At 27.5% G+C, this 72,089-nt stretch overlaps 1 protein-coding gene across 1 annotated transcript; it reads right to left on the bottom strand.

Annotated features, from left to right (window-relative positions):
• Nucleotides 1-27,118: 27,118 nt before the first annotated feature.
• Nucleotides 27,119-34,581, bottom strand: LOC122509571. Its single transcript, XM_043623737.1, has 9 exons — nt 34,365-34,581; nt 33,145-33,263; nt 28,816-28,926; nt 28,505-28,691; nt 28,370-28,441; nt 28,241-28,290; nt 27,940-28,153; nt 27,452-27,850; nt 27,119-27,342 (listed from the first exon to the last, which is right to left on the bottom strand). Exons 1-9 carry the CDS (start codon nt 34,579-34,581, stop codon nt 27,119-27,121), a joined length of 1,593 nt encoding a protein of 530 aa, XP_043479672.1.
• Between the last annotated feature and the right edge of the window lie 37,508 nt (nt 34,582-72,089).

The following is a 72,089-nucleotide window of genomic DNA, read 5'->3' as shown; positions in this document are numbered from 1 at the left end:
TTTGCTCAAAATTTTGAGAGAAGCTTAAAAAATTGATAAAAAGACATTTAAAAAAAAGAAATGGAAATTTTTTGCTATGACACTACACTACAGTATTTCCATATATGTGGACGTCCACATGAAAAGGGCCCATTTTGGCACTATTGGAGTTATCTATATGGGCGTATTCCTGGCAAAATTTAGAGAATTTTGAGTGGTCTTTGAACTTTTTTAGTTAAAAATTCGCTGAGTAACGGAATTTTAAAGTTTAGAACGCCAAAGACCTCATTTCGAGAAAAACAGAATTAAAGATTGCGATACAAACTAGTTGTTGTATCTCTGGTTCTTCTTGGAAGTTATTCAGATAAGAATTGTTTCCAGTTCAGGGCACCTTGAAGACAAAAAACCAACAGGTTTTAAATTTTGAAAACCATCCCCCCCCTCTTAATTTTGAAAATAACGAAAAACCGACAATATGGGCCCTTTTCTATAAAGGACAGTTTTTCTATTAAAAAACCATTTTTTTACAGGATTAATGATTAAGTACAATTTTATTGTGTCATTTGAAGAAAAAGAATAGATATTAAATTTATTTAAAATTTTTTGACATTCTCTATTATGAAAAAATTGACGCAATATCCAAATTTTCATTTCGACAATTACGAAAAAAAGACTCTAACATCAATATCTCTGGTTCTTCTGGGAAGTTATTTAGATAAGAATTGTTTACAGTCCAGGACACCTTAAAGATAAAAAATCAAGAGGTTTTAAATTTTTCTATACCTCCATTTTTAAAATACGGATTTCTTTTGCAAATGACCGACAAAATGGGCCCTTTTCATTTTTCTAAAGAACCAATGAAATCAAACAGTTAAATTATCGATAAATTAATGAAAACCGCATGATTCGACTTGTCAAAACATGTAGATTGATAATAAAAAATAAAAAAAAATTAAAAATTTGCTCAAAAATTACTAAATTGCGATTATCTTGAAAACTGGAACCGACAATATGGGCCCTTTTCATGTGGACGTCCACATATTTTTTTTTACTTGGATCTCGCATTTAAAGTCAGATCTATTAAAATGGCTCAAAATTTTGAGACACACAAGAAAATCTGTTATGTTACAAGAATTAATGTCAAGAAACTCTACTTTTCTTGCTTTTGAGTGAGGTAACTCTAGATTCGTACTGAATACTAAAACCCTCCATGATTATAACATAAGGTTTCGACAAAAATTCTCTTTCACATGCATGTTTTTGAGCACTTTTAATGAAACCCATAATTTTGAGCCACTTTGAAAATTCTGATTTCGGAATCAGAGTGAAAGAATACATGAGAATACACTAGTGTAGTGTCATAGCAAATAATTTCCTTTATTCATTTTAAATTGCATTTTTATCAATTTTTTGAGTTTATCTTAAAATTTTGAGCAAATCAGTCAGAAATCTGTCAATTCTGACTTCAAATGCGAGATTGGAGTGTAAAAATATATGGAAATACTGTAGTGTAGTGTCATAGCAAAAAAATTCCATTTCTTTATTTTAAATCGCTTTTTTTAATCAATTTCTTAAGCTTATCTCAAAATTTTGAGCAAATCTGTCAATTCTGACTGCGAATTCGGATTCAGTGGGAAAAAGTACACGGGAATATACTTTTGCAGTGTCACAGAAGAAATTTTTCATTTTCGTCATTTTAATTCGGTTTTTTGAGTCATTTTTTTAGTTCATCTTTAAATTTTGAGCACATCTAACAATTCTGACTTCGAATTCAGATTCAGCGGGAAAAAATACATGGAAATATGCTATTGTTATGTCACAGAAAATTTCTTTTATCCCACATGCACAAAAATAGCGCTTTTTGATAGCAGATGACAGGGAGGAATGTCATTCATTTCTTCGACCGTATGAAAATGGCGGCCGTTTTCTCCCAAGGGCAAGAAAATTAACTGTTGACATGCATTTTTCTTGCCCATGGGAAAAAACGGCCGCCATTTTCATACAAGTCGAACAAGTGAATGACTTTTACTCCCTGAGGTCTGCTATCTGAAATCGACACTTTTGTGCATTTGGAATAAAAAATATCGTAAGTAACACGAGAATAAAGGCAGCCAATTTCTTTACGATAATTTTTGTGACACGAGTGGAGGTCGAGGGTGCAGTAGGTGCCCCGAAACCAGAACGAGTGTCACAAAAATCATCGTAAAGAAATTGGCTGCGTTTATTCTCGTGTTGCTCAATATACTATTTACTTTTCGTGTTTTGAGTTGTTTTTTGAGTATATTTAAAAAAAAGAACCAATTAGAGCATTCGGACTTCGGATTCGGATTCATCGGACAAAAATACATGGGAATATAGTAGTGTAGTGTAGTGTCTCAGCCACGACACTTTTTTGTGTGCCTGTGTATTCAAAGATTTAAAATCTTTAATGTTCAATTATTATCCACAATTGTTACTAAAATTCATTTTTAAATCAATTTTTATGATAAAGTTTTACTACAGTTCAATTTACTCTAATACAAAAATAAACAATTTTTTGGATAATTGAATGATTCTTAAAATTAAAATTCTTATGTGAAATATTAACAAACTTTTAAATAATTGGATTCTTTATACGAATGTTAATAAATTTTTAAAGAATTGTTACAATTTTTACAGAAATTCAAGTAAGATTGTATTAAAAATAATTGTAATTCTGCGATAAGTTTTATTATTTATGTATATATTTTAATGTCTGCAATCATTTTCTTCAAAATTCTATTTTTTTAATTTAATTAAATATATATTAGAAAATTTAACTAATTTCAGAAGAATTTGAATTATAAAATTTTTTCAAATATATGCTTTTATAATTTCTAATAAAATTTATTCAAAAATAAAATTTTCTAAAATTTCAAATTGAATCCTTAAGTTGATCTATTTATTAAATATTGTAGAAGTAATAATTTTATCATAGTTGTGCAAGAATTAAATTATTTGAAAACAAATTATTGACAGAAATAGAAAAAATTGAAGATTTTTTATTAAAATTTATTCACGAAGCAAACAAAAGACAAAAATTCTGCATTTTCTTATGAATTCTAAAAATTTAATTTTTCCCATTATTTTCAAAAGAATCCTTCATTTTTCTGACCAATTCTACATTCCCTGACCTTTAGCACCTCTGTTTTAAATAAAATTTACTGATTTATCTGATTTGTGGCAACCCTGTAATAGACAAAAATAATAAATTGTAAAATATAATACAACATATACTCAAATACACTTATGCCAAACACGAATGGATAAGCGCCACTTCTGTTTCCTTGAATCGAGTTTGAATAATGTTAAACACTTGCTTCTGCTATTTACCTTTCCTGAGATTTTCAAATCCAGCTTTGAACACTTCATAACCGAAGATGAGTATAGTTTATAATTTTTTTTCGAACCGTGTCCGCAAAGTATTAATTGTAGTTTCTGTTAATTCTTTAAAATGCCAAAATAAACAGGTTTCCCTGTATCCTCAAAGGATTTAGGGAATTTGTCCCTAAATTGCTTTGCAACATTTTATAAATTTTGTTTTCGAATTGGAACATTGTAGAATCTTACGTCTCCAATGACAGCTGGAACAACACTATTGATCACAGAATTGTCCGTGGTCCCATTGTTACATTTCTTCAGCAATTGTTCCCATTGTTTACAAATTTTTTTTTATTTCCTCGCCATTGTTTGAATTAGATGATGTGTTATACGAAGTTTCGGGTGTTATAGGTTGCCCGATAGATTCGTTATCGTCTATTTCCTGCGTTGCATCCTCATCCATTAACGAGTTTAAACCTTCAAGTGGAATACGTGTGTCCGATGTACTTTCCCATTGAATTGTAGTCGACTGGTTTAAAAGTGTAAGATCTAAAATTAATTTATTCAAACTTGCAAAGGCAATGAAATGAGTCGCGTTGATCTGTAATTTTTGGTTTCCCTTTTCGATGATAGTTTCTATACTTTCATCTGTGGAGCATGTTAAGATTTTTTTTGTCTTTTTCCTTACCAGACTTTTATTCGTATCATCTAAAAAAATTAAACCTTTAAAGTTATTCATAAACGAATTGCCTGTTTGAAAAATTACTCAATTTGGTTTTTGTAAAATTTGACAGGAGAAAACAAAAAATTTTTTAAGAAAAATTGGGACGTTAGCGATTATAGGCAATTGGATTCTACAAAAAAAATTTAACACAGTTAATTCTATACAAGAAAACTCCCATTATACATATTTAATTTAGTTCATTTTTTAATTCATCATGTTTAAATAATACACCAACAAATTTTACAAAATTTAATTCTATGCATGTTTTCATAAAAATTTTATTGTATATTTTCAAGACATTTCACAGATTTTTAATTTCAATTATTCAAATTAAAAATTTGAATTAATAATAATTTTCCAAACATTCTTCGAGAATTCATATATTTAAAAAATATTAATATATATTATTAATAATATTATAATATATATAATATAATATATATATATATTATATTATAATATATATTATATTATATATATTATATTATTATTATGTATATATATTATTTATTTATTTATTTATTTGAATGAAGTTCCTAGGGCTAATAAGCCCTTTAAGAAACAATTACATATAATTTATTTTCGATTCATAAGATATATAGATATTAAAAATAGCACTCTAATATAATGATGAGAAACAGTAAATAAAAGAAAAATATTTTATATAAACAATAATTATAAAAGGTAAAAAAATTTTCATGATAATAATAGTCTTGAAAACAACTATAATATAATATAACAGTTAGTACTCTTTCACAATAATTCCTGCATATACCCTTATATGTGATCATAACAGCCAATTATTGTAAAACAATTAATTTTACCAGTGAGTAATATCGAATAGTTCATTTTTATCTTGAAATAACCATTCAAAAAAAAATTTTTTAAAAACAAAACAGTTTGACACATCTCTAATTTTAGTAGGAAGTTTGTTCCATAATCTTGAACCTCTAATAACAAAGGATCTCTGCATTTTACAAGTACGGTGTGACGGAATGTTAAACACTGACTTCCTTTCTCGAAGCCGATCGTGCATAGTTCCATTTTGACTTTTAAATTTGAAGAATTCGTAAAGATAAGAAGGATTATTATTATTAATAACAGAATGAAGCAGATTTCCCATAAATAATTGCCGTCTGCTTGCTACATTTAAAAGTCTAGCCTCAATTCTATATGGAGTAATATGTTCTACTTTTCGTAAGTTATATATAAAGCGAATACAGGCATTCAAGGACCTTTCCAGTTTATAATTCAGTTCATCCGTAATATCATCATAAACAGTACAGCAATAATCAAAGAAGGGAAGGATAAGAGATTTAACTAATAATAATCGGGTAGAAGTAGGGATTCTCTGTTCTTATTTAACTGTTGTAGATCCATATATACCTTACGTGATATTCCATTAATATGATCTTTCCAAGATAGTCTACGATCCAATATTAGTCCAAGATCTTTAACTGTATCACTAAAATCAATCTTGGTTCTACCTACTGAGAGAGGATGTAGTGTGGAAAGAAATTCGTTAGAAGGAGCACCCGATGAAGAGAAAACCATGGCCTTAGTCTTGTCTGGGTTTAATGATAGTCCGTTTTTGTTCGACCAATCTATGACGTAGTTAATATCTTCTTGTATCATTTGAATAAGTTGTGGAAGTGATGACTGTGGTCCAGACAAATATAATTTAAAATCATCAGCGTACTTATGATATTTACAGTAACGGAGCCCTTCCCCAAGATCTAGTATAAATATATTAAAAAGTAAAGAGGAAAGAGAGGCCCCTTGAGGGACACCAAATTTTAGCCTATCCCAAATTGAGAAGTCACCACCGCCATCAACCACTCTTTGATATCTAAAACCCAGATAAGAATAAAAACAACTGCAAACTGAGTCAGACAATTTAAACGATCGAAGTTTGTGTAGCAATAGTTCATGATTAACAGAGGGAAATGCCTTTGAAAAATCAAAAAATACTGAAATCGTTACATTCTGTTCGTCTATAGCTAGCTTGATGTCCATTGTGAACTTCAATAATGCGGTACAAGTACTGTGTTTAGAACGAAATCCTGATTGTAAAGATTCCAATAGATTCTGACTCGTCAGAAAGGTTGTCATTTGATTACACGCAATTTATTCAAGCGGCTTAGAAAGGGCACAAAGAATGGAGATAGGTCTAAAGTCGGAAGTTTTTTTTGGATTCGATACTTTAGGAATAGGACGAACTGAACTCATTTTCCATATTTCTGGAAAGGTCCTCGTTTGTAAAGAATAATTATATATATGCAAAAGGACAGGGAATATGACTGGAAGAGCCAGTTTAACCATTTTAATAGAAATATTATCTGGTCCCACTGCATTTGTTGTAATATTCCCTAAACTTTTCAACAATGTTTCTGGTGAAATGTCTGAAAAGTAGAACTTACTCTCATCAAAGATGTTAAACCTATTATCCGTTTGTGCATCAGTAAAGGGGGGAATAAAAACTGGATCAACAGAAAATATTTTTAAAAAATCATTAGCTTGAAAACTATGAATAATTGTACTTTTTTTATCTGGTATTAAGTTAAGTCTTTTTAAAGTATGCCAAATATTCTCAGATTTATTTCTGGTTTTAATTACGTTATAATTATACTTATTAAAAGTATCTCTTATTTTAGTTTGGACCAAATTTCTAATCTTTTTAAAATTGGCTATATCATTCGGGTTTTTGTTTCTTTTGGCTTTTCTTTGTAATTTTTTTCTGCTTTTAATAAGTGTTCTTATTTCATCAGTCATCCAGGGTGAAAATTTTCTTTTAGAATTTGGCATATGAAGGGGTGCGAATATGTCAAAGGCAGAGATCATGTAAGAAGTAAGTTTATTTACCTTCACATTGATGTCTGAATCCGAGAACAATCCCGCCCAATCATAACTTGACAAGTGTGAGAGGAATTCATTTTCTGAAATATTACGCAAATTTCTAATCAAAATAGGTTGTCTGGTATATGGAGTATTATTTCCATTTAATTCAAATTTAATGTTTATCAAATCATGGTTGGACAAAAAAGCCACCGAATGTTGACCATACGAAAGTACGTTATTCAAACTGTTAACAAAAATAGCATCAATTCTGGTGCTGGAATTGATTAAATGATGAGTCGAGCCGTGAGGGACCACATACATGCCCAAAGAATAGATCATAGAAGTAAGGTAATTCGTTATTGAAGATGTAGTATTTAAATTATAATTAAAATCTCCCATTATTAAAGTGTTGTTAAAAAATTGCGTTAAGGACGATATTTGATTTTCTAATTCGGTTCCCAATGTAGCATTTGGCGGTTTGTATACTACCCCGATTAATGCATTGTCATTATCAGTTTGAATTTTGATAAAAAGAAATTCGGCAGTTGGATATGATCCCTCAGTGCTCATTGCCACCATTGATGACTGAAGACTCTTATGTATATAAAGGCAAACCCCTCCTCCTCTACGCAATACTCTATCCCTTCGAAAAATATAGTAATTGTTAAGACTTATTAAATTTGGCGTATCGCGTGGAGTTAACCAAGTTTCAGATACTGCAATTATATGGTAAAACTTGCTTTCAAAAAATTCTTTAAATTCAATATAATGTGCTCTTAGTGACTGCGCATTCACATGACAAATACTTATATGAAGCTCTGTTTTAATTTATACAACAGTTTAAGAAACATATGCATTTTGGCTTCGAGATCACATTTAAAGAAGTTGTAGTCGATTATTGAATAGTGAGGACCGTTTACATAAAAAAGTCTGTGTACCAGATATGCAAATGAGCAAAATTGAATATTTTGATTACATAAGTTATTAAATATGAATTCTATCGAGTTAGAAATAATGTAATACATTAAGGAAATTTTAAGTAAATAGAAATGTAAGTGGTTGTTGTTAAGTGAAAAACATGAGTTTTTGCTAATATTAAGTGAGTAAATAAGAAATGATTTAGTGAGTTTTACAATTGTAAAAAGTAAAAGACAAACCAATCGATTGTCGAAGGTATTGTTGTAGGTTATCGAATTACTGTGCTTGTACAGTGATTGCTATTGAATCTTGAAGACCTCATGGAGACTGGCTAAATGCACTCTCGGAGCACCATCCTCTCGTCGGCAATATATTTTACCTCCTGCTACCCAAAGATATTTTATTTTGTTGTTTTTCCTTAAGGCAAGCGCTGCCGAATAAATTTTTCGATTCACTGAGGATAAAGTTTTACGTATGTAGATAGGAGACTTTTCTTTTAGTGTCCAGCCGATGTTTGTAGTGGAAAAATCAGGTATGCGTTTACGCTGCTCGATGATCTTATTCCTTAATTCTTGTCTGCATAATTTAACCCGAATAACAGGTGGGTGTTGGATATTATCACGAACAATATCTTTTTTAAAACGAAAGATATTAGAGATGTCATGTTTGGTGATAGTAATTTCTAATGCTTCAGAAGTTTCACAAAAAAGCGAAGTAAGATCTTCATTTGTTATAATTGGGACACCATGAATTTCCAAAGAAGTTTGAAGATTCAATTGTTCATGTGTATTTATATCACGTTCGAGGAGTAAAACTTTACATTCCAATTCTTTATTTCTATTCTTAACTGCTTGGAGTTCTGTAGTTTGATTAGTTGCATCAATTTCCAGATGTGTAATTTTGTTAGAATTCTCAGCAATATTTTCTTTCATACTCTGTATAGTGTTATTAAGCTTTTCATTAAATTCAAATTGTTTAGTCTGAAAATGTTTAAACATATTTTCAAACTTATCATGAAAACAATTTAATGCTGCTTGCTGCCCCTGCTCGACTGCTACACGTATTGCTTCGCTGACTGCGGGAGAGAGAACAGATGTATTCCCTGCTAAGGAGCAATTATTATCTTTAGTGCATGACAGTTGTGTATTAGGGTCACAGATGTCACTGTTTTTCACTTCACTTTTGCATTTTTTGCAAATAAATGCACTTGCATTTCTCTTTGTTTTGTCCAAATCATTGCCAGAGATAGCACATTTAAAGTGAGCCAATCTGCCGCATTTTTCACATGCCACTCCATCTTTATCACTTCTGTTTATCACAAGAAAACACTCCGGACAGGAAGGCATTGTACAATAGGACTTTTTATACAACCAGTATTAAAAGTCAGAAAAAGCATAAAAGCTACCAATTTCCACACATAAACACACCGTTAGATAATACACCAATGTTTGTACAACAATTGCTACTATTTTGCCAAGTGAATTCGTAAAGAACAACAATAAATAATTTATATATATCAGAGGCAATTAAAAACACGTGCAATCAGTATGATCGATAAAACAGTTTTTTTCGATTTCGATATTTTTTATTATAATATATATTATTAATATTATATTATTTATTCATATATTTCTAATACAACGTAGAGTGTTTTCAGGACCTTAATTTTTGTCAAATAAAATTGTTTATATTGTGGCCTTGGGTCCAAAATATTTAAAAAAGTTGTTAAAAATCAGCAATTATTACTTTATTTCATCGAATGCATTTTCACTGTGAACACAGCTCATCAGGACTACAGAAAAAATATAAAAAAGTTGTGTAAATAAAAATACGAATTCAAGAGCAACATTGTGTGTGGATTAGACTTACCACATTGTTCAATGATACAAATTTATAAAAAATTTAAATTAGAAAAGTTTTTTTAAGGCCAACATAACCTCAAAGTCGAGACCTGTCAAAAAATGGAATAAAATTTGTTTGGATTTACTGGATTCTTGTTTGAACAAGATCCATTGAGACTTCCTTCATTCCAGAATAAATAAAAATCCAACAGAACATTCCAATTGATAAATAAACATAAAAATAATAAACAAAATAAATAACACATGTGCTCATCATTACAAAGGACAGTGATACAATTTCAAAAAACATAAAATCTACAATAGTAAAGTCTATGACACAACACAAACTTTAGAAGAAAAAAATATAAAGATTGATTCACAGTGACAAAAATTCCTTCAAATAATATGAAGGTTATTTCATAGAAGTATATGTATGCACCGGAATTATTGTCCTTTAGTGTTCGAAATTCTATCACATGTTCCAATAATGTCAAAATACATTATTGATAGATTGTCAATATCAGTTCGAAAATTTACGGAATTTGAGTCCTTTGCGATGTAATACATTTCTAAAAAATTTCTGTTTCTATAAGAACCTTCGACATCTAAGATTTTAACGCTGGTTTGGTCGAAGCAAAATGTATGTTTTAAATTCGTAGAGTGTTTACATAACGCTGTGTTGGTTTTTTTTGCGTAGTTGTGAATGTTTATGAGCAGAAACTCTTTTTCTTAGTTCTTGTATTGCCTGTCCAATATATATGCCGTTACAATCATTACAACTTAATTTATATATAACGTTGGTCAGACAATACAAGAATTAAGAAAAAGAGTTTCTGCTCATAAACATTCACAACTACGCAAAAAAACCAACACAGCGTTTTGTAAACACTCTACGAATTTAAAACATACATTTTGCTTCGACCAAACCAGCGTTAAAATCTTAGATGTCGAAGGTATTTTGACATTATTGGAACATGTGATAGAATTTCGAACACTAAAGGACAATAATTCCGGTGCATACATATACTTCTATGAAATAACCTTCATATTATTTGAAGGAATTTCTGTCACTGTGAATCAATCTTTATATTTTTTTCTTCTAAAGTTTGTGTTGTGTCCTAGACTTTACTATTGTATATTTCATGTTTTTTGAAATTGTATCACAGTCCTTTGTAATGATGAGCACATGTGTTATTTATTTTGTTTATTATTTTTATGTTTATTTATCAATTGAAATGTTCTGTTGGATTTTTATTTATTCTGGAATGAAGAAAGTCTCAATGGATCTTGTTTAAACAAGAATCCAGTAAATCCAAACAAATTTTATTCCATTTTTTGACAGGTCTCGACTTTGACGTTATTTTGGCTTTAAAAAAACTTTTCTAATTTAAATTCTTAAAATTTTTATAAATTTATAAAAAAAATTGATTTGAAAAATTGATTGTATCATTGAACAATGTGGTAAGTCTAATCCACACACAATGTTGCTCTTGAATTCGTATTTTCTATTTACACAACTTTTTTATTTTTTCTGTAGTCCTGATGAGCTGTGTTCACAGTGAAAATGCATTCGATGAAATAAAGTAATAATTGCTGATTTTTAACAACTTTTTTAAATATTTTGGACCCAAGGCCACAATATAAACAATTTTATTTAAATACAAAAAAAAATTTCCTTTAAAAATTTAAACTGTGACTGTCAATCTGTTTCAATTATAAAATATACAATTGACAAATTTTCAAATAATTAGAATTTGTTCCAATTTTTTAGAAATGTTTCAATTTTTTAAAAAGATTAAAAAATAAAATAAAATTTTGGAAGAATTTTAATTACAAATATGAACCTGATTTCTCCAAAATTTTAATAGGTCATCTTTGTTCGTTCAAATTACATTGCAAGGAGAATTTTATAACGATTCGATACCCGTTTTACAAGTAAAATGCAATTACTTTTTTCGTAATCGAGAGTCATTAAATTGTAAAACGGGTATCGAATCGTTATAAAATTCTCTTTGCAATGTAATTTGAGCGAACTTCCTAAAATATTGAGAACATGGTTTATTTTACAATTAAACAATTAATTTTCCAACAACAAATAGTAATTTTCAACAAAAATTTTTTTAATTTTTTTAATTAACAGTGCAGTATTTAAGGTTTTCAAAAATATAAGCTTCATTAAAATCCGTTTATCATATTCCAAGATATGCATTTTTTTAATTAAGCACTGTAAAAAACTGCAATTGTTTATAACTCAGAGAAATTTAATTTTTTTAAAAAATCCTTTGAACCGTTTAATAAACTCATAATGACGTTTACATTTCACATGTTTTCAATTAAATGCAGTAAATATGAAATTTTACTGTTACACTTCAGGAAGTCTTACCCAATTCTAAAAAAATTTAATATTATTTTTTGTATTTATGTGAATTTTTGGAAATAGGTAGGGTGTTGTGGGGTGATGTGCAACGTTTTTTTTCGATGGACAAAAAACATGTCAAATAATTAAATTTTTAAATATTTCAAAATTAAATGACTTAGAGGCATTATAATAGAATATTTCTGCATTATTAGATTTTCAGAATTTTAAATTTTTCTTACAAATTTTTCGCTTTTTCAAAAAATGGAAGCACAAAATATAAACAGATATTTAACAACACCTAAAAAACCAACAACAAACACATTCTTATCTATAAAATAAATTAAAACCCTTCACGAAATGACTAGAAATGTAAAGCGCGAAAAATATTTCCTACTCGAGAAATTGAAGTCAACTTACGTACAGCAAACCTAGCTGCGAGCTGTCTCGTGATTTATACATATATCAAAAGCAAGTTTCTGATGACACAAACAAATGGCAATACTTAGCTCTGTTGAATATCAAACTGTAGACCAGAAATCGGCGGTGTTGCACATCACCCCATGTTTCACATCACCCCACAACACCCTATATAATTGAAAGTATAATTTGGATTTCAAAAAATTTTAATGAAAAAAATAGTAAGAATTAATTATTTGTTAATTAGTAGATTTTTGGAACCGGAAACGAAAAACTAAAAAAAAGTAAAAATTACTTTTTTTAAGAAATATTTTAATACAATTTTAAGAAGATAATTTTCATTTCCATGAATTTAATTTTAAAGATTCAAGAACCACAAGCATACCATTAAAATGCAAGGATTTATGTCTGATCCTTGAATAAAGGCCTTTCATTGGCTACTTATTGAAATATTGTTTTTCAAATTTAATAATAAAAAAGATAAACAAAAGTTTGCGTTAATTATTCATTTTTTTAACGTAAAAATCTTTAATTCTGGCAGGGTACCTAGAGAATTATTGCAATCTTTTGTAACTTTTCAAAAATGCAATTTTTATCTTGTTTAACTAAAATTCATCTATAAAATTAATTATTTTTAATAATGAATTAAATATATATATTTAAATTAACCCCTTTACGTTCGCTAATTACGGTCGCTAATTACGAATCTGATGTCGGTATTTTAAAATTCAAAATGGCGGATCCAATATGGCGGACGGCTTTTTAAAAATAGATCAAAATTACCTGACATTTTTTACTCGGGGAGTTTTGAGGTCCCTGACTACGAATATAATGATGGTTTTCCAAAATTCAAAATGGCGGATCCAATATGGCGGACATTTTTTTTTTTAATTTTAAATTCACTTGAAAATTATCATTAGGGGGTTTTCGGGGTCGCTGATGATGAATCCGATGTCAGTTTTTAAAAATTAAAAATTGCGGATCCAATATGGTAGACATTTCTATGTCAGTTTTTTAAAATTCAAAATGGAGGATCTATTTTATCGGATTTTTTTTTAATTTTGCATTTTCTTGAAAATTGTCACTCGGAGGTTTTCGGAGTCGCTGATGACGAATCGGATGTCTGTTTTTAAAAATTCAAAATGTCGGATCCAATATGGCGGCCTTTTTTTAAAAAAAATTTTGTTTTTATCATAAAAGCAGAAAAAATTTTACAAATGCCGGTTTCATAGAACAGCTATAAAGAAAGAGTAAAAATTGAAATTTCCTAACGCATTTCACCTTTCCAATAAGTTTATGGGTGAAGTGGATCTCCACGGTATGCCATATTGGATCCGCAATTTTGAATTTTGAAAAACTGACATCAGATTCGTCATCAGCGACCCCGAAAACCTCCGAATGATAATTTTCAAGCGAATCCAAAATTTTTTTAAAAAATGTCTGCCATATTGGATCCGCCAATTTTAGATTTTGAAAAATCATCATCATATTCGTAATCAGCGACCCCGACAACCCCCAAGTAACAAATTTCAGGTAAATTGGATCAATTTTTAAAAAAGTCATCCGCCAGATTTGATCCGCCATTTTGAATTTTGAAAAACCATCATCATATTCGTAATCCGAGACCCCGACAATCCCCGAGTAACAAATTTCAGGTAATTTGGATCAACTTTTAGAAAAGTCATCCGCCATATTGGATCCGCCATTTTGAATTTTGAAAAACCGACATCATATTCGTAATCAGCAACGTCTAAAACCCCCGAGTAATAGATTTCAGTCGATTTTAGACATTTTTAAAATAAAAATGCATTGTATTGTCCATGGCAAAGATTTTGAAAAATTTGCTAAAAGTGTTGTTTTTAAAAATTTATAACATTTTTATAATTCATTGAATTTAAAAACAGAAACGTGCGTCGCATTCTGCATAGCGTTGACTTTTAAGAAATCATTTTATTTTAAATTTTCAGCCATTTTTGACTTTTTTACATCAATTTTTATCATGACAAAGATTGTCAGTTTTCCGGCAGTCAGAGCAAAGTCCGAAATGGCAAAGATCTTTGCCATCGGCAGTCAAGGGGTTAAGGCAAATTAAACGAAAACATTCGGACAATGAATAAAATATTTATTTACTCCAACGTTTCGAAATCTAAATGATTTCCTCTTCAGGAAGTCTATCCAAAAAAATATACAAAATTAAATAATAATAAAAATTATATACATAATTAAAAAAATAATATAACAATAAATAAATAAAATAAAAATTAATCTATAATTATCTTACTAAAAAAATAATAATTAAAATATACGAAGACTTAAATTTTTATATGCCCTGACGATGGAGTAGAGTCTGGAGTCAGAAAATTATAAAGGAACTTAAGGACATGTTATTCAGAGCAACGAAAAAAAATCGATATTTTATTCCGGGAGATTTCTCTTAACTGAGTAGGAATTTTTGAAAAATATTTTATGAAATGAAAGAGGGCATCATAATTTACGGTATTGTGGTATTAATTTTAATTATAAACAAACAAAAATTTTTTTTTTAATTATTGGTCGAAATTCTTTTCCGGGAGATATCTCCCGGATAATTGGAAAGGAATTTCAAAAAAAAAATAGCATAAGGAAGAGGGTATTTTCTTTTAAGGAATTGTGGTATTTATTTTTTAATTTGATATAAAAATTTTTTATAAAAATTACAGATTTATCTGTAAATGTCGATGGTAACATATGTACATGAACAATTTTGGTTTCCGGGAGATATCTCCTAATTGGAAGGGAATTTAAAAAAAACAATTTAGTATGAGAAAGAGGGTATATTCTTCTAAGGAATTGTGGTATTTATTTTTCAATTTGATAAAAAAAATTTTTTATAAAAATTACAGATTTATCAAATTGTGTGTAAATATCGATGGTAACAAATGTACATGAACAATTTGGTTTCCAAGAGATATCTCCTAATTTGAAAGGAATTTAAAAAAAAAAAATTAGCATGAGAAAGAGGGTATTTTCTTCTAAGAAATTGTGGTATTTATTTTTCAATTTGATAAAAAAAATTGTTTATAAAAATTATAGATTTATCTGTAAATGTCGATGGTAACATATATACATGAACAATTTTGGTTTCCAGGAGATATCTCCTAATTGAAAGGGAATTTAAAAAAAACAATTTAGCATGAGAAAGAGGGTATATTCTTCTAATGAATTGCAGTATTTATTTTTAAATTTGATAAAAAAAATTGTTTATTAAATTTACAGATTTATTATTCTTGTAATACTGAGAATTTAAAAAAGCGCCAACGGCGACTAATCGTACTACATAGTGAACGCACACAAGTGATCGGTAATTTAGGATGCTGTGTACATACAAAATGTATATATGCATATGACAACAATGACAAAAAGAAATTTATTTTATAATTTAATTAGGTTTAGAGTGAAACGAAATATTGAAGGACATAATAAAAAAAATGTTGTTAAAATACTAATACTTAAAAATACAATATATGCAAGTTCAGCAGCTATGATATGTTTACCTTTTTGATACCGTTTACATAAAGGGAAGATAACCTCAAAAATGTTGTGACACACACTTTTCAAACCAAGTAGAATTTCATCTATATTATTGTTTCCTCGTATCGGAAATAATTTTCTCTTTTGATATTTATATATTTGCACATAAGAAGCCAATTAAAAAAATTACAAAAGCATTCAAGGCGAAAAAGAGTGCAGTGATTTTATTTTTGTTGTCACAGATTTTACAAAATTTAGGAAATTTTTAAATAAAATATAATTTTCTCGGCTCGGAAACAATTGTTTTCCTTTGATATTTATTTATTTTTATACTAAATATCAAGTAAAGTATTGTTTTCTTGCCTCGGAACCAATTGTTTTATCTTGATATCTATTTATTTTTAACGTGCCTGAAGTTGCCATCGATGCTCAGCATCGAAATTTTTTTTTCATCAGACCATAAAAAAATAGGAAAAAATTGTTATTTATAAACAAATGACAAGACCATTAATTTTATTGCGTTAAATTCATTCACTCGATACCCAATGACTAAAAAAAAATTTTGACCCCCATATTAGTAAGGAAAAGTTGTCATTTTCAACCCTTAAAATTAAAAAAATTAAAAAATTTTTTTCCTGTAAAAATTAAAAAATTAGAAAAAAATTAGAAAAAAAATTGTAAAAATTACAGTTATCTTTTGACCAGGGATTTTCTTTTTGGTTATTACTTCTACACATTCCCCTAATATATCTATACAATTTCCAAAAAATCTTCGCTTGGAAACTTAAGACTTTTTTGCCCGTAGAATTTAATAAAATTTTAACAAAATTAGAAAAAAAATGTAAAAATTACAATTATCTTTTGACCAGAGATTTTCTTTTTGTTTATTACTTCTAAACATTCCCCTAATTTGGGTGTAACTTGAAAAAAATCTTCGCCCGGAAACTTTGACTCCTGTGCCCGTAAAAACTAAAAAAAACTACAAAAAAATAAGAAAAAAATTGTAAAAATTACAATTATCTTTTAAACAGGTGTATTCCACGTCAGTTCAACACAAAAAATTTTATTAGGTTTTGGGATTCGGTTGAAATTGGGTAGATTATATCCTCTGGTGGTAATAAATAAAATCCCCAAGCGATTTTAAAAAATTTCAAAAATTGGAGGACATATTGGATTTTTAATTTTTTTGTACTTTTTTTGAAAAATATATATCTCTGCTTGTTCTTAACGGATTTTAGTTTATGACCTCTTACATTGTTCGTATTGAAATATACTTTTATTTAAAAAATTAAAAATAAAAAAATTATTTAAATTTTTTGTTTAAAAAATTAATATAATTTTTTGAAAAGCCATAGAAAAAATATGCTACCTTGAATTTTGATCATTTTTTTACCATTTGTAGCCATAAATGTGTTGAACTTGTCCTAAAATTTTCATCGTGGGACAGCCAGTAATTTTTGAGAAAAAAAATAAAACGTAAATCCTCGCATAGCGCTGTAGCGCTCAATTTTAATGCCGCACGATTGTAAATGGAATTTTAATGAAAGTAAGAGTTTTTATTAACCCTAAAACTAAAATATGATTTTTTATAGACTAACGAAAAACTGGGGTGGTTTGGTACCCCAGAATTGAAACAATTGTAAAAGGTTACCTTTTTTGTAATTTTTTTAATTTGTCAACAATGTGGCTAATTTAAAAAAATTAAACGGATTTTAAAAGGTAAATAAAGAAAAACTGTAAGACCTCGGAAACTCCCCCGTAAAAGTAGAAACCTCCTTTGTAATAAATGATTTTTATTCTATTTTAAAATCATTTAACATTTGTATATATTGTAAATAATATTTAAATTTTCAAGTTGCCTTAATCAAAATAAAATTGTCTCTATTTACCTTTTAAAATCCGTTTAATTTTTTCAAATTAGCCACATTGTTGACAAATTAAAAAAATTACAAAAAAGGTAACCTTTTACAATTGTTTCAAATCTGGGGTACCAAACCACCCCAGTTTTTCGTTAGTCTATAAAAAAATCATATTTTAGTTCTAGGGTTAATAAAAACTCGAACTTTCATTAAAATTCCATTTACAATCGTGCGGCATTAAAACTGAACTATGCGAGGATTTACGTTTTATTTTTTTTCTCAAAAACTACTGGCTGTCCCACAATGAAAATTTCAGGACAAGTTCAACACATTTATGGCTACAATTGGTAAAAAAATGATCAAAATTGAAGGTAGCATATTTTTTCTATGGCTTTTCAAAAAATTATATTAATTTTTTAAACAAAAAATTTAAATAATTTTTTTAATTTTAATTTTTTAAATAAAAGTATATTTCAATACGAACAATTTAAGAGGTCATAAACTAAAATCCGTTAAGAACAAGCAGAGATATATATTTTTCAAAAAAACACAATTTAAAAAAAATCGTCGCCCGGAAACTTTAATTTTTTGGCCCGTAAATATATAAAAATCTCTAAAAAATAAGAAGAAAAATTGTAAAAATTTACAGTGTCTTTTAACCAGAGATTTCCTTCTTGTTTCCTAATTCTACACATTCCCCTATTATATGTACACAATTTTTAAAAAATCGTCGCCAGGAAACTTTGACTTCTTTGCCCGTAAAAACTAAAAAATTAGAAAAAAAAAGAAAAATTATTGAAAAATTACAATTATCTTTTGACCAGAGATTTTCTATTTGTTTATTTCCTTTACACATTCCCCTAATTTAGGTACATAATTTCAAAAAAATCGTCTTCCGGAAACTTTGACTTTTTTGCCCGTAAAAACTGAACAATTAGAAAAAAATAAGAAAAAAAATTGAAAAATTAGAATTATCTTTTGACCAGAGATTTTCTTTTTGTTTATTACTTCTACACACTCCTCTATTTTATGTACACAATTTAAAAAAAATCGTCGCCCGGAAACTTTAATTTTTTGGCCCGTAAATATATAAAAATCTCTAAAAAATAAGAAGAAAAATTGTAAAAATTTACAGTGTCTTTTAACCAGAGATTTCCTTCTTGTTTCCTAATTCTACACATTCCCCTATTATATGTACACAATTTTAAAAAAATCGTCGCCAGGAAACTTTGACTTCTTTGCTACTGAAAAACTAAAAAATTAGAAAAAAAGAAAAATATTTGAAAAATTACAATTATCTTTTGACCGGAGATTTTCTTTTTGTTTATTTCTTTTACACATTCCCCTAATTTAGGTACATAATTTCAAAAAAATCGTCTTCCGGAAACTTTGACTTTTTTGCCCGTAAAAACTGAACAATTAGAAAAAAATAAGAAAAAAAATTGAAAAATTAGAATTATCTTTTGACCAGAGATTTTCTTTTTGTTTATTACTTCTACACACTCCTCTATTTTATGTACACAATTTAAAAAAAATCGTCGCCCGGAAACTTTAATTTTTTGGCCCGTAAATATATAAAAATCTCTAAAAAATAAGAAGAAAAATTGTAAAAATTTACAGTGTCTTTTAACCAGAGATTTCCTTCTTGTTTCCTAATTCTACACATTCCCCTATTATATGTACACAATTTTTAAAAAATCGTCGCCAGGAAACTTTGACTTCTTTGCCCGTAAAAACTAAAAAATTAGAAAAAAAAGAAAAATTATTGAAAAATTACAATTATCTTTTGACCAGAGATTTTCTTTTTGTTTATTTCTTTTACACATTCCCCTAATTTAGGTACATAATTTCAAAAAAATCGTCTCCCGGAAACTTTGACTTTTTTGCCCGTAAAAACTGAACAATTAGAAAAAAATAAGAAAAAAAATTGAAAAATTAGAATTATCTTTTGACCAGAGATTTTCTTTTTGTTTATTACTTCTACACACTCCTCTATTTTATGTACACAATTTAAAAAAATCGTCGCCCGGAAACTTTAATTTTTTGGCCCGTAAATATATAAAAATCTCTAAAAAATAAGAAGAAAAATTGTAAAAATTTACAGTGTCTTTTAACCAGAGATTTCCTTCTTGTTTCCTAATTCTACACATTCCCCTATTATATGTACACAATTTTAAAAAAATCGTCGCCAGGAAACTTTGACTTCTTTGCCCGTAAAAACTAAAAAATTAGAAAAAAAAGAAAAATTATTGAAAAATTACAATTATCTTTTGACCAGAGATTTTCTTTTTGTTTATTTCTTCTACACATTTTCCTAATTTAGGTACATAATTTTAACAAAATCGTCGCCCGGAAACTTGCACTTTTTTGCCCGTAAAAACTAAAAAATTAGAAAAAAATAAGAAGAAAAATTGTAAAAATTTACAGTTGTCTTTTAACCAGAGATTTTCTTTTTGTTTATTACTTCTACACATTCCTCTAATTTAGGTACATAATTTCAAAAAAATCGTCTCCTGGAAACTTTGACGTTTTTGCCCGTAAAAACTAAAAAATTAGAAAAAAATAAGAAGAAAAATTGTAAAAATTTACAGTTGTCTTTCAACCAGAGATTTTCTTTTTGTTTATTACTTCTACACATTCCCCTAATTTAGGTACATAATTTCAAGAAAATCGTCGCCCGGAAACTTGGACTTTTTTGCCTGTAGAATATAATAAAATTTTTTAAAAATTAGAAAAAAATTGTAAAAATTACAGTTGTCTATTTACCAGATATTTTCTTTTTATTTATTACTTCTACACACTCCTCTATTTTATGTACATAATTTCAAACAAATCATCGCCCGGAAACTTTAAATTTTGCCCGTAGACTAAAAAATTACAAAAATATAATATATAATAAGGAAAAAATAAATATTATAATAGATGTAAATGTTTTTTGGATTATTAAATAAAGTCAATTTATATAAAAATAAAGTCAAGTAACTTGTAATTATCGGACACCAAAACTTTTGTAAATTTAATTATCAGACCCCCATTTATTGGACGCATAAAAATGCCTGATACATTGAAAGGTTAAAACGAAGAATTTCTATCAAGTATTTTATCTTAATTTTACTAACAATTAAAACAAATTGTAATTTACCTATAAAATTATAAATGAATTTTACTTAAATTACAAATAAAAATTTCTTAACAAGCGAGTATACTGCAAAATAATTTCAATGTCATTGGTCGAAGCGTACAACCGATAATTGGCACATGACAAAAAAAATTCTTTAAGCAACTTTGTTTCACCAGTATGAACAAAGATGTATTTTTTTTTTTGAAAAATGTTTGTTAACTTGATTAGTTTATAACATTAACAAATGATACTTTGAAAAATAGCTATGAAAATTGTTATTTCTATAGTAATTGTAAAACGATTAGGAAAATAATTATGCCATTTCGTCTATAAACAAATGATTTGTTATAAACAAATGATCAGTATATTTGAAAGTAAAGACGCACAATACTTTGCTGAGAAAACATTATAATTAATTTAAATAGAAAAATAATTTTAACTGATTTTGTATAATTAAAATTATTTTGTAAGCTTAATTCCAATATATAGAAAATATTCAATGCTTTGACGCAAAAATATTATTCGTTTTAATAATTATGTTTGATTAAAACATATTTTCTGTTTTGATTTAAACAAAAATTATGTTTAAAAATTGTTATACTTATTTATAATTTATTAATAATTAGTTATTTTTTATAAATTGCTAAAGCAAAAGTCAGACACGTTCTTACTAATAATTAGTAATTTTAACTATTTCAGATTTAGAGAGTTAGGATAAAATGTTAAATTATTAGAAATAAACTACAATTTTGGAAGTGTTTTGTGTAAGGAATTAGTGAATAACAACAATGATTTATTTCGTGCATCACTGAAGTGTGTACACATTATCTTGGATGTGATAAAATTTTTTTCTTCACATTTTTTTGTGAATAGCAAAACTTTACACATTATCTTAGATGTGAAAAAAGTTTTTGTTTACCCTGTTTTGTGATAAGTGACGTGAGGACAGGAGGTACAGTGACGTAAGGACAGGAGATAAAGTGACGTGAGGACAAGAGATAAAGTGACGTGAGGACAGGAGATACAGTGTAGTGTTAGTGTTTAAGTTTTATAGTGATTAGTGATAACATCAGCAATGGAGCAATCAAAAAAGAAGTTTTAAAAAAATGTGAAAAGAGGAGAAGCAGAAAATAACAGACCAGTGGAAGGTGATTATCACAAACCAAAGCAGCTAGATTAAGGTAAGATAATTATAATCTTTTTATGTTAAAAAAGTTTGGGACGTTTATAACCAATATCAACGATTTCAAAGAATAAATATTTTTCTTTTTCAATGTTTGTCTAAATAATATTAGCAACAATAATTAATAATCTAACATATTTAAATAATAGTATATTATTTAATACATTAAAAAATATTTTCTCGACTATTCGTTGGTTTATAAACGTTGTGAATTTTACAATTGCATATTATTTTTTTACAAAGTGTCTATTTTGTCAGTCATCAAGCTAAAAAAGAGAAATAGTTATTTAGCTCGTCAATAAGAATTTTTTCAAAATTTAAATATGTGACGCGATCTGAAGAAAGGGACCTTAGAAGCAAAAATTTTAGGTTATGTTTGAAAATTTTGTAAAAGAAAATAAAAAAGGATCGACTGTCATTGGGTGTTTTCGGCAATTACTGGGAGTTATTCCTAAAGGAGAGTCCAGAATAGAGTCGAAGTCGGTATGAACGCGCCGATATTAACGCGCTCGTCCATATGGAATACATAGGACGAGCGCGTTTTATCAGCGCGTTCATACCGACTTCGACTCTATTCTGGACTCTCCTTAAGAGTGATCAGTGGTGCTCAATTTCAAAAGTTTGAAAAATAAAGTGTAGTTCACTTGCTACCAAAGTATTCAATGGGACCAAGTCAATTTTTAAACCATAACTTTTTAGAAATTTATTTTTGAATCACCCCAAGTAGCACGTAACATTCCTGGAATGTTGCAGCAATGTTACATGTAATGTTAGTAGCATTACAGTGTAACATTTTAATATTACTGCAATGTTAAACTGTAATGTTACTAACATTATATGTAACATTGCTTCAACATTCCAGTAATGTTACGTGCTACTTAGGACCCAGATAGCACAACATTTTGCAGAAAGTTTGCAGCAAGTTTGCAAATTTGCATTGCAAGTTTGCAGCAAAATTGAGGCAAATAACAAAATGTCCGCCTTGTGTAAATTTTGCGGAGCAAACTTGCTACAAGTTTTCACAGAAAACTTGCAGAAAAGTTGTAACAAACTTGCAGCAAACTTTCTGAAAACTTTAAACATTTTCAAAAAAACCTTTTTGTATTCAAAATGTATGTATTTTGTAAAATGTTGCCTTCCCTTTCAGAGAAGGTGACAAAATATAGTGCGCAGCTCTATATGTCACAGAAAACTACTGCGCAGACATTTTAATTTACCTTGCCACGCAAGTTTTCTGCAAGTTTGCTCCGCAAACTTTACACAAGGCGGACATTTTGTTATTTGCAGCAAACTTAATGCATATAACAAATAACAAAAATGCTAATTTGCGAAGTTTGTAATGCAAACTTGCTGCAAACTTTCTGCAATTTGTTGTGCTATCTGGACATAGTGTAAACGGAAAATTATTTTTCATTTATCGAAACCCTTGCGAAATCGTTTTACCAAATGTCTCCCCACGTGGGTATACATTTGGGATACATTTGGGAGACATTTGGTAAATTGCTTTATAATTCTGTTAAAAGACAGAATTTGATGAAAAAACGATTGGAAATTAAAAAGGAACATTTGGAGAATGAAATTATGCAAATATTTTTATAAAGAAAGCTTTGAATAATTAATAATTAACTGAAATGTGCAAAAATGTCATTGTGATTTTACCCTACTAAAAATAAAATCAAGAATGATCAGAAAACTGGTCAGACCGCCTGACCACTTTAATCCAGTTTTCTTACGATTCTGGATGAAGTTCGTCAGAAATCTATCACAACTGGTCAGGAGGAAGTTTAAAGTGGTCACAAGTTTGCTACTATCCCCTCCACTTTGTTGACCCCGCCCATTACTGGTGACGATTTTAGACCATTTCTAAGTCATTTCTGACCATATTTTTGAACCACTTCTGACTTTTCTAGTCTATTTTTGACATTTCTTCTGACCATTTTTAACAAGAAACTTTACCACTACTACTGGTTTTATTAAAACACTATACTAATAACGATTTTCTATTAAAAATTTTTTTATTAACATTTTCTCTGTTTAATATTTACAAAAAATTACATATGTATAATGCTAACAACGATAAATAATAATAGTAAATTTAAAATAAAAATTGGAATATTCCCTTCTTGCAATTGAAACAGGGATTAAATATCCATTTCGTAATTAATATTTTCGTATTTTTTTTTGTAAAAACGCAGTTTTCTAATCTTATGGTTTTTCAAAATTAACTTCAAATAATTTTGTTTCTAACTATTCAAAACAAAAAAAATTACATTTTTCCACAGTAAAGCGAATTAAGTAATATAATTATTCTTTATATAGTATTAAAAGTGGAATTTTCAGCAGATTTTTAAACTATTTTTTGTCTACTAGTTGTTTTTTTCTATTATTTTCTTTTAATAGTTCTATTTGTAGTAATTCCCTATTGAAAAAATACATCTGTAATTACACATGTAATTTGAACATTGATTTTCTTTTCAAAATTTCTAAAATTGTTAGGTCTCGCATAACAGCCACAAATTTTTGAGACCGTCGAAAATCTTTAACGCAAATTACATTCAATTTAATAAAAGTGTTTCAACATGTAGCACAAACTGTAATCTGTTCTTATAAGTTCTAATTTAAATACTTTTATAAATAAAATAAATATAATTGCAATATAACCAGATAACTAAAATAATACTAAAATTACAAATATGAAGTAAATGACTTTACCGACCAAAGATGATCCACAAGTTTTGAACGTTCAAATGAACGAAACACTTTTTATTAGAAATATTTTTATAAATTACTGTTCGCAATAAAAATAAAAAACTTAAATTTTACACTTAGAAACTTTATAATTCATTTTTTTTATATCGACAAAAAATTATTGTAATAAATATTTAAATTAAAGAAGAAATAAATAAATTTCGTTCATTTGAACGTTCAGAACTTTAGGATCATGACCAAAGATGTAATTCTTTATATGTAATTTGTACTTTTTGTTTCAATTGAATTTATGATATTTACTTTGATTTAGGATTCGCTAATTATTATCTTAATTTTTTATGAACAAAAATTATTTGGATTTAATTAACTTTAAAGATTTTTATGAGCAATTATCAATTATAATTATAAGCAATTAACGTGTTTACACTTTCATAATTTTTTATTTTAATTTATATGGGGCATTCCATTTCATAACGAACCACCTTATAAACAATTGACATTGTAAGGCAATTTTTAAATAATTATTTCTCCTATTTATTGAAGTCAAACTTTATTTACTTTTAGTGATTTTCAAAGAAAATTTTCTCAACTTTATGATGGTAAAAATTTTTTTTAAAAAAATAATAGAATTTATGAAAAAAATTAAGTTTGAAAGTTAACCTTTTGAATATTTCAAAACATGTCGCGTCCGATTTTCTTGTAATTTATTTCAAAATGAATCTTAAAAATTCTAGTTTTATTTACTGTAAACATTATAATGGGCAATTTGGTTGAAATTAAGAAATTAATTAAATTTTACAAGAATTTCGAAGGTTATAATGTATATATCGAGCGGAATTTGTTTTTTTTTCAAACTTGTACACAGTTTAACCTCTGACATCTTTGTAAAATTTAATTAATTTCTTAATTTTAACCGAATTGCCCATTATAATGTTTACAGTAAATAAAACTAGAATTTTTAAGCTTCATTTTGACATAAATTACAAGAAAATCGGACGCGACATGTTTTGAGATATTCAAAAGGTTAACATTCAAACTTAATTTTTTTCATAAATTCTATTAGTTTTTAAAAAAAAATTTTTACCATCATAAAGTTGAGAAAATTTTCTTTTAAAATCACTAATAGTAAATAAAGTTTCGCTTCAATAAATAGGAGAAATAATTATTTAAAAATTGCCTTACAATGTCAATTGTTTATAAGGTGGTTCGTTTTGAAATGGAATGCCCCATATATAATGAATTCTACCCATAAATACTAATTTTATCGCTACAAGAAAAATGTATTTTGACTAGATTGTCAAAATGCATGAAAGATACATTTTTCAATTTCATTATTATTTATGTAATAACTAAAAACTTTTTATTTACAACATCAATTATTTTGTATCAATGATATCATTACCCAGTAAAAAAAATTCGATACACGGACCGTGGAGTTCGTATACGAGCTCGGTAGCTCGTATGAGAAATATGAGAAATCTCTCATACGAGCCTTTTCCGTAATGAGAAGTGTATAGATGCTTGTATACGAGGTGACTTTTAAAGCATTTTTCTTAATATAACACTATTTTAAAGTAAATGTAGATAATAGAAATGAATTTTCAAAGTAAAACAAAGCTAAATTTATAAGGGAAATGAAGTTTTAAAAAAAAAAGGATAATTTTGTTCAAAGAATTTATTCACACTGAAAAAAGGTTAGAATTTGATAATTCCTTGTTACTCTAACTTACCGACATTAGATATTTCTCGGATGCGGTAAGCACGATTTTGTATTAAATTTAATTATTTTATATGAACATTTATTTAATAAATAAATAATAATATATTATTAATTAGCAATGAAGAAAAACTTATTTATTCTACCGCCAATACAAAATCGTGCTTACCGCATCCAAGAAATATCTAATGTCGGTTAGTTAGAGTAACAAGGAATTATCAAATTCTAACCTTTTTTCAGTGTGAATAAATTCTTTGAACAAAATTATCCTTTTTTTCTTAAAACTTCATTTCCCTTATGAATTTAGCTTTGTTTTACTTTGAAAATTTATTTCTATTATCTACATTTACTTTAAAATAGTGTTACATTAATAAAAATGCTTTAAAAGGCACCTCGTATACAAGCATCTATACACTTCTCATTACGGGAAAGGCTCGTATGAGAGATTTCTCATATTTCTCATACGAGCTACCGAGCTCGTATACGAACTCCGCGGTCCGTGTATCGAATTTTTTTTTACTAGGTAAAAGAGAATTGTGTTTTTGTTTTAAATTAATTATAAAAAGCAAAGAGTTTTTAGTTATAACTTAAAACAAACAAATTTCTAAAACAGTTTTTCGTTTAAAATTTGACACGAAAGAATTCTAGGTCCAATATTTGTAACTAAATGTTTGTTGCCCAATATTTTTTTCCAGTGCGCTTCTGGATTTAGTCCCGTGTATCGTGGTTTCTTGTTTAAATTTTCCTTTTCTTCAGATTCATCCTCCATGTCATTAGCTTTCCTTTTTTTGGGAGACATTTGTTTATTTTGCTCTTCTTCGGGTACATCTAAAAAATCATTTCAATTAAAATTTAAACAAATATTAATTGAAATTTTATATATAACTTAAACAAATCAAAATACATTATAATGAATTGAAATGTATACATGTATAACCTTGTGAGTAAATTTCATTTTTATATTGTTCCTGTACGTCGTCACAAAAATTTTCCTGCATTTCTTGGATTAAATCATTGTCAATTGCATTTTGAAAAATTGCATCAAAACTTCTTTGTGGATCCATCTCATCATTTTCCACTTCCTCGTTTGTTTCTAGGTCTGCTTCTTTGTCATCATTCTGTTCTTCTCCTTTTTTATCACCTATTGCCACTCTGCTTTCTTGATTTACGTTTTTAGTTTTAGTCAAATTTTTTGAATGTTGTTTATTTTTTATATCCTTTCTTTTACTTAAAAGAGTTGTTCTTTTATAATTTATGGATTTAAAAAAATTTAACGACTCTTTTTCGAATGTTTTCTCAGTCCACCTTTGATCTTCAGCCCAATTAACAAATCCAGCTAAAAAATAAATTAATTAGTTTTTTATTTTAGCATTTATTCGTTTAATAATATGTTAAGCCGATAAGAAACTTGAACTGGAATTTTACCATAAACTGCATGCAGTTTGCTTTCTTCTAGTCGCGGTTTTTTTTCCACTTTAGATTTGTTATTGGCTTTGCCGAAAACCGAATGGGTTCTTAATGTTTCTGCACCAAAAACTAATTCCGCTAAGTTGCCGATAAACACTGAAGCTTTTCTGGTTGATATCTTTAGAAGATTGAACTTATCCTTGTTGACACCGACAGAGTCGTTCAAAAAAACCTAAAAGAGAATATTTTTTTTAAGTTTGTTTCGAAGGTTAAAAATTAAAAGGTTAAATTTAAAAAATTCGAATAAAATCGAACGTACTATTGGAGATGGAATATTTCCGTCCTTGTTGACCAATGCTTCCTCTAGATCTGTAAAAATTATAAAAATACGTATAACACAGTGAAATAAAAAAGCTCAATTTTGAGATTACTTTTCAATGACGCTTACCGCAAATTTTTTGTTTTTGAATTAAGTTTTCTTCTTGATGTCTTTTTGCTTCTAATTTGACCTCTTCTAATTCTAAAAAGTGAATGTATAATTAAAATATACAGTGTCATAAATAATAATGTCTTCTTTACATACTATTAATTTGGTTTTTTAGAAGGAAATTTTCGTTTTGCAGGTTTCTTATTTCCGCTTTAGCTTTTTCGTAAAAAGTTATTCCATGGTTACATTTTTTTTTCTCTTCTTCTAATTCCTTTTCCAATCTTCCAATTTTTTTTATAAGTTGCTGATTGGAAGGGCATCTCTCCAATTTTTCTTGTTCTATCTGTAATAAATAATATTTTAAATTTGTCAATAGTGTACACAAAACTTTTAGTCTGATAAAAGTCTGTGAAAAATGACATTAGTTAACTTCAGCTTAAAGTATAAAGTTAGACTAAATGACTCACCTCATCTATCACCTCATCTTTATGGTTAATAATTAGAACTTCCTGATGCATAATCTCATCAATGAATTTCCTATTCATATCCTTCTCTCTTAATAGTTTTTTACTCTTGCCCTTCAAAAAGAAAATTAATAAGATTACAAAAATGAAATTTGATGAATGATTTTAGATATACAAAATCAATATGAGAATGTTCCAAGTATAATTTATAAATAGTACTTTTCATATTAATAACGTCATAATGCTTGCTATTCCCCTTTTGTAACATTAAATGTTATAAAATAATATATTCCAAACTTAAGTTTTTCCGTGTACGTTACAAAGAAATTCCTTGAAAGTATACCAGGGTGTTTACTATTTTCGTTCAACAGAATTCCCGGTTTTTTCCAGGCTGTGTCCAAATTTTTCCCAGTTTTTTAATCATCAAATTTAAATTTATTTGATTTCAAACCTAAATAAATCTACAAATGGCTTCGGAAATTTTTATTAAAAATTTATGAATAATTAGATTGTTCTGACGAGTTTCTTTAAATTTTTTAAAATTAATGTTTTTTTTAATAATTTGAAAGAAAATAATTTAATTGAACAAAGAATTTTTCGAATTTTTAAAAATATATTTATAAAAGTAATTGAATTCCTCCAAAGAATGTTGTATTATTTATGAAAATAATTCAATTCTTGGGAAGAATTTGACAAAAAAAATTTAAAAATAATCATTAATAATTAATTATTTACTTAATAAAGTAATCAAAACTTATTTTGCTGAAGAAATAAATAAATATAATTTATCTGAACAAATTTAAATTTTCAAAAAGCTTTGAGAAAATTCAATTTTATTTAAAAAAATTCATTGTGTATGTTCTTTTTAAATGGACTAATAAAAATTTTAAATATCAATCTTCGCTCTAAGAAATATAAACCAACGTTAAAAAGGGACTCTTTAAAAAATTCAATTATTTACCCACGTGAAAATATTCCCGGGAGTGCTAACGGGAAATTCTCGGTCAGATTTTTTGACGTAGTAAAATAAACATCGATAACCAACAATTATTTAGGTACCTCCTATCAATCTATATAAGTGATTCCTGATTAACTTTTTTGTGTGACTTAATTTAAATCAATGATAAAAAGTTCCCGGGAATTATACCGAGAATTTCCAGTGAGTAAAAAAACATTGGTTTATGATACGGTAAACTGTTATTTTTTTGTCCATTAGAATTTAGTTTAATGAACATAGAATAATTGATAAAAGTGTAAAAATAACCATTGTCTGTTATTCAAAATTAATTAATTCATCATTATTTAATTATTAAATACTAGAAAAAATTAAAATAATAGTTAAAATGTTTGGAAATTTTGTTTCGCAAATAACCTAATTTTATTACATTTATCAATTAATTACAAATTAGTGGAAATAATAAATTAAATAAAAACTCACAAAACATTAAGTACTTGCAACGAACAGAAAATATTCTTAATTGAAAATTGGCACTTTAATGATTTTGACAATTTTCAACTGCCGATAACTCTTTCCCTGTTGTATATATATTTAACATTTTTTATTTGTTACTAAATTAATATATGAATATAATTAATATCTAAATATGTAATTATATATCTAATTAATATACACAAGTTTTCAATGTAAAGTGATGAGACAACTTTCAGTTAAAAACAAAACCTATAACTAATAAATACATTAATCTGAAAAAATACAAAAAATTGTTTAAAAAATTTAGAAGTTTATCGCAAATAGTTTATACTTCGTGAGTTTTTATCTAATTTATTATTTTCACTTTATCATGATTAATTGATAAAAATAATGAAATTAGGTTAGTTGTTAAACAAAATTGTAAAACATATTTTAACTAAATTATTTTAATTTTTTCGAAATAATGTTAAATTCATTAACTTTGAATGACAGACAATGGTTTTTTTACACCTTTGTTAATATTATTCTACGTTTTGTAATCAAATTTTCCGTATCATAAAAAAAAATTTTCGACTTCTCTCTTATAGGCGAAAATAGAGCGTAAAACTTTCCTGAAAATTTAAATAAAATTTTTGCCCATATACAGTAGGGGAAAGGTGTACGAGATGATCCCCTGGGGCAAGATGATCATTTTGAATTTTGGAGAGCCAAATGACGTTGCCAATGACAAACCTATGAATCAGTCAAACTGTCATGATAACAAGAGTCATTAAAAAAATTTTATTGGAAAAAATAAAAATTTCATAGTTTTGATCTAAGGAAAGCTAAACTTTGAACTTATGTAACTTTTGTTGTAGAAGCTGGAATTCAAAGTTCCTTGTGCTGATAGTTCAGTATATCTTCAATTAAGTGTTATGATTGTTACTTTTGACTACCAAAGCTTGTAGGTTAAGTTACGAACAAATTAAAAATTAGTGTCATTTGGGGCAAGATGATCCCTCAATGGGTGTACAAGATGATCCCCCCTGATTCCAATGTATTTCATCTCACCTCAACCTGAATTTGTTAGTATTAATAAAAAATTCAATTTTTCTCGCTTCTTATTTGTTTTTATTATGTAAACTAACTTATTTAACACAAAAAGTTGAAATCGAAGTACATCTATTTTATTAATTTTTTTGTTGTACAAAATGACATGTAATTATAGAATAGGAAAACGAATCGTGGTGAGTGTTCAAAAGCATTTATGGCCTAAATAATGCATATTTAATATTGATATACACGTTATTCCTTCAATTTAGTCTCCTTTTCCAATAATTGGGCTAAGCTAAACGTACGGATCATCTTGCCCATACCAGGGGGATCATCTTGGACACCCCGGTGTCCAAGATGATCCTTTTGTAAGGTTTTAGAAAAATTAAATTTACTTGTAAAATATTAATTAGCTGCATATATTTCTAATCAGAAAAGTTAGATAAATTAATTATCTACTAGTTCGTACAAAAAAACTCGAAAATGTTGATTTTTCTTTGAATAATGGTCATTCTCCCTTAGGGAGATCATCTCATACACCTTTCCCCAATGCGAAATTTTTTTTTTAATTTTCAGGAAAGTTTCCCGTTAAACATTTATTGAAGTGGGACATTTAAATATTTACAAAATTTTCAATAAACTTGTCAAGTAAATACTTTGAAGTTTGCATAAATAATAAATAAAAATCAAATTAATTATTTTTTCTTTAATTATTTTTAATGGGACGTATGTTTATGAAAAGAGATTGAATTAAAAAATTATTGTTTATTTTAATTCTTCCTTACAGAGGAAATATTGTATTACCCCAAAATTATCATTTTAAGTTTTTGAGATTTTTTTCCTTTCTCGACCTGGGGAAAAATGCTTTTCACATAAAGAAAATAATGTCAAGAATAATGATATTTTGAATTATGCCCGTCTGTGTGTGTATATGTATTCACATTACATTTTACTCAAACCTCACGGGCTCGAGCCGGGTCCCTCGGACCCGGACGAAAGTTTATTTCTTTTTACTTTTTATTTGATACATTTATATATTTATTTTATATTATAAATAATATAATTTTTAAAACTATTTTATTAAATAATTTTTTTAAAATGATGTAATTATATGTTAGATAAAAAATATTAAGAACATTGCTATCATAAATTTTTATTTTCTATTGAACTGAAATACCAGGTCCCTTCGGACCTGGCTTGTGCGCACAGTCGGAAAGACGAACTCGAGCCCGTGAGGGTTAATATTTCTGAAATGAAACATTATTCCTCATATTTATATAAACAGAGAACTCAATAAAATTAAAAGCATAGAAAGTATTTCTGAAAAATATTATCTTCTTTATTACACACCTTTTTGTCATATGGATATACAACGCAGCAGGGAGACCAGGGGATTAGGACTCGTGAAAAAAGGATATTCAAAGCCCTCAAGAAGATCATAAAACATTTAAAGAGAATTGGGTTTTCCCATCAAAATATTTTTAGCCATTTATGTAAAGCACCGAATTTGGTAACAATAAATTAAATAATTTATAATTAAATTTCCAATGAAATTCTAAATTTTGCGAAATACTTTTTAGTCACAACAAGAAAAAATTATTTGCCTCACTTTAGTGACCTTTCATGTTCTGCATAGTAAAAATTATTCTGAAAAATTTTAAAGTGAAAATTCAAGAGAATTTTTATAGAAACTGGATCGAATTTTAATAGAAATTTAATGGAAGTTCCATGGAATTTTCTGAGAAATTTCTAGTGATTTTTAAGTAGGAAATTAATTTTTTATAAAATTCCCTGACTTTTACTTTTGTTTTAGAATCATCCCGAAACTGTAAATGGAAACTAAACAATTAATACTGAAAACTACTTACTTTTGAAACATTATTTTTTGATTCGTCCAAACTGTCACTATTTGTTGACTCAGACAGATCATTCAGAAGATGAGATGGGGGTGGCGCACATCTTTTACTTTCCAGTGAACTTTGACTATCTACAAAATTTTTCAAAAATCATTACATTATTTTGCTACCATACACATTCATATAATTAAAATGCGGGACACAATATATTTTTAAAAAATTCTTAACTAGCCTACAATTCAGAAGTTATGCCTGATCGATAAACTGACTGTTAATTTGTTCCGTCATTTTAAATTTTGAATGAATATGTATGAATCTTATACACAATTAAATCATACACAAGGAAAGTAATTAATATTTAAAATATTACATAATTATATTGTACACGTAAAAATTCTGGGAGGAACTCGCCTTGCGCTCGGAAACACTTCTTGGTACCAGTCGGGCAGCAGCAAAAGGTGCAGAGGCCTACACTTCTACGTGACTGATATCAAGAAATGCGTCCTAGCTCAAGGCGAGTTCCACCCAGTCGCTGAATTATCGATACTTTATATCAAATTATATTTAAAATTCAAACAATTTAATCTTAAATTCCGAAATTCTATACGCATAAAATGAAAATAATTAAAACTCTACACATTAAATATGTAGTATTTGAATTTGAAGAATTTTTAAACTTTTCATTTGCTTGGAAATTTTCTTGAGTTAACGGTTTAGAATTCGAACCGTCTTCGGTTTAGCAAATCCAAAAAAATCCAAAGCATTATTATTTTTAACTTTTATTAAAATTTTTATAATTTTAGTTAGCATTTTGGCACAAATATTTAAAATTTTGAAAAATGGTGTCATTCTTGTAATTGAAAACTTTATTACAATTTTAATTACAATAATTACTATAATTCTTACAACTGTACAATTCTTACAATTCAAAGTAACAAGTGTCATTAAAATTGCTTAAAAAAATATATATATGTACTAAGTATTATTTACATATTGTATATGAAAAAATATTTTTCTGTTTTAGAACTTTAAATTTATATCAAACTGACAGTTAAATGTTCTTCTACACTTGCTTCTAGAATAGTTAAGGGATTGTTTTTGCCAAAAAGTAATTGAAAACTTTTAATTTTTTAATATTATTAATATATTAATATTAATATTAATATTAATATTAATTTTTTAATATTATTATTATTTTTTATATTATTAATACAATAATTGATTGTAATTACCTGAAACTTTCAAAATCACAGCTTTCCTCTTTTCAATAATTTCTTCGCCTTCACTATTAATAATTGGTATTTTCACTTTAAAATACTTTAACTTTAATTCTATTTGGTTTTTTTCCCATACTTCAACGTTGAATTTTTTAATATTTTTAATGGGTATTACATGCTGCTCCCTTTTTTCATCTTCCACTTTAGCATAAAATTCTGCACAAGAACTCATCTTCAAGTTACATCACTTTTATAAGTTTTTTTCACGAAATCCACTTGCGAAATGTTGTGCGCACAATACTGCTCGGGTCTGAATCACTTGTCTGCCACTGTCAAAACAGAACTAAACTCAAACCGGGATTAACTCAAATTTCATAGCTAAACTAGAGTCTTCCTCTGCGCTCTGCTAGAATCAGAGAGTGCGCTATTGCAACAAAAATTTGTGTAGTCCAACCAAATAATTTCTTATTATTATTATTTTATTATATTTTTATATTTATTATTATTTTCATTTGTTTATTAATTTTAAATGAAAATTATATTATTAATTAAAACATAATTAGTCCTTGAAAAAATCTACCTACACATCAAAAATTTATAAGCTGAAGCAAAGTAAATCAATAACATAAAATGTTACATTAATTATTAATTACCTAGAAATAATAATTATTAATAATATTATTTAGTAAAAAATCTACTATTTTTATAAAAATTGAAAACTAATGTAAACGATACTGCCATTATTTATTTATGCTGGTTTAGTAATCGGCCCAGACAAGTTTCGTAATTGGCAAAATCAATTTGACATTGAGATTTCTAGAATAATTGAGGATCGGTCCAAAATTTGGGCCAGTAATCGGACGAGACTTGGATACCAAATTTTATCCTATAAATACATATTTTAATATATCTGATGCTCGCGGGGATCAAACACCATGAACCAAATTCTTATGCTTTATCATAGGGGAAGGCTTTCTGGTTGTCTCGTTAACGTTATTTTTCATTCTAGAAATACCATAATTAAAATCCTTTTAGAGCGATAAAAAGCAATAATACAATCCTAGTTAAATAAATTCTGAAATTGATTTTTGAAAAAATTTTGATAAATTAAAATTGAGACATTTTCATCTGCTAGCAAATGAAACATTTTTATAGGTAATTAAAGGTAAAAACTTTTTCTCAGTTTATGGCTTGCAGGTTGCCCCCCCACAAATTTTCACTTACACATATACTCTTGAATTACATTTTTATGATTGTTTAAAGTTTAGAATGGTTATTAAGCCAAAAGTGAAGTGTATTTATTATATTTCAATTTTTTTATTTCCAAATTGATATGTATATGTATAAGTATAAAGTTTGTTATATAATCTATTTTATATTTTAATTTTTTGTACTTTTTCCAAGAAAAACATAGTAGTCATATTTGGGGTTCTTCTTAAGAAGAAAAAGAAAAGTACAATAAACTTTTAAACGTATGTCTAAAAATTTTCTGAAAATTGCAATGAAAAAAATTTGAAGTCCCTCTGGACCAAGCGTGTTTTAAGCATTTTCAATAATAAATTATGAAAAAGTTTAAAAGTTTTATTTACAACAAATTTTTATTTCACAAAACCTTTAACAATAAATCAAAAAAACAACACAGAAAGGCAGAAATGTTATTGATTCCACAACAAGTTCCGCTGAGTGTTTTTGGTTGTCTAGGTCTTTCAGTGATTGCTAGAGCCAGCCCTGCATTCTACATCTCAATTTAATGAGTTTCTAATGAGTTTAAAATTGTGATGTTGCATACACAAAAGGCAGTGAGAAGTTTCTCCTAGAGGCAGTACTATTTCTGACACAGTGGAATAACAGATTCAAAATGAAGTGCTTAACTGTTGCCTAAAAGTGTAAATGAAGTGTTAAAAAATGAGTGGAAGAAAGCAGTACAAACAGTATTTTAAAAAAGATGGAATTGTGGACACTTTACCCAAGCATATCATTCGTAGATGTTGGGAAACTTTGAATAATATGGTAAGTGAAAAAATTGATAAAATGTTTAAAGTAATTTTCTTCAAATAATAATTGAATTTCTGCAATAATTTGTAACTTCTCAAAAATTCTCCAAATTGTATCGTACAATTTATGAACTTTTTGTGCTTTTTTAAACAAATTACGTATTTTTTTTTAATAAAACTAACTTTTACGGACTATAAGCAAATTTACGGACCTAGTTCGAGTCCTGTGCACTGTAAACAATTTTTCTGAAAAAATACGGACAGCACGGAACCCCAGACAGTGAGAATTTTTCCGAATAAAAAATTGGAGAAATTTTCGAATTATTTCAGAACATTTTCCACCTTTGTTAGATATTTTTCCTATCTTTAAGTCATGATTTTTTCCGAATTTTTTATTATTTTTTATTATTAAAGAGTTTTATTAAAAACCTCTTTAAAATACACAAATTATTTAAATATTTATATATAAAAAATTAAAACTGTTTATACTGCGTTATGATGTGTTCAACCGTGGGAGCTGCGCCTAGGAGCGCTCGACCAAGGGAGGCTGTGAAAATTTCTTGCAAAGAATCAGTTGTAAGAAACATGTGGACCATACCATTTTTTCGACTTCTTTCAAATTTCTAAAGATTCAATATCTTCAAAATTCTTCACCAACCGATTCATAGTATTCTTTAATTTTTTTCTTTTCATGTTTCTGTTAAATTTATGATATATATAAAGACGTTTGAGAAATATTTAAAAATATTTTTTACACAGAAAACATTTTTTCATGAAAAATATTTTTATATTTAATTTAGCAGTTTCTTAATTTTAACCAGTAAAAATATAACTATCTACACTACCGTCAAAAATTGTCAGTATGAACGACGGGCGAGATAAAAAAAATTGCTGCTGAAATTAAAATAACCTAGTCTATTATTCGAAAATTATAGAAACTTGGTTCTTCAATTGTTTAAAAGCCTATTAAATTCTGCGTCTATTAATATATAAATAAATAAATATTATTTTATATTTTTAAGAGATTTTAACACTTAAGATATTTTGAAAAAATTGATTAATTTTTCTATTTTTGTGGAATATGTTTGTGTGGTTGCACAGTGTGGTAAAATTGAAAGACAAATTTAAAAATTCTGCAGCATAATCATGAAAGTCTTTGAAACTTAAAAACCCTTCAACAGTTTTTGAAATATCAACAAAAATGTGCAAGCATGTTTTTCTAAAATTGAGGTGGTTATACACACTCATTGCACTCTCGCTGCTTACCTGATTCTTTGGGGCAGGGCCGAATAAGCAGCATGTAAACTGGGTTCTTACTTCTCTTTTTAAATTGAATGAAATAGTAAATTAAAAAAAATTAAAGTATGAATATAAAAAATAAATAAAAATTATTTTTCTAAATTGACTATTTCTTAATATTTATATATTATTCAATTTTTCAAAATAAATAGAAATAATGTAATTGTTTCTTTAATTAGCCCTTTAATAAAAACAGTAAACTTTCTGAAAATAGTTGTGCTTTCTGGGATGTGGATTTCTAAATGTAGTTTTTATATGATATATATATATAATAACATTTAAATATTATTTATAATCAGCAAAAAATTTTCCAGGATGATGAATCAACACAAGCAATGGATGTAGAAGACTTGTCAAATGTAAGTATGTTTAAAATTATTATATAAAGACATCAATAAAGCCCTACAAGGGTTCTGCGATTAGAATGGGACATAGTGTTCCCAAACGGATTTTTTATGCTGAACACAAATCAGGGCTTGAAAACTTGCCATCACGTTTCTTTTGAAAGGGCATATTACAGCATGTAATATCTGATATTAGGAAAGTTTAGTTTAGCTATTACTATTATCTAAATTTTTCTTAATTGAATAAAAAACTGTATGGAATCCTAAATGTTAATGTTCAAGAATGAAATTTTTTACTATATAGGTGATTCTCCTGAAAGATACTTTTTTCTTTGAATTACCAAAAAATCAAATTATTTTTTTTTAATTTTCTTTTCATAAATAAATTTTGATGATGTTTAAAGATAAGAATATAATTTACCAAAAATTAATTTTCAGAAATATGACCTCCAGCAACATTTAATTATCATGTATTTTATAGAGGTGAATTATATTAAATTATAACATTAAAATTAATGATTCTGTAAAAAAGCTCGGTAGGAATATTTTGTTTTAAATAATAAATTGTTATGTTTTAAGTTATTACACTTTTTGCTTGTAAATTTTATATTTATTAAATAAATAATTTATAATTTCAAAGTTAGATATTTCAAAACAATAAATAAAAATTTAAAAACAAAACACCTATCAAATATAAAAAATATAATTATGGGTGATTCTCCGCCTAGCGCACAATTCAATATCCCTTATGTTTTTTAAGAAATCAGTTTCATATATTCTAATAAATTCAACGTGGATAACTTATTTCCAGGATAACAAATAAAAGTCTATAGTTGTTGTCATTTAAAAGTTTATAATTTTACTTAAAAATCTGTTTTAAGGTGCCAAAACGTCATGAAGTAATCAGTCCGTAGCGTACTACCATTTCATATATAAAATGTTGTTTTTTTTTAGTAAAATATAATAATAAATATAATGAATATTGATATTTTCTCATTGTCTAAATTAGTAGAATTGAGAAAAACAAAACACTTATGGAAAAAAAATGTATTTTTTAATATTTTTGTATAGATATTTCTTGTCCCCCGTTTTCGCGTCATGGTATCATCACTTTGTAAAATTGCATAATTTACATCAAAAATCAAATCGAAAAATTACTTAACATTAATAAAAAGCATTAATAAACTCTCCTAAGTAAATTACTAAAAAAGAAATTAATAAAAAAATTTATTTTTCTGTTTTATATGTGTTACAAGCATGAAAGTTGCATAGGGAATCACAGAATCGTCGTAGTCGAATCATAATACATTTGCAATAAAATGAATAATTATTTATATTTAACCCCAAAGCAAGTTTAGTAGTATAAAGTAAGTAAAACAAACGACGTGGAAGAAAAGAATTTTTGAAATCGATAATAATTTGCTTAAAAATTAGTTTTTCTTGTGCGTCATGGTCGAATCAGAGCGTCATGGTGTAATCAATTTTACATGGGTGTTTATTGTAAAAAAGAAAATTATAATTATTTTGTCTTGCCCACCACGAATATTTCGTTCTTGAATGTTGAACTTTAAAATTCTATATCAACTTTTACTTAATTTGAAAAAAAATTTCAAAAATAGTAAAATCCAAATTGTGCGCTACGCGGAGAATCACCCTTATAAAATATACATGCTATTTAACTAAAATTCGAAGACAAAATTAAATATGTTTTTGAATTGGGTCAGTCCATTATGTTTTAAAAACTGTAATATTTTATAGAAATGATCTTTAATATTCTGAGAATGTTTATCGAGCATGTATTCTCAGAATATTAAAAATCATTTTTGTAAAATATAACAATTTTTAAAAAATAGACCGCGACGACTTTAACCCATTAATGCCATTAATTAAAAAAATAACAATTGGGATCCTGGCATGGGCATTAATAATAATTTTTGACTTTAAAAATTTTGTTTAAAAAAATTTGTTTAAACAATTTGTTATAAACAAATTAAGAAAAATTGATTTTCATAAAAAACTGATAGCACGATTCGATTCTACGCGAAAAACTACTACGAGAACATATATTACATAATTTTTTTTTACATAATTTTATAAAAATATTATAAACAATTAGCCTGCATATATACTCGTTCCAGCCCATGGGCACAGAAACGCAGATATCAAAAAAGTAACTATTGGGATCCTGGCATGGGGTATAATAATAATTTTTGACGTTAAAAATTTTGTTTAAAAAATTTTTTTTGTTATAAACAAATTTAAAAAAATTTAATTTCTTATAAACAAATTAAGAAAAATTTATTTTTATAAACAACTGATAGCGCCATTCGATTCTACGCGAAAAACTACTACGAGAACATATATTACATAATTTTATAAAAAACAGTTTTTCTTTATTTGTTTATAACAAATTGTTTTAAAAAATTTTTTTAAACAATTTTTAACATTAAAAATTATTATTAGACCCCATGCCAGGATCCCAATTGTTACTTTTTTAATATCTGCGTTTCTGTGCCCATGGGCTGGAACGAGTATTTATGCAGGCTAATTGTTTATAACATTTTTATAACAATAGGTCTTTTTTAAAAAATTATGTAACATATGTTCTCGTAGTAGTTTTTCGCGTAGAATCGAATGGCGCTATCAGTTTTTTATGAAAATTAATTTTTCTTAATTTGTTTATAACAAATTTTTTAAACAAATTTTTTTAAACAAAATTTTTAACGTCAAAAATTATTATTAGACCCCATGCCAGGATCCCAATTGTTATTTTGCTGATATCTGCGTTCCTGTGCCCATGGGCATTAATGGGTTAAGTGAAACATAATGGACTGAGCCAATTAGAAAAAACTTTAAATGTATAAGCATTGTAAGATTATGTAAAGATAGATAAATGTTTACAGAATATAAATATACATAGTTTAAAAAATTAAAACCTGATTGAATATCAATAAACAATAAATGTAAATAATTAATCTCTTATTGGAGCCACGTGAATTGGTCCCTTTCAGGAGAATTACCCATATGTATATACATCTGATAGCAAATAACCTTTTGGTAAGCTTACCGTAAGTTCGCCATGCAATGTTAGTAAGATTGCAGCTCAAGGTTGTCGCCAGCTTATCATAAGGCTAAAATGTTTACCTATCATAAGGTAATACTGAAAGGTTGCCGTTTGCTTGCCTCAATGTTGCAAGGTTTGAAAAGAAACATGCAGCAATTTTCATAATTTTTGTTTCTTAATTTTCCGTGTGCAATAATTAATGTATATTTGTCTTAAAATTTATAAAAAAGATAAAACAAAACTTAAAAAATTTTCGTTTTAAAATTTACTTCCTTTTTTGTAACCTTGAAACAACACTATAGCAACCTAATGAACTTACTGAGTAACTTTGAGGCAAGTTCATGTCAACCTTTACAGTGTTTCATTTGACACAAAAATTGTATTACGTTTTAAGAACATTCGTAATACATTTTGGGACGTTTTATATCCCTTACCAGACCTGAAACACTTCGGATATTCCTTTTCTGGCAAGGTTATGTGCTATCTGGGACTATACAATATCATTATAAAACCTAAGTAAGGACTTATATAATTAATGATTTATTATTTTTCAGAGCGTCGAAGATGAAACACATAACAATATTGATGAAGATGTAAGAAACTTCGAAAACAAGACTGAAAAAAATGTGAGACATACACCAGTATTAATTAGAAAATATGTAGCTACTGCTGGTGACGAAATGGAAGTAAGCAATATTAGTAGAGAAGAAGAAGTATTAGAAGAAAATACAGATAATTATCAAGATGACATTGAAAGTAACGACGAACGAATCGAGAAAGAAGAAGAAAAAAACATTAATAATGACAATATTGCTGAAAATGAAGACCCAGATATACAACACGTACAATACCTTGAAAGAAAAGAAGATTATAGTAATGATGAATTGGAAGATAGCAATGAAGAAGGTGAAGAAGAATATGAAGATAGAAGTGAAAATGAAGATATACTTTTTGACTACGAATATCTGCAACAACCTTTATATAATGGAAGTACAGTGTCATTAGCTGAATCTATTATTATAATAGTAACTTTCGCAGCACGCACAGGTTTAAGTAACACAGGAGTTCAAAATTTACTGGATATTTTGCACATCTTAATCGGTCCAAATTGTTTGCCTGACACTATTCACAAAATAAAGAAAATCTTTTCTAAAGTCCTAAATATAATTACATATTATACCTTGTGTCCCAATTGTAACGATGTTGTAAAAGTTCAAGAAGGAGTAACTCGTTTAGCTCATATTATATGCACTTCTTGTGGACATAACTGGAAAAAAGATATTAATGATGGTTATTTTTTTGCCATGTTTGATTTAAAAACCCAGTTAAAAAGATTCCTAGAGATTCCTGAAATTAATAAGGCATTAAAGGAGAATGAAGCATATAGAATGTCATACTGAGATAACATTGAAGATATATATGATGGTGAGTTGTATAAAAATTTAAAAAAAACAATATTAAAATCTGCGTTTAATTTGAGTTTTAACTTTTTTCTGGATGGCGCAGCGTTTTTTAAATCTAGCTCTCGATCTTGTTGGCCTATTCTTTTGTCCTTAAATGAATTGCCTAAAGAATTAAGATTTAAAAAACTTTTATTGTGTGGATTATGGTTTGGCCCTAAGCAACCATTGACTCATGCTTTATTTAAACCATTAAAAGAACATTTTAGCGCTTTGATGGAAGGAGTAAAGTGGATTAATTTCGAAGGACAAGAAATTTATAGTAAAATTGTTCCACTTTGCTGTTGTGCGGATTCTGTGGCAAGAGCAAAATTGCTTAATAATGTACAATTTAATGGGGAATTTGGATGTCCTTATTGTTATAACCCAGGGAGGCACGTGAAAATGAAAAACAAAGAAGGTGAAATAAATAAAAAGGGAACTTGGAAATATCCATTGTCGGGAAATGCACAAGAAATAGGTGAAATATATCAAGAACGAGAAGAAAAGGACGTACGAGAAGAAATGAAGGAAGGATATAACTTGCAAAACAAAAAGGCAGTAAAAGGAGAAAAAAAGAAGAAATCATATAAAGGCTTTAAAGGTCCAAATCCTATGTATAATGTCAAGCACTTTAATGTTTTATGGGGATTTCCCCCGGATTGGATGCACTGTGTTCTATTGGGAGTTGTGTATTTAATGCTGGATATTTGGATTACAGGCTATCGCATGCCTTACTACATCGGTTCACCAATGAAATTAAAAAAATTAAATTCTGTTCTACTAAATATTAAACCACCATCGAAAATTCATCGACTGACGAGGTCAGTAAAAGATCGCCGAATGTGGAAAGCTAGCGAGTGGAAATCTTTCCTTCTTTATTACAGCATTCCTTGCTTAACAAATATTCTTGAAGATAAATATCTAAAACATTTTGCTTTACTGGTTGAAGGAATCGGTTTATTGTTAAAGTGTAATATTACAGAATATGATTTGCAAAAAAGTGAAAAATTATTATTGAAGTTTGTTAAAAAGTTTAAAAAATTGTATGGGACTGAGAAAATGACTTTTAATGTTCACCTTTTATTACATTTAACAAAAGCAGTAAGGATGTGTGGACCATTGTGGTGCTTTTCAACTTTTGCGTACGAATCGCATATGTGTGTTTTGAAAAAGTGTGTCCATTCTTCAAAAGGTGTATGTTTTCAGATTGCAGAATCAATTGTTAGATATGATTCACTACCACATCTGTCAGAAAAAATTCGGATGGCAGAGCCTGTAAAAAGTGCTCTAAAAAAAATGTTTTCGGGTTATTCGCATCTCGTTGGAAAGGAGACAATGAATAGTTGCATGTTATTAGGACGTGGTTTTATAGCTAGTTCATTTTCAGAAAAGGAAAAAATGTCATTAGAAAATGTAGGTTTTGAGAATGAATTATTAGTTGAATTCAAAAACGTTATTTTTAAAGGCGTTAAATATTCAACATCTTTGTATTGTTTAAATTTCAAGCGAAATAACAGTGTTATCCAAATATTAGGTGATACTTTTGCAAAAATTTTAAAAATTCTTGAAGTAAAAAACAATTGTTTTCTTATTGTAGAAGTTTTGAATTCAAAAGAAAAGAAAACTGGAAGTACCACCTTTTCCCATATAAGAGAAGTGTATGAAACAGAGTCAAGTATTGTAAAAATTATTGAACCACATGCAATATTAGCATCTTGTGTCTACCTTTCGATAGATAATAAAACACACTATATTTGTACAATGCCAAATATAGTCGAAGTTCAATAGTTTGCGACTTTTATTCTGTAAAATTTAAGCAACTGACATAAAATGTATATCATATTTATTAATTTCGAAACGAAGCAAAATACCCTCACCAAATTTTAATAACAGGTAAATTATATCATTAATTGAAGGGCTACATAAAATAAGGGGACGAACGCATGGTTGAAAGGGATAATATCAGTCAGGTAGGAGCGAGCGGCTCAAGGCCCGTCACTGCTACCTGACTGGTACTATCCCTTCCAAGCCTCGCGTTCGTCCCCTTATTCTATGTAGCCCTTCAATTAAATATGTGTAAAGCCTCAAAGTTTTTGAAGTTTCCGGAAAAAATAAGCATCGAAAAATTACGAAATTTTTCTACTAAATAATTTTTGAAATTCAAATTAATATATTAAAATAAAAAAATTATATAATAATTCCATCATGTTTTGATATAAAATAAATTGATTTATATTTCCGATAAATGATAATGTGTTATATTTGATAGTTTTAGAATAATAATGTTTCTAAAAAAGATCAACATTTAAAGTTACGAAATCATGTCGTAGACCTACTTTTAGTTAATAATAATTTCAAACGGAATAAAATTTACACGGTAATATTATGACCAACAATTAACCACTTTCAGATGATTTTCGATGGACTGACCCATTGAAAACTTGTGTATATTAATTTTTTAATTTCATATATAATAATTACATGTTTAGATGTTACTTACATTCATATATTTATATATTTAGTAATAAATAAAGAATTTTAATTGTTACTTATAACAGGGAAAGACCCAGTGGGCAAAAAACCATCATTGTATTAAAAACGTTCCAAAAAAGTTTTTAGAACGTTTCATGTCTGCTAAATAACGCCCCAAAAACGTTATATGGTTTTAAAACGTTTTAAAAGCAATGGAACGTTTTTGGAACATTATTTTGCAGACATGAAACGTTCTAAAAACATTTTTGGAACGTTTCTAAAACAATGATGGTTTTTTGCCCACTGGGAAGAAAATCTTATAAATTTAAATAAAATCCTTTGAAACGATTGAATTATTTTTTTAAAAAACTTAAATGAATTTTTTACAAAAAAATTAATTATTTTGGCAAATAATCAAATTTTCTAAAACTCAATTAGTTTAAATATCTACTATTTCAATACAATTTTCACGAGAGAATTTAATATTATTTATAAACAAAATTTTGGTAAAATTGTACGTGAGAATTCAATTATATATTTTTATAAATAAATAAATTTTTCGCAAGAGTTCAATTATTTTTATAAATAAAAAAATTATTTTCAGAAATTTAGTTATTTTAAAAAATTTAAATAAAATCCTTCTCAAACATTGAATTATTTTTATAAATATTAAAATTTTCATAGCAATTATAACTTTAAAAAAATAACATTTTTCATGGAAATTCAATTATTTACAAAAATTGTTAGTAAAATTCTAAGCAATAATTTAATTTTTTTATAAATAATACAACATCGAAGAATTTCAATTATTTTCACAAATAAAATTTACAAGAAGAATTCAATTGTCATCGTGAAGAATAAAATTCTTCTCAGGAATTCAATTATTTTAAATTAGAATTTGCATAAAATTAGTCGAAAGAAATCAATTACATACTTAAATATTTTTAAAAAATTTTTTGCAAGAATTAACTTACTTTTATAAATAAATTCTTTCATGAATAATAAAATTCGTTACTGAAATTCAATTTATTAGACGAAATTAAAGTCCACAACGTTGATCAACGAAATAAGAAACTTTTAATGAAAATTAGGAAAAAGTCAGGAAAATAAAATATAGAATGGAATTTTTGTTAGTTTTTTTGGTCGTCAAGTTTAATTTTTTGATAGCTACTTTTTTTAGTTTGAAAGATACTTTTTTTTAAATTAATTATATCGAGTGCAAAGTCTGGAAAAAGTGAAATAATTAAACAACATTAATAAGTACCTATTTAAATATTTCTTATATGACAGAATGTTTACTTTAACTACCACAGGTGTCTGGAAGGAAAAAAAGTTTGCCTACGATGCCAAAACAATTCATTGTTACCCACTGGTTCCTTAGCACCCTCTGAAAAGAGAAAACTTAACCCGAAAATCGTAGCTGTTCATTTATGGAAAAAACACCCCTTTATAGGGGTGATTTGAAATTTTTTTCAGAAAAAATTGTTTTTAAGGAGCAAAAATTATTCTTAAATTATTTTGATAATTGTTATTTATGTGTGTGTTTACAGGGTTTAATTTTCTAGATACAATCGATTAAAAAGTTTTTTAAAAACAAAAAATTCAAATTTTTAACTTTTCTTTTATTTAGTTAACGATTGTTGATAACATCTATTTACATATATGTGGGCAATTTCAAGTCAGATTTCAGTTCACATTTTAAATTTGGCCAAAACAATTACAAAAACAATTAAACAATTATTAGTTGGTTTAAAATAAATTTTTAAACTCGGCGTGCAAATTTTACGCACGCTGCACTGTGCAAAATTTTCAAAAAATAAAAATTTGAACTACTCTTGTAATTTTTAATAACTTTCATTGCTAATTTTTATATATACTTATTCATAATTCTGAACAATCAATCATATGGATTTTCAAAAATTTTGTATTTTTCAAAAAAATTTTATTTTTCAAAAAATTTTTATTTTTTTTAAAAATCAAATTTTTTGAAAAATAAATAAAAATTGTAAATCAGTTAAAAATTACTTTTATTAATCTTCTATAGTGTAATATGATTTCAGGTAGTGAAAAAATGTAAACAAAATTTTGATACCCCTAGAAATGGTTATTTTTGAATGGCACAAATTTTACTAGTAGTTTTTAAAAAATTTAACTAATTCTACATTTTTTATTATTTTTCGTTGCCAAATTTTATGTATGCTTTTCTTACGATAATAAATAATCAATCGTATGGATTTTGAAAAATTTTAATTTTTTCAAAAAACGTGCACAGTGCAGAGCGCATAAAACTTGCACGATAAAATTAAAAATTTATTTTAACACATCAAATTCAAAAAGAACACTCTGAAACATTTTGCAAACTATTTTTATCATTGCCAGCTATGTTTTTTTTTAAATTTTTTTAAAACGTCCAAATTTAAAAAAAATTAATTTGGTTATATAATTTTTTATTTTTTTTAAAAAAATTTGTTTTGTAACAACATTTAAAAGTTGAAGGATAACTAAACTTTTTTTGTCTCAACGAAATTTTTGTAAGTCCAATAATTTTCGAGTTGTAGACCATTGAAAAAAAGTCTACTTTTCAAAAATCAAATTTTTTCAAAATTGAAAATGTAAACTGAAATCTGACGTGAAATTGCCCACATATATGTAAATAGATGTTATCAAAAATCGTTAACCAAATAAAAGAAAAGTTAAAAATTTGAATTTTTTGTTTTTAAAAAACTTTTTAATCGATTGTATCTAGAAAATTAAACCCTGTAAACACACACATAAATAAAAATTATCAAAATAATTTAAAAATAATTTTTGCTCCTTAAAAACAATTTTTTCTGAAAAAAATTCCAAATCACCCCTATAAAGGGGTGATTTTTCCATAAATGAACAGCTACGATTTTCGGGTTAAGTTTTCTCTTTTCAGAGGGTGCTAAGGAACCAGAGGGTAACAATGAATTGTTTTGGCATCGTAGGCAAACTTTTTCTTCCTTCCAGACACCTGTGCTACATTTCAACATTTGTAATTTTTAAATTAGATAAAATTAGTAGGTACGTTTTAAATTTCGGAAACATCTGCTCCGGGTATAACAATTTTATTTTTTTAAGGAACAGAATCCATAGAGTACATAGCGTCAAATGTAGTTTTTGATAATAAATCGTCTTCCTCAAGTGCAGTGATAAATGCAGCAAAGGAGCTAGAACCGTCGATTTTAAATAATGCAGAATATGTTTGTAATGAAGATGACGATTCTGCATCAGGTAAATATGAATTGTATATATAAACAGGGTGGCCACTTTTTTCATAAAAAAAATTCACGTTCATTTCCCAGTCATGAATTATTATTTTTCCCAGTCGTAAAGAATAACTCTGAAATTTTAAGACAAAACTTTAACTCTGTCCAAAACCCTAAAAATATTTTAGTTTGCTCCAAAAATAACTAATAATAATTGTTTACTCAGAATAATTTGTAATATATTTTTTTGAATATCTTTACTTGTAAAATAATTTTTTTTTCATTCATAAATTTAATTTATTATTTTCTTTAGGATTCCAAGTAATGGATTCGTTTCCTGAAAGTCAAGAAGTGGACGAAAACGATGAACAGATTGATGACACAGATGAGAGTAAGAAATATTTTTAATAATTTCTTTATTTAAACGCAATATTAAAATGTACTAGCTAATTATGCTAAATTTTTTCATTTATTTCTCAACAAGTAGTAAGTTTTATTAGAAAAACCTGATTAAAAATAGAAATTATACAAAAAATTTTAACTGCTTTTTTTAAATTATTTGAAATTTTATTAAAAAATTGTGATGAAGAAATTGTCGCGAGTTTTCTGTAAATCCAAGAATTTTAAATAAAATAATAATTCCTCATCTTGGTAGAAATTTTTTTTTTTTTTTTTGAAAAAATTGTTTATTTTTATATTAGAAGTTACTTAAAAAAAATTCCAAGTATTTCTAAGTCGGTGAAAGCAATGATTTTGAATTTTTTTGTATCAGGAATTTTCTTAAAAATTTTGGAATTTCAACATAATTAATAATTTCTCGCCTCGGAAACAATTTTTTTCTTCTGGTAATTATTTATTTTAATGTCACAAGTCATTTAAAAAAAACTTCAAGTCGGTTGAAATTTCTTAATTTGTGGAAAATCCTTGACACAAAAAAAGTCATGTGAAGTTAGAACCACTTTTTCAAAAAATGAAAAAAGTCACATGCGTTGTGGGTTCTTTAGGAATAGTTCTGTAGTTCTATAATAGTTTTTTCAATAGTTCCGGCAATTGACAATAAAAAAACCAATAAAAAAAAATCAGGTGGTAATTTCGTGTAGCGCTACAATTTTCGCAAAAAAGAGTTCTGATATGGTATTTTGATAGCAAATCAAAAGTTCAAGAGTTGTCTCATAAAAAAAATTAATAGGTCCGTAAAATACTAAAAACTACCGAACTTTGAAAAATTACCCAAAAAAACCTTTTTTGCAAAAAATTAATTCTTTTTAAATTCTGAGCAGAGTTCTGGTATCAGTAATGAGAGTTCTATACATAAATGTATTAACCATTGAATATTTATTTGAACTAAGAAAATATTTACTGGACCAAAGTATGTAAAAGAAGTTAGCCCCCCACTTTGAAAAAAAAATAATTTTTTATAATTCTGACTTCCTCTACAATAGTTCTAGAGTTCCTGATAGTTTTTAAAAATAGTTCCGGCGATTAGATGGTAAAAAAATAGGTTTTTTCATAATGGGGGACCAATTTCACGCAGTCCCCCATTATTAGAAAAATAGATAATTAGAGTTTTGAGTAGTATTAAGAGAGTTCTAAAGTTTCCTATAGTTTATTTAAATAGTTCTGATAATCCGAAGTCAAAAAAAATTAAAAGCACGATAATTTTTCAAAAAAACAAATATGTTACGTTACAAAAGTTCTGATCAGAGTTCTGTGAGCCTCCAATCGAGTTTGATAAAAAACTCTAATAACAACTTTTCCAAACCAAAAAACTACTAATCTACAAGACTTTAAATATTAAAAAAATTTGTTTTTTTGATAAATTGACAGTTCCATGAGTTCTTATCAGTAAGATTTTCTTATCTGTAAGTCCCCTATCGACTTCGATAAAAAAACCCTTATAACAATGTTTTCAAATCCTAATAACTACTAAATTATAAGACAAATCTGATGATTAACAACAAAAAAGCAACATTGAAAAAACATAGTGCTAACTTTGCATAGCACTATTATTTTTGCAAAAAAGAGTTCTGACCTAATATTCTGAAATGGAATAAAGAGTTCTACAAGTAATTATTCTAATGACATTTTGCTCTGAACACAAAATTTGAAAATTATAGGACTTTTAAAGGACGACGTACAAAAAGTACATAAATTGGTTCCCTGTCAAATTTGATAATATTGGTTACATTTGTTCTAAATTACTTTAACTCAAACATATATTTAAAATGCAAAACAAATTTGACCGGGAACCAAGGTATGTACTTTTTGTGCTGGGTCCTTTTTAAAAATGACAAATTTTTTAAACTTAGAGTTCTGATTATAGTACTGACCTCGGCATAAAGAGTTCTAGAAGTAATTTAAATAACATTTTACTCTGATCTTAAAATCCAAAAAGTTACCGAATTTTGAAATTTTTAAAAATTAAAAAATCAGAGTTATGAGAGTTCTTATTAGAGTTCTGAAATTGAGGATAAGAGTTCTAAAAGTAATTCTAATGACATTTTATTCTAAACTCGAAATTCAAAAAGTTATAAAGAAATTTGACAATGTTCTTTAACTGCTTCCAAAGATATCGATTTGCAATGAAAAATTCTATAAACCCATACTTTGTGAATCGCATTGTCTATACATACTCTCTAAATCTAAATCAGTAAAATTCCACTGAAAATCAGTTTCAATTACTAAAATATCAGCTATTTTTCACTGATTTGACAATTACAAAATTACTGAAAATTTCTGTCACTCATATTGAAAATTTCAGTTATTTTCTAATTGTCCAATCAGTGGAAAATGACCGAAATAACAATCATTTTTAATACATCTTCAGTGAAATTTCACTGATTCAAATCGCGAGAATAGATTCACTGATTCTTAGTCAAATTATACTGATTCAGTTTTAGAGAGTATAACTCATTTAATAATAATTAATGCTAATTTTGATAATACACGTGAAAACAAACAAATGAAAACGACGTTAATCCAAAATTATGAAGAATTTGAATTCAGTAACTATTAATCTAATTTTCTTTCTAAAATTTGAATTTATATTTACCCGCTTCCATTTTTTTCTTCTTACACTAGTCACTATCACTCCAACAAAAAGTTGTGAGTTACTCTGTAGTCATCTGGTACAAGATTTCTAGGGAATTTCATAGAAAATACCCGAAAACTAGTGTTTTTGTGAAATAATTTTCCTTAAAACTTATGCACTTTCATACGTACACAAAACCTGTAATATCTCCTCCAATCTGAACGAAAAATTAACGGAAATCACCAATCACGATAGTTACGATGAACTGACAAACGGAATGTAAAAATTTTCAAGAGATTTTGGTTGAGCACCACTGATCACTCTTAGGAGTAACTCCGAGTAATTGCCGAAAACACCCAATATAAATAATTGATGTTTAAGTCTTTATGAAAACTAAAATATTTAATAAATACTGATTTCAATTACGAAGTTGAAGTCCACAACGTTGATCAACGAAAAAAATTTATTTCATCTACTTGAACATTATTTTTTATTTAATGTTTAATTGTATAACAATTATTATCAGAACATAAACATCAATCTAGTATTTATAAATATTTTTGTGTCAATATTGCTGCAATATATTTTATTAATTTACTAAGTAAACAATTTTTTTTGTTGATAAACGTTGTGGACTTCAACGTGGTTTTCAATTTGCACAGAAGTAAAAAGAAACTTACAATCAACAAAAAACTAACACTAACATAACCTTAAAGTGATTTGCTTCTAAGATCCCTTATTTTTCAGATGGCGTCCAAATTATTTATCTGACGGGCGAAATAAAACTATTTCTACAAATTTCTACTATTTTTACAATTTTGCTCTTTTTTTAATCCATGTATTTTGGATGACGGGCGAAAAAAATATTCCTCTTATTTCGCCTGTTGACTGATGACAGGGCATCAAAAATTTCTTAAAAGTTTAAATTAACTTGACATTAAGCTATTCGAAATATATATTATTTGACATAAAATTTATTTGTTATAAAAAATATTTAATTGGAAACTTATTTAATATACATTTCATTAAACATACAATTTATATTGCATAAATGGCATTTAATGTGATATTCATTTGACATTTATTTCATAAGTATAAAATATAGAACATAAATGTCATTTGACATAGAATTAATTTAAGATATATTTTATTTGATATCAAAATCATTTAGCATATTTTACACTTATCGTAAAAATAGAATTGACTTGACTTTTATTTTACATAAAAATCGTGACATATATGTCAATTGACATAAGTTTTATTTTAGAGAAAAGTCCTTTGAGGTAAAATTTATTGAATTTATATGTCATTTGACATAATATACATTTGATATACATTTATTTTGTTATAAAGTTAATTTGACATGAGATATATTTAGACCATGTCCATTTTTGGATGATCCTAAAGTTCTGAACGTTCAAATGAACGAAATTTATTTTTTTCTTCTTCAAATTAAATTTTTATTACAATATTTTGTGTCACTATGACTAAAATTAATTATAAAGTTTCTCAATATAAAATTAAAGTTTTTAATTTTTATTGCAATCAGAAATTTATGAAAATATTTTTAATAAAAAATATTTCTTTTATTTGAACATTCAAAACTTTTGGATCGTATATTTTTGGTAATCACTCCTAGTGCGAGTCTCCTAATATTCCTTCAGAATTTCAAAAAAATTGAACGCCCGGAAACTCTCAGTTTTTTGCCCAAAAAATTGAAAGATTATGTAAAATTAAAGAAAAAAATTTGTCAAAATTAGAGTTATCTTTTGACCAAGAAATTTATTTTTGGAAATTATTGATAATCAGTCCTCTAATATTTTATTTAAAAAAGTAATATAAAAAAACTCAGAAAAAATTTTATTTTTAGGGTTCCGTACACCTACGGTGTATCGGCGGAACCCTATTGGTGAGACTCTGTTGTCCGTAGCCAAATCGTGTCCCCCCCCTAGCGGCTAAACTATTTGACCTAAAGAGCTCAAATTTGGTCCAGATATGTATTTTCACTCGTAGATTACAGGAAAAATATAGCGAATGTGATTGGACGTGATGGACGTCAAGGAAATAACAAAATTTTTGGCCAAAAATGCATAAAAAGTGACCATTCCCCCCCCCCCCTTAACTTCTAAACTATTTGACATGGAGAGCTGAAATTTTTCATGCTGGTGTATTTTTACTCGAATATTACAGGAAAAATATAGAGAACTTGATATGTAATGATGGCCATAGCGTTGTCAAGGAAAAACTAAAAAATTAAAAAAAAAAATTGTTTTCCCTAACTTTTACATTATTTGACGTAATGAGCTGGAAATTGGTATCCTGGTGTATTATTACAGTCTGACGACAAAAAATTTATTTAAGAAACTTTTTAAAAAAAAAATTTTTTTTAAATTTTTTTTTTCAAAAAAAAATTTTTTTAAATTTTTTTTAGTTTAAACACGTGGCATTAAATATTTTAAGGAAGAGTGAAATTTTAAGAGAATAAATGAGAGATTGTTTTCTGACTTTAATTTCTTAACTAAAAATAAAAAAAAATTGGACAAGTGCGAGTTGTACTCGCACTGCAATGGCGGGTTCCGTACACAAATATTAAAACAATACTTGCAACATTTATCGGTAATTAGTAAAATTAAAATAAACAATTAAAAAAATATATTAAAATCATTTGATAAGAAGAAATAACTAAAAAAATTAAAGTATTGTATATCTAATATTGTAAACAATAATAAGCAGAGGAACAAAATTTTCAAAATTATAGTTCCTCTGCTTATTATTGTTTACATTATTAGATATATACAATACTTTAATTTTTTTAGTTATTCTTTTTTATCAAATGGTTTTAATATATTAAACCGATTAAAGAAACTGGTATCTACAATATTCATTTTTAACTCTTTTTATAATAAAAAATAAATAATAATTAAAAATTTTAAGTGAAATTCATTTTTTAATCAATTTTTATTAGAAAATTACCCGCGAATTCAATTATTGAAATACAAAAATAAATAATTTATTCAGTAATTGCATGTTTTTTTTAAATTGAATTTTTATGAAAAATTTTATCAAAATTTTTAATAACAATTGAATTCTTTCGGCGAATTTAAAAGAAATTTGTAAGAATAAATGCAATTTTCTATCATTTTATTTAAAATTTTATAAAAATAATTTAAATTCTGCGATAAGTTTTATTATTTATGAAAATAATTGAATTCTTGCAACGAATTTTATTAAAAATCTTTTTATAGAATTGCATTCCTATGAAGAATTTTATTTGTAAAAAAAAGTAATTGAATACCAGAGAAAAATATTATTATTTATGAAAATAATTAATTTCTTGTGAAAAATTTTATTCAAATTTCTTTAAATAATTGAATTTTTCAGAATTTTTAAAACCTTTTTAAAAATAATTAAATTTCATTAAGAAATTGAAAATAATTAAAATCTGATAAAGAATTAAAATCTTTTTTTTAATAATGGAATTCTTGAGAAGAATTTTATTAAAATTGCTTAAGTAATTGAGTTGCTTAGAAGAATTTTATTTTTTACGAAAATAATTGAATTGTTTCGAAGATTTTTACAAACATTTTTGACAATAATTGTATTTGTAGAAAAATGTTATATTTCACGAAAATAATTGTATTCTATGACCGATTTTATTATAATTTTTTAAATTTATAAAGCATTTTATTAAAATGTTTAAAAATAATTGAATGCACAAGTAAGAAAATAATTGATTTCTAGCGAAGAGTTTTATTCAAATTCCTTTAAATAATTAAATTCCCATAAAAAATGTATTATTTGTGAAAATAATTGAATTCCTAATAAGAAATGTATTGAAAACAATTTAATTGTATAGGAAAATTTTATTAAAATTGCAATTTAAAGAACTAAATCTTGTAATTAATTTTGTCAATATTTTTTAATATAATAGAATTATTAAAAGAATTTTATATAAACTTTTCGAAATAATTGAATTTTTCAGACTATTTTTTTCAATTTTCTTTATAATATTTCAATTTTTTCGAGAAACTTTATTTAAAAATTTAAAATAATTGAATTGATGGGAAGAAATTTATTAAAGAAATTGGTAAGTAATTGAATTCCTGTTAAATTTTTATTAAAATTTTGTTTAAATAATATAATTTTTTTGGAAAATTTTATTAAAATAGTAGATATCAAAAATAATTGAAATGAGGAAAATTTTTGAAAATAATTGAAATTTTGACAAGAATTTAGAAAATTTTTTTAACATAATTGAATTTATGCGAAATTATTTAAAAATAAATTATTATAAAAAATAGAAAAAATTGAAGGGTTTGTATTAGAATTCTTAGCAATTTCATACCTAGTTTATAAGGCAATCAAAAAAGGCTTCCTATAACACTGTGATTTTCAAAACCATATAACTTTTATAATACTTTACCGATTTTAATGTTTCTATAATGCATTTAAAGCATTTTTCATGTACTTTCTAAAAATTTTACAAAAAAATTAAAAAAAAACTTTTAACCCTCTTTTTTAAAAAAATAAAGTTTATTTTTGAATTTTGACCCAAATGGGTATTTTAAAAAAAAAATTTTTTATTTTTATTAGAAAGCTGACATTTCTTCCAAAAAAATATGTTTCATAGTGGGATGGCCATAAGTTTAGAAGATATTTAAAAACAAACTAAGCGGCGCGCCCGCGTCACTGTACGTTACGCAGTCGCTGCGCCGTTGAACGACACAAATATTACTGTTTCCTCTTCATCTGCTTCAGTAAAAGCTCTCTGCATTCTACAGGGTTGAGACTGTCATAAAAATAATGCCTGCATTACTGTTACTAAAAAAAATTTTAAGTAATTAATTTTGAAAACAGAAGGGTAAAGCTTAAAAAAATTTTGACTGAACAATTTTGAATAAATAATAAAATTTTAATTATAAATTTAATTGACGAGATAATAAATAATTTTTTTTATTTTTTACTCGGTTTTTTTAGAAACTCCTAAAGTAATTCTTTTTACTTTTTTTAGGAAAATTATCATATTCAAAAATTCCATAGTCTTCAATATTCTCCAAATAATCGAATTTTGACTGCAAAAGTTCTTTTTGACTAGACGCAAAAATATTGTAAAGAATCCCAGACATTTTACAGTGGCAAAGACTTCGTTGAGACAGCAAAAAATATTAAAGAACAAATTTGATAATGCTCAAACTATACAAGGGATTTGATAATTTTCCTAAAAAAGTAAAAAAAAATTACACCACGAGTTTTTCAACAACAAAAACCGAGTAAAAAATGAAAAAAATTATGTACTATCTCGTCAATTAAATTAAAAAAAAACTCTTTTAACTTTAAACCCAAGTTAACAATAATACTAACGCAGGCTTTTCAAAATTACATATACATATAAATCTTTAATTCGATTGAATTAGAAAAATATTTGATTTTTAAGCATTAAGCTTTCTTTTTCAAAATTAATTTATTTATTAAAAATAATTTTCTTTATAATTAAAATTTTATTATTTATTCAAAATTGTTCAGTCAAAAATTTTTTAAGCTTTACCCTTCTGTTTTCAAAATTAATTATTTAAAATTTTTTTTAGTAACAGTAATGCAGGCATTATTTTTATGACAGTCTCAACCCTGTAGAATGCAGAGAGCTTTTACTGAAGCAGATGAAGAGGAAACAGTAATATTTGTGTCGTTCAACGGCGCAGCGACAGCGTAGCGTACAGCGACGCGGGCGCGCCGCTTAGTTTGTTTTTAAATATCTTCTAAACTTATGGCCATCCCACTATGAAACATATATGTTTTTTTTTTGAAAAAATGTCAGCTTTCCGATAAAAATAAATTTTTTTTTAAAATACCCATTTGGGTCAAAATTAAAAAATAAACTTTATTTTTAAAAAAAGAGGGTTAAAAATTTTTTTTTTAAATTTTTTGTAAAATTTTCAGAAAGTACATGAAAAATGCTTTAAATGCATTATAGAAACATTAAAATCGGTAAAGTATTATAAAAGTTATATGGTTTTGAAAATCACAGTGTTACTGAAAATGTCAAAACTTCAACCCCCACTACTTTCTAGAATTTTTTTTAAAAGAACTAATATTTTGCAAATTTATTACTTTCATATAGGATAACAATTTCCCAAAATATGAAGCCAATCCCAATACTTTTTTTTTGGGCTGGGACGTTTGAGAAATAATGCCTCATATAATTTATTCAATTAAAAAAATAAACAAAATAAGCGAAATATTTTTTACATTTTATCGCGCTATGAATGTAAGGGCTTATGTTCCAAAATATCATTTCATTGTACTGTTTAGATTTTCGTTCGTTGTCCTGATCGTGCTGAGCAATGCAGCGAGGCTTTGAATCCCACGGGGTGACGAGCTTTCCCGAACACACCCGAAGTAGGTCTCCAACACAAACTTTTAACGTTGCCTGTTCTCTCCGCGAACTTGAGTATGTGCCTGTTGGCTTCTACCTCGGGTACGTTCGGCAATGCTTGGCTTACCTTGAAATTTAAAGCCTCGCTAAACGAAGAAAAAAACCAGGCTTTTCCCCGTGACTTCAATTCATGCTTTTTTCAGGTAGCAGTTTCACCGGGAAAAACCGTGAGCGTCCTGCGTTTGTACTGTGATAATTTTCACGCATGCATATTTTTTCATGGGGAAAAGCCTTGTTTTTTTTCTCCGTATACGTTGCTCTCCACGTTTAGCACAACGAACGTGTGTGCTATAAGGTGTTACATGCCATGTTAAGTAAATGGTGCGTAACACCTTATAGCATCGAGGCATTAAATTATAAATATTTTTATTAATTACTATATATATATATATATATATATATATATATATATATATATATATATATATATATATATATATATATATATATATATATATATGAGGCATTCTTTGTCAACGGGACCCACCTTCTCTCCAAAAATGGTTTGCGTTTCAATTACCAGCTATAAGCGTAAAAGTTAGATAAAAAGGAATACTTTTAAATGCCGAGTGGCAGTTTTTGAAAATTCAAAATGACGGATCCAATATGGCGGACATATATTTAAAAATGTAATGAATTCGCTTGAAACTTGTTACTCGGGGGTTTTCGGGGTCGCTGATTACGAATCTGTAGTTAGATTTCCAAAATTCAATATGGCGGATCCAATATGGCGATCGTATTTTTAAAATTGACTTGAAATCGCTTGAAACTTGTTACTCGGGGGTTTTCGGGGTCGCTGATTACGAATCTGTAGTTAGATTTCCAAAATTCAAAATGGCGGATCCAATATGGCGGACATATATTTAAAAATGTAATGAATTCGCTTGAAACTTGTTACTCGGGGGTTTTCGGGGTCGCTGATTACGAATCTGTAGTTAGATTTCCAAAATTCAATATGGCGGATCCAATATGGCGATCGTATTTTTAAAATTGACTTGAAATCGCTTGAAACTTGTTACTCGGGGGTTTTCGGGGTCGCTGATTACGAATCTGTAGTTAGATTTCCAAAATTCAATATGGCGGATCCAATATGGCGATCGTATTTTTAAAATTGACTTGAAATCGCTTGAAACTTGTTACTCGGGGGTTTTCGGGGTCGCTGATTACGAATCTGTAGTTAGATTTCCAAAATTCAAAATGGCGGATCCAATATGGCGGACATATATTTAAAAATGTAATGAATTCGCTTGAAACTTGTTACTCGGGGGTTTTCGGGGTCGCTGATTACGAATCTGTAGTTAGATTTCCAAAATTCAATATGGCGGATCCAATATGGCGATCGTATTTTTAAAATTGACTTGAAATCGCTTGAAACTTGTTACTCGGGGGTTTTCGGGGTCGCTGATTACGAATCTGTAGTTAGATTTCCAAAATTCAATATGGCGGATCCAATATGGCGATCGTATTTTTAAAATTGACTTGAAATCGCTTGAAACTTGTTACTCGGGGGTTTTCGGGGTCGCTGATTACGAATCTGTAGTTAGATTTCCAAAATTCAAAATGGCGGATCCAATATGGCGATCGTATTTTTAAAAATGTAATGGATTCGCTTAAAAGTTATTACTTAAGGGGTTTTTTTGGTCGCCGATTACGAATCTGAAGTTAGATTTCCAAAATTCAATATGTCACATCCAGTATGGCTGACAAATTTTCTTAAATTTGATCAATTTGCTTGAAAATTGTCACTCTGGGTTTTTTTGGGTCGCTGATCACGAATATATGTACAATTAGTCATATTTTAATATGTGCACTTAATTAGTTTACTTTTTTGAATAAAAATTTTCTTATTAGAAATTTTAGTTCCCTGGGAATATTCTCTTATGGGATTGTTTGTTTGTCTCAAATATTTATAGCCTTATAACAATAACACTGGGTTAGCTGCTTTATAATAGATGAATACGACTTTATTTTTATGAACTTGTGATATAATTTTTTAACAAAGTCTAACTTTATCCTGCTATTAATGTACGTTTTATAAAATTCGGTAATTTTCCATTAGTTGTTTTTGGTATTTTCGTGACAATTTTGGTTATTGTTTTCATTAAAGCAATCGAATTCTTTTACAACTTTTCAAGACTTTAAAAATCTGAAGAGTAGTTAAATGTTTTTATTATCAATTTGAATTGGATTGATAATCTCTGTGAATTATGTAAACTTAAATTTAAAAAATTATTCTTCAATTAATCGAGAAATTCTTTATAATTAATTTCTCGTTTGGATCTCTTTTATTAATTTTCTGTATTTAAATACGAGTAAGTTCCTAGTAATAAGAAAAACTATTATTACTGAATATTAAAAAAATTAAATTTCAAATTATTTGATAAATCACGTAATACTTATCTTTTGTTGTCATCTCGAACATAAGAATTGCAATAATGCGAAATGATAAAAAAGTTTACAAAACAGATGAGTGTTCAGTTGCTAAGTTACCAGTTATTTATTTGAATTGACACTAAACATTCATCTTCTTTCTTTAATCAAATTAGACGTAAACGAATTTTGATTAAAACGTTATATAATGGAAAATTACCGAATTTTATAAAACGTACATTAATAGCAGGATAAAGTTAGACTTTGTTAAAAAATTATATCACAAGTTCACAAAAATAAAGTCGTATTCATCTATTATAAAGCAGCTAACCCAGTGTTATTGTTATAAGGCTATAAATATTTGAGACAAACAAACAATCCCATAAGAGAATATTCCCAGGGAACTAAAATTTCTAATAAGAAAATTTTTATTCAAAAATGTAAACTAATTAAGTGCACATATTAAAATATGACTAATTGTACATATATTCGTGATCAGCGACCCAAAAAAACCCAGAGTGACAATTTTCAAGCAAATTGATCAAATTTAAGAAAATTTGTCAGCCATACTGGATGTGACATATTGAATTTTGGCAATCTAACTTCAGATTCGTAATCGGCGACCAAAAAAACCCCTTAAGTAATAACTTTTAAGCGAATCCATTACATTTTTAAAAATATGTTCGCCATATTGGATCCGCCATTTTGAATTTTGAAAATCTAATCGCAGATTCATAATCAGCGACCCCAAAAACCCCCGAGTAATAAGTTTCAAGCGATTTCAAGTCAATTTTAAAAATACGATCGCCATATTGGATCCGCCTTATTGAATTTTGGAAATCTAACTTCAGATTCGTAATCAGCGACCCCGAAAACCCCCGAGTAACAAGTTTCGAGCGAATTCATTACATTTTTAAATATATGTCCGCCATATTGGATCCGCCATTTTGAATTTTCAAAAACTGCCACTCGGCATTTAAAAGTATTCCTTTTTATCTAACTTTTACGCTTATAGCTGGTAATTGAAACGCAAACCATTTTTGGAGAGAAGGTGGGTCCCGTTGACAAAGAATGCCTCATATATATATATACGAGAACGATCGCGCGCTGCCGCGCGCGCGTTTTTTCTCTTGCATTTTTATTCTTTAAATTACAGTCTTTTGTTTGTTAAGGTATCAATTTGAGTGACAGTTTCTGATAATAGGAATTTTTAAATATTATTCAATTTAATAAAATAATAGCCTATGTTGTGCGTAAAACAATTTTTTATACCTTTACAATTCTAGTTCTGTTTTTATCTGTTTCTAAATGTATCATTTCTAAAGTTTATGTTTTTGATAAAAAAATAACACTTTTCTTTGCTTAAAGAAAAGCGTATATTTCAAGAATGGCACATTTTATAGTTCTGTTTTTATCTGTTTCTAAATGTATCATTTCTAAAGTTTATGTTTTTGATAAAAAAAACAACACTTTTCTTTGCTTAAAGAAAAGCGTATATTTCAAGAATGGCACATTTTATAAAAAGTTTTGTACGATGAAGTTATAGAAAACCTTTTTATAATCAAAGTAATCTATTTGTTAATTAAATTTTGTAACATTTAAAATCTTCCATAGTAAATTTATATTTTAAAAAATAGTGATGAAAGAAAAACGTTACTAAATAAACAATTTTTAACTATTTTTCACTTAGCTAGCAAAAAAACATCTCTACTGTCAAAGAAAGCCATAAACAGAGGATATTGAATTAAAAATTTACTTTTGTTTCTTAAAATCGTTCCTACTTTTGCTATAAAAAAGAAATATAAGTGTGGTTTCTGTAAATATTATACAAAAAATGTAAGTACTCCGTCATTTTGAAGAAAATAATTTATTTCAATATATGCTTTTGTATAAGATTCATGGGATGCAAAATTTCGTTAATAATCTTGAGAAATATTATCTTTAAACTTTTTTCAAAGTTCATTTGGATGAACTGGTTGGCAGTACATTAAAATACGTATAAATAAGTGTCTTAATTATCTGAAGTTTGAACTATTATTTGAAATTAGGAAATTAAAACGTCTTTGACCAATTGATAAGAAAGAAACGTGTAAAGAAATCTTACGTGTGAATCTTATTACAAAAAAATGACGTAATTTACCAATAAGAAGCGTCGAAGAAAGTCTTACGCGTAAAGACAGCCATACTGAGACACACTCCTTTTTTAAGAAAAAAAATATATAACGACTCAGACATTTTTATAGAAAAAATATTTACTTTTATTTCAATAATTCAGTGTAAACATAATTCTTGATTAGTAAATTAGGTCTTTGATTTCCTAAATATATAATTAATGATTCCCAAGATTTAACTCGTGAAAATGCAACATATACTTGCCCATGATTAAATACATTTTTACGAAGGTCTACACCAATCTTGTCAAAAGTTTATCCTTGGCTTTTATTTATTGTTATTGCGAATGCTAATTTTATAGGAAATTGCCGTCGTTTGAAAGTAAAAGGATAAATATCCTCACAATACAGCGTAATACGATTTATAAATACAATATCTCCAACCTTATCACCTGTTAAAATACGACAACGTAGCAAATTGTTTGATAATGCTAATACCTGCATTCGCGTTCCATTACATAAACCTTCATTAATACTAAGATTTCGAGGTAGCATGACAATACAATTGGCTCTTAATCGTAATTCATAAGGCGGGAAATTTGATGGATTTAAAGTATTCAAATACTCTGGTAAAATAGCATCATTTATACTTCCATTATCACAATTTTCGGTACTATCAACACTTGTATAAATTCGCTCACTTTTATTATCAAACAGTTCGAGTACCTTGTTGTTAATTTCATCAACATCAACATTTCGAGCAGACAATATTGCTACTTTTGCTAAATCATCGTATTTATTATTGATAATTAATTCTCCAAATATTTTATGAATGATATCACCATTTTCTACACATTGCTCTGGTGCTAGTATATTATTATCATTATCATTTAAAGTACCATTTCCAACTGATAATAAATATTCTGAAAATTCTTTTTCAGCAGGTAAAGTTCTCATATTTTCTGTTAATGATATCACCTTAAAATGACTCCATAATGTGCTAGATATAATAGATAAATTAACTAATTTGCTTCTAGTAGCATTAACTTTAACAGGCAATAATTATCTAAAATCACCACCCAAAAGCATAGTTTTTCCACCAAATGGCATATCAACATTCATAAAATCGCGTAATGTTCTATCAATTAATTCCATAGCATATCTTGACGCCATTGGAGCTTCATTCCAAATAAAGACATCAACCTCTTTCAAAAATGTAGCTTCCTTAGATTGACTTTTAATATTTGATGTAGAATCATAGAACAATGGAACAGGCATCCCAAATGTTTTATGTACAGTTTTAGCACGGGGAAGTAATATTGCGGCAATGCCTGTAAATGCCATAGTACAAACACATTTTCCTTTACTTCTTAACAAATGGTATAAAGTTGTATAAAGAAAAGTTTTTCCGGATCCACCTGGTCCATCAATGTAATAACATGAAGAAGATGGTATTCTTTTATCTTAAATAAATACATTTAATACTTCATCAACAATATCCTTCTGTTTGGAATTCAGTTTCACATATTGCATTTCACCAATCTCTTTATGTTGTTGCAATGACATTTCGTTGTTCGCTTGATTTTCTGTTTCAATACTTATTTCATTTAACTGTATCATTTCAGGAAAATTGCGAATATTTGATCCTTCATGCAACAGAAAGTTAATTATATCATTATATGCTCTTTTATGAGCTTCATTAGATGGATAATTTTTCTGATAATCTTCAGACATAGCCTCTTTAAACTTTTCCCAAAGTTCGTTTGGATGAACTGGATGGCAATAAATTAAAATACGCACAAATAAACGTCTTAATTTTTGTGGCATCATCCATACTTCTTCTTCTGTCAAAGCACGTTCCCATTCTCCATCATCTTCAATAAGGCCTAATGCTAAACATGCACTACGAAAAATGTCATGTACAATATTGTTGACAGTTCGCAGATGATCATAACTTGTAGCGCCTTTAACTACTATTAAAAGTAATCTAAGATAAAACAGTTCTGATTGACTGGGCGAAATTGAATACATCCGTCCAATGACATTAAATGAACCTTTACGCTTCACCCATTTTAATGCATTTTCACCACGTTCTTTCTTAAAAACATAATAACATGGAATTTCTGCATATGTATATTGTCTAGCTTGTGGATCACGCCTATTTAAATCGAAATATTCTAATAACATAGTCCGTTTCTGTAAAGCTTCATTTATAGCATCATCATTTGCTTCTTCACTAATGGTTACAGTATGCCGATTAATTAAATGAACAGGTAATCGGAGAATAGAATGACTTTTACTCTGTATTTTCTCGCTTTTTTTGTCGATATTTTTTTTGATAAGCAGCTTTTTTTTATGTTTTATGATTTTATATTTTTCCTCTTCTTCAGGAAAATGAACCATAGCTCTTTTTTCTCCTTACTTCTCAGTTGTTATTATTAATCTTGTATCTTTCATTCCATTGCTTGAATCAATAGAAATATTATTAACATCATTTGCTGAAATTAAAGGCAAATCTTCTAAACAACTATCAACAAAAATTTTTTTACAAACATTGCTGGTTGAATTCAACGATGATAAATTATTGTCAACAATTTTATTTTCTTCATTTTGGAAACTTTTTTCTCCAGCTCGATTCCTAAGAAGACACTCCCAATTACATTCAACAGTCATAGTTCTAATATTAGTCGACCTTACTGGCGGAAATTTACTTTATGTTGCGAATGCTATTGCATATATTCCACAAGCAAGACTATTGTTTGGTTGTTGATCAACAGTTGTGAAAACTACTGGAGGTTTAAAAGGATATAATCTACTTAAATATTTCCTTTGATCTTCATTTAAACATCCTTCATTAAGACTATCATAAATATAAAGTCTCATTCCATCATAATAAGTGCAAATCCAATGACCTTTCTTGATAGGTCCACTAAAAAGCATTTGATTATGCTTTTTCCCTTTTTCAATCGGACTAATAAATTCAAGCGTATAAAAATACAAAGTGCTTTGCATGCTAAAAGCAGAATTTGATTCCCTTCTCAATAATTTTTCGAATTCATCAATATGAGTATCATTTAACATTCCTCCTTCAGTAAGTATAATATTAAAATCTGTAACACTTAAATTAACAGTTCCTTCTTTGTTCGACATGATTTCTTTCAATTTATTGAAAAGATATCGCTTCTAAAAAATAGTTTTTTTATAAAATTAATTAATTCAGAACACATGTAAATAATGTTACTATTGTCACATTTAACAGTAACTGGAATTTTTATCTTATCCTTTCTTATTGAAGATTATTAAGAATGTAAAGAATGTATCTTCATCTATTAATATTATTAATATTATTAAATATAAGTATATTTTTGGTAAATTTTTCTGTTTTGTATCTGTTAATATAGTATCTGTTAATAGAGTATCTGTTAATCTAGTACCTCTTGACTAAATCTCTGTTTATCAAGTATCTGGTATCTCGTAATCACATGTTATTTTTAGTACATCTTTAATATTCATAAAGTTTTTTCCAAAATAATAACTAACTACCAAAATGTTAAAAAACAAAATGTTAAAAAATCAATAATTAAGATTTAAAAAAACAAATATTAATCAATATTAAATAATAATTATTACCACTATAATATAATTATGTAGGGGAGAGTCTCCAGTTGTGAGACACCTCCAGTTGTGAGACAGTCAATTTTTTTTAACATGCAATATTAAAAAGCCGATTGGTTTATATAAAAACATTTCTTTTTATATGAGCCAACATTTCGTGTACGCCGAAGCGGATATATAAACTGTTTTTGATAAATACCAACACTGTGTGTGATAATCGACTAAAAAGCGTTTTTTCAATAAATGCAAAGTAATTTTTTTCCAAGTCAATTAATTGGAAAAGGTAAATGTAATGCATTTTCTATTAGTGTTTTCCTTATATTTTGTGATGCAATATTGCATTGTTCCAATCTACGGTTGAAAATAATTTAATTTTTCTTTTTCAAAATAGCGCCAATTTCTGGGTGTGAGACACAGCATATCACCAGTTGTGAGACGGTGTCAACACCCATCTGGGCAGCATAAAAAATACGACTTTGCAGGCATACTATTTAAATGTTGTTTTGATTTCTTTTTCTAGTATTTTTGGGCATGTCAAGTGGAAAAAAGTCAATTGATTCAGAAGAAATCAATTTTAATACTCTTGTTGAAGCTATTAAATTGTGTTTATTTGGTAGTCATATTTTGGCGAATAAATATTATTATTCAGTATATAATAATATATATTATTAATATATTTAATTATTTCTACTAAACATAACGTTTTATGTCAAACTTATTAAATTTTAGCAATTTTTAATGAGTGTCTCACAACTGGAGACATTTTTTTTTTTTGAAAAAAGCGATGTGCTCGGAAAATGTATCGTAAAATTTTTTGAGTTCATCGAAACACTATACTTTCTTTTAATAAAAGTTGCGTATTTCTGTTACCTTTCGAACGGTGTATTTTATTTACAATTTCGTTTACCCGCTTACAATTTACGGGTCAAAAATAAAACCCGTCTCACAACTGGAGACTCCCCTACAAACATCAGAATTTAAAAAATCAATATTCTACATTTTGAAATCAAAATAACAGGCAAATGTCCTTTATTCCTTTAAACTTTGACTTTAATTAAATTAATGTATCCTTTAAACTTTAACTTTAAAACTTTAACTTTAATTAAATTAATGTATTTAACTTTAACCTTTAACTTTAATTAATAAAATTAATTAAATCCTTTAAATTAATAAATCAAATAATTCACACATTATATTTATAAACTCTTCCTAATAAATATATATACAAATAATATTAAGAAAAAATTTAATTTGTATTTACATGTATTTTAATTTTAATACTTACGTACGTAACGTATGCAATGTACTTTAACTTTTTTCAAATGTACAAAAAAACAAAATTCACAATCAACACTTTCAGAAAAAAATCACTCAGCAAATAACAGCCAATACTTCTTATCGAAACGATACACTTGTCACACTTTGCAAATGGCTGACAGTTGCTGACACTTGTAATATTTTGTAATTTTTCATACCAACCAAAAAAAACTATGCGTTTCACACTGAGGTGAGGTTACGTAGCGAACAAACAATTGTTTGGAAAAAAAGATGCGCGCGCAACAATTTTGAAGCGTCTAAAATGAATCATAAAATTAAATATATTTTATTATTAAAAAACTTTTCATTTATTACAAACCAAATCATAAATAAAAATTATTTTTATCTTAAACTACTTTTGGTTAACTTTTAGTTAATAAATAAATTTTAATTAATTTATTTTAATTTTAAAAAAGAGAAAAACGAAAATTTAAAAGTGTGAGGTCACCATCATTATAAAATTCAGCCAATGAGGAACACTCATTATAAAATCAGCCAAAAATCAGCCAATGAGAAAGAAGTTCTACACTTGAAGTTAGCTGCTTTGACATCAGTAAGTAATGTCGTCTCGATTATATCCAATCAAAATAAAGGATTTTGAATTTTATCCAATCAAAATAAAGGAATAAAGGATTTTGAAAAAATAGCCAATCAAGAAAAAGTTCTACACTTGAAGTTAGTCGATCTTACGCACCTCGTTTTTAAGAAAGGATATATATATATATAGGGGAGACTGGGGCGAAAAGTTAAATTTTGCATAAATGATTTTTTTTTGGCAATATAAGCCGCTTAGATGCAAATATTTGAATATCAATATTGTAGGGCAACTTGTCCTCTACAACTTTCAATAAAAAAGTTCCTGATATTTTTCCAAAAAATACATGTTTTGTCCTTTTTTGAAAATTTTGTTTTTTTAACTTTTCGCCCCACCCTGGGGCGAAAAGTTAAATGGCTGAGGCGAAAAGTTAAATTCTATTTTTAGCCTACTAAAACTATTTTCTGATAGGTGATAAGTAGTAGATAAGTTAAAGTATACGTAAACAAGTAATTTAATAAATAAAAGATCTTTGTTTATTTGACAAAAGCTTTAGAATAGTTGTAAAGTTAAAAAATTGAAATTTCAAAAAAAAAAAAAAAATTTGGTTTATTTCACGTTAACCGGTTTATTTTTTGACAATAAATATAAAAAATCTGACTAAAGATATTTGGCAAATACCTTTAGGTATCTCTTCATGGGACCCAAATAAGGATCTAAAAAAATCGCGATGAGAATAAATTCAAAAAATATACTTAAAAGTTGATATTTTCTTTTTCGAAAAAATTTTCAAAAGTAGGTTAAAAAAAAACTTTCAATATAGACACCACAAAAATGAACAGAATTGCACACAACTCCGGACATTTATTTAGGGTGATAACACCCTTCTATAATTAAAATTGCAATGCTCTAACTATTTTCGTTCGAAAGATAATGAATTTTAACGGTTTTGTCAGTTTAACTTTTCGCCCCAGTCTCCCCTATATATATATATATATAATAAATGTCCAAGAAAAAAGGTGAATAAAATAAATTTTACGAAGTGGCTATTTCGCCCGACGTCGGATGAAATAGCCATGCACATCATAAATTTTAAGGTTATGTTCAGTATATGGTTTTCTTTTGAAATATCTTATCGGACGATAATTTTATAATTAAAGTATAAAATTCATACGTTGTTCCATTGTAACTTTATGTACATCCTAGGTCGTATGAAATTTCAATAAGAATATTTTACAGTGTATAATTAATTAATTTAGTGGATAACGTATTTCTGGGTCAAAAGTCAAACAAAAATAAAAAATTATAAATTAAGTAATTCGCATTAATTAGTAATTATTATTTGATTCTTACCTGCAAATGTCCCACGATTGGAATACGTTTTTTTTTAGAAAATTGATATAATTTTATGAATAAACCAACGCGCACTGAACGAGTCAACGAGGTAGGCAGTCACCACATTGTCACCAGATAAATTTTCTGGCAACCGCGACAGTTGGCAACGCGATGCGCGCGCAACCAACTACAAGCCGTTTGCACTTGTACTTGTACTTGCACTTGGCTTTTGCACCTATTCTGGAACCGCCTTAAGACTTGCAATTTCTAACAGTACAAGTAAATTCGTGTTCTTGGGGATGTTAAAGTCGATGCGATTTTCCCATTGAAGCTCAATGCAAAAATCCAATCTACTTTGACACCGCCTTAAGGGAATCCCACTTATCGACATTGCAGATCTAAAATGATTAAAAATCTGCAACGACCGTTTCTTGGAAAATATAAGATATTATTACCTATAAATTTGGAAAACTCATTTTTTATCATGAATACACAGGATGAGTATTTTATTTGTTGTTATTATTTGAAAAAAATTATTGTTAGAAAGTTAAATATGGGCAGCTTCCCTGTAACACATCTTTGACTACTTGCTTAAACTGCAACGACCATTTCTCGAAAACAACGAAACAAAATAATTTTTCCATTTGGGAAATTTAATTTTGTAGGAAAATACGGAGGATGAGACTCATTTGCCATCCAGGAATAAATAACAACTTTATTTTTTGAAAAGTGTATATGTGACAGCTGTTCGGTGGCACTTGATATTTAATTTACTAGCATTAACTTTTCTTTAACAATTTGAACAAAATAAATCTTTCTCATTGTGTGTTTTTCATCACTAATGAATTTTTACTCAAAAAGAAAACATTATATTTTATTGTTGTTAATTTAAAGCTAAAAATAATCAAAATTTGTCAGTTTTGGAACCTTTGTCGCCATCTCTTAGTTCTATGAACTACTAAAAGCTGTCACATGTGTTCTTCTTGTTGTAAATTGCTATAAAAAACAGTTTACATAAATTAAAGTTTTTTATTGTTGTTTTCATATGTAATGAATCTTATTATGTGTATTTTTTATTAAAATTAAGTTTGCTAAATGGAAAAATTATTTTGTTTTGTTGTTTTCAAGAAAAGGTCGTTGCAGTTTGGGCTCTTGGAAACTGACCATATTTAATTTTCTAACAATATATTTTTTTTAATAATTACAACAAATAAAATACTCATCCTGTGTATTCATGATAAAAAATGAGTTTTCCAAATTTATAGGTAATAATATCTTATATTTTCCAAGAAACGGACGTTGCAGATTTTTAACCATTTTTGATCTGCATTGTCAGTATGTGGGATCCCCTTAAAGAATAAATTCTCTTGATCGCCTGAATTGTGAGCCTATTTTATATTAATAGATATAAGTGTTTCCTTATTGTGACATTTTGTAAACAATATTTTGTACAAGTCGAAGCGACCCTTCGGTTTTACACTATTAATACCATAAGACTTGCAGTTTCTAACAGTACAAGTAGATTCGTGTTTTTCAGAATAAATTCTCTTAATCGCCTGAATTGTGATCAAATATTCAAATTGTTGAAAACCGTCGTATTAGTGTAATTCTATAGTGAACTCTAAATTGACGGATTAGATTTCAAGAATTACGAACAAAAACAGTGAGTGTGAAACAACTGTTCTGTAAGGAGTTGTATGATCACAAACAGCGTCAAATCTGTATTTCGTTTCCGCCCTAATCAGAGGTGATTGTAAGTACATTTAAATTATAAATAACACACACAACTTTATCAAAATTTTTAACACTATAAATTGTATTTTCTTTCATTACTTTCATAAAATACACTATAATAAAGGAAAAAGAGTACATAAAATAATTGATTAGACTATTATTACACAGGCACACACAAAAATAAAAAAGTCAAAACCCAGAGGTTACACCCCCCTTTCCCCATGTTTTTGGGGTCGCTGAAACCGAATATGACCATGAAATTTTTTTTTCATCGGCCATTTTCCCGCTACCACCCCCTTACACCTGCTCACGGGGGTTGGAATTTCAGTTTAAAAAAAAGTGGAGTAGGGTGTCTATTCCTATGTTTTTTGGGTCGCTAAAACCAAAAAAGACTACCAAAAACAAATTCTTCCCTCAATTAACCCCCTACAACCCCCTTAACACCCGAAAGGAGGGTGGTCGAAATTCGAATTTTCACGAAAAGTCGATTACGATGTCTAAACCTACGTTTTTTGGGTCGCTGAAACCAAAAAAGATTCCTTAAATCAAATTCTTTCCACCCCGATCCACTACAACCCCCTGTAATAATTTTTTTCAAATAAAACGAACCGATTTTTGGGAGATTGAAAATTAAATATTAATTATCAAAAATTATTGCAAGGGGTTGTAGGATGTTGAGGGTGGAAAGGATTTGATTTTGGTAGTCTTTTTCGGTTTCGGCGACCCAAAAAACGTAGGTTTAGACACCGTAATCGACTTTTCGTGAAAATTCGAATTTCGACCCCCCACCTTTCGGGTGTTAAGGGGGTTGTAGGGGATTAAGGGAGGGAAGAATTTGTTTTTGGTAGTCTTTTTTGGTTTTAGCGACCCAAAAAACATAGGAATAGACACCTTACTCCACTTTTTTTAAAACTGAAATTCCAACCCCCGGGAGCAGGTGTAAGGGGGTGGTAGCGGGAAAATGGCCGATGAAAAAAAATTTTCATGGTCTTATTCGGTTTCAGCGACCCCAAAAACATGGGGATAGGGGGGTGTGACCTTTGGGTTTTGACTTTTTTATTTTTTTGTGTGCCTGTGTTATTATTTCCCAAATCATAAAATTAAATCAAGTAGCTTAAACAATAATGAAGCATATAATTATTTTTCTTTTAAATTAAAGACAATCCTCATAGGATTGATATATAACAACGATCTCACAATAAAATAAATAATCAGAACTTACCAATCTGATTGTAATCAGCCTACCTTGCCTCCCTATATACAGTAAGGTTGATTTCAAACCAAACATATAGATGTTGTATGTTAGAGATTTTATTGGAAATACATCCAAAAATACATGGATGTTGTGTAAAAAGATATTAAACAGGGGCATTTTTAAACTTCGCGCGAGAAATGGCGTCGTGTCGTCTGCTAA

This window comes from Leptopilina heterotoma, unplaced genomic scaffold (genome assembly GCF_015476425.1).
Source record: "Leptopilina heterotoma isolate Lh14 unplaced genomic scaffold, ASM1547642v1 Lhet_608, whole genome shotgun sequence".
Taxonomy (NCBI): Eukaryota; Metazoa; Arthropoda; class Insecta; order Hymenoptera; family Figitidae; genus Leptopilina; species Leptopilina heterotoma.
The sequence above is the reverse complement of the archived record's forward strand: the minus strand, read 5'-3'. Positions and strand labels throughout refer to the sequence as shown.

Coding starts and splice junctions, on each gene's coding strand:
- LOC122509571 (XM_043623737.1), bottom strand. CDS start 34,581: ATGAGTTCTTGTGCAGAATTTTATGCTAAAGTGGAAGATGAAAAAAGG. Junction 28,692..28,815: donor AAGATGAGGTGATAGATGAG/GTGAGTCATTTA, acceptor TATTTATTACAG/ATAGAACAAGAAAAATTGGA. Junction 27,851..27,939: donor CAAACTGCATGCAGTTTATG/GTAAAATTCCAG, acceptor TTTATTTTTTAG/CTGGATTTGTTAATTGGGCT.